Below are 60948 nucleotides of genomic sequence, written 5' to 3'. Positions count from 1 at the left end.
AATCATTTACACTTTGTGATTTCCAAATTTAATCATTTACACGGTGTGATTTCCAAATTTAATCATTTACACAGTGTGACTTCCAAATTTAATCATTTAAACGGTGTGATTTCCAAATTAAATCATTTACAAGGTGTGGTTTCCAAACAACATCATTTACAAGGTGTGATTTCCAAATTTAATCATTTACAAGGTGTGATTTCCAAATTAAATCATTTACAAGGTGTGATTTCCAAACAACATCATTTACAAGGTGTGATTTCCAAACTACATCATTTACACGGTGTGATTTCCAAACAACATCATGTGCAAGGTGTGATTTCCAAACTACATCATTTACCAGGTGTGATTTCGGAATGAAATCATTTACACGGTGTGATTTCCAAACAACATCATTTACAAGATGTGATTTCCAAACTACATCATTTACAAGGTGTGATTTCCAAACTACATCATTTACAAGGTGTGATTTCGGAATGAAATCATTTACACGGTGTGATTTCCAAACAACATCATTTACAAGATGTGATTTCCAAACTACATCATTTACACGGTGTGATTTCCAAACTACATCATTTACAAGGTGTGATTTCCAAACTACATCATTTACAAGGTGTGATTTCCAAACTACATCATTTACAAGGTGTGATTTCCAAGCTACATCATGTGCAAGGTGTGATTTCCAAACTACATCATTTACAAGGTGTGATTTCGGAATAAAATTATTTACAAGGTGTGATTTCCAAACAACATCATTTACAAGATGTGATTTCCACCCTCCGTAGTTGTAAACCTGCTGCCTTTTTGTCGTTCAACTTCTCTCTGAGCCTATAGATACTTGTGTTTAAAAAAATCCTGCAGGTACTTGAAAAGAGTGGGCAAGACTTTGGCTATGATATTAAGAGGAAAAATGTTGTGTTAAATGAAGGTGTAATTAATAAGTAATGAGGTTTGTAAAATAATTCCCTGGAAAGGACGGAGGGAGTTCAGGCTACCAAGATCCTTTTCAAATTTTATTCCCATAAGCTTTACCTGTGACTGTATGGTCGGTTGTAGTGGTTCGCAATGCAGACTACCAATCAGCAGCCGATCTAGTTATTGCACACGAGGATATTCAACCAAAGCTGGTCCCCATGCAGTCTTTTCTTGGTTGCTTTTCAGAGAAGTAGCCGTGTTCAGCTTGAGGTTCTCCTTTTCTTTGGATACTGATGAAACAAGTTTTGGTGGTGCAATTGTTGGAGCTTCCACTCTAAGTCTGGGAGAATGGTTAGAGCGTCCGCTCTGAGTCTGGCAGGTCAATGAGATCCTCTCTGAGTCTGGGAGGTCAGCAGTTCAAACCTGATCGGCAAGCCGAGTCGGAATGAAGTCTAAAAATGGTACATGCTGCTTCCTTACATGACAACCACATTTAAAAGGTTAAGAGCATGGTGATGGGTTGGCATTGGGTTGGCATCCATGGGGTTGGCATCCTCCCATATGGGTTGGCATCCATGGGGAGGAGGACATCCAACTTCTGAAATACCCCACTGAGTGTGGTGAAAAAGGTGGCATTATTGTTGTGAGATAGCTGGTACCCAGAGTGTCCTGGGAAGTGATGTTACCTTCCGCAAGTTCAGTGACTGTGTTTGTCTCTTCTAACAGTCCTATGTTGTGTCTCATGTATTGTATTCATCTGTATGTCTATGTGTGAGATGTGTGTGTGGAAGCTCCATTACGAAGCTGAGATTCCGTTAAAAAAAGTAAATCTGAAACCAAATTCTTTATTTTATTCACAGCAAATGAAGGCCCCTTGTGCAGCATTGTGTATATTGCCCATCTGCTCATCAGTACAGGCACTGGTATTGTCAAGGCTTGGTAGTCAAATGACCTTATCAGAAAGGCCTTAAAAATATAAGATCAAATAAGCCTCCATTCAGGTCTACGTACTACAGATGTCCTAAAGAAAACCTGCATGCTTCTGATTAATAAGGCTGTTTTCTTGATGCTTGACTTTGACAGTGGAACCTGGAAGTCGTTCCTGCTGGGACAAGGAACACTGCACTGTACGTGCATTGCTGCCTGGCGCAGAAAGACCACATAGAGGAAGTGCTGTCACGTTGTGAAGATGGAACTGCACCACTGGGATCGCCAAACCATAGCTGTGGACCTTGGTGCAATGTATCTGTACAGGACTGCGCTTGTTCAAAGATCTGCTGTGGGTTTCGATGCCTGGCCACAGACAGTGGCGTACCTGAGGTATGGCACATGCCCTGGGCACCACTTGAAGGGGTGGAGGTGGGGGGAGGGGGGCACCACTGAGCAGGACTTGGTCTCTGTCAAGAATGGAATATTGAAGTTGAAAGATGTTAGATACAAAATAAATGAATTGCTGATGAAAACTTGAGAGATGCTGGGTTAACAGCCAAGGAGGAAATGAAAAGAGTCATGAAGGGAACACTCGACCATCTTCACAGAGAAATGGACGAAAGGTTCGCTCGTTTGTACGACACTGACGCCAAGTTTGGGCTCCTTCTCGATGTCGAGGGACTGTGTTGCGGCACCAGCAGTAACGACCTAAAGAAGAAGTGTGAAAATTTGGGCCAATTGTTCAGCTCTGATGTTGATGGACAGCAGCTATATGAAGAAATTTTGGATTGCAGAATGTTGCTATCAAGTCGGGCCAACATGAAAATATCAAGAGCTGAAGAGCTTCTTCAATTTATTGTTCAGTCTGGAGATGAGAGCGTCTTCCCAGATCTTCACATTGCTATTCAGATAATGCTAAACATCGCAGTTTCCATCGCCAGCTGTGAGAGATCATTCAGCAAGTTGAAACTAATACTTTCGTATTTGAGAGCCTCCATGGGTCAAGGCAGACTCAGTGATCTTGCTCTGCTGAGTGTAGAAAGAGAAAAAACTGAAAAAAAACTGACTTTGAGCACATCATAGACCAGTTTACATCAGTGAAAGCAAGGAAGGTGCAGTTGTAATTTTCATGTAGTGCCATAATTTTGTTGATTAGAAGATTAACGAGCTTGGGTTGTAATTTTGAGCTGATATGATGGTAAAGTTATCGAAAAGATGGGTGTCAGATGTTTGGGCAGAGGCGCAATTTCAGTGCTTGCCATAGACGCTATTTTCCGTAGATACGCCCCTGGCCACAGACACTTAATGGAGGATTTGTGGTGGCGGTCCACTGCTCAGCCGATGGTACCCATGCATCGTTATCTCTCTCTCTCTTTCTGGTTCCCATCATGGTGTGCGTTTCTATGAGGATTTGGTTATCACGGGAGGGACCAGGTAACTGTGCAGGTGCATCATCACATATCTTTCTCCTTGCCCTTCATTTTCTCATTAGTCATCATTACAAACAACGGCAGATGCTTACAGTTGCAGGGGAATGGGAGGGGGAGGAGGGGTGAAGTGGGAGCCATAAAATTGATGAATTGATCAATCTTGGATACAGAGCCTTTTCTCTCAGAATTAGTTTCCTTCTGTTGCCATTTGGCATCACACAGCTGCTCGACTTCATCCAACCAACTACTTTAGTAGTCTACCTTTAAAAAAGGAGCATAAAATAATGCAAAAAAAAAAATACAAAAAAAATCAACTGGCCATTAAAAAAAAAACTTTTTCCACCAAAGGTGGTCCGAGGTTGTTTTCACCCCGTCTGTCTGCTTGTCTGTCTGTGAGCAGAATATCTCAAAAATTTGAAGACGGATTTGCAATAAAATTGGGGGACAGGTTGGGTGTGAGATGATGACAAATTGGTTAGATTTTGATGAAGATCCAAATCCAGATCAGGATACAATCCAGAACTTAATTTTTCTTCGCAATTGAAAGATCGGGCCAAATATGATATTTTGCATGAAATTTAAAACTAGAAGGGCACTCGGTAGAGTGCACACCTCCGCCACGCAATGCCTAATCCACAAGAACATATCGGGCCCAATACATTTTTTGAGATATCGCGCAATACAGTACTATATCGTTTTTGGCCCTCTGCCTCAATCGTGAATAATCACTTAAAAAATTAAATAATTCTCGGATCCAGATCCAGAATCGAAACCTCACCAAAATAGAATAAATTATTCCTTGCCACACTCCCAACATGTCCACCATGTTGTGTCCAAATCCATCAAAAACTTTTTGAGAAATCATGCTCTATATCGTTTTTGGCCCCATCTCTCAATGGTGAAGAATCAACAAAAAAAATTCTAGTCGTCGGATCCGGATTCGGATCTTCACGAAAATCTAATCAGTTCGTCCTTTTCACACACCCACCCCATCCACAAAATTTCATCTGGATCTGTCTGCAACTTTTTGAGATATCCTGCACACAAACAAACAAAAAGACCGTGCTGAGCATGACACTTGCAAAATCCATAAAACAAATTTGACCTCAAAAATAATTGGTGTTTGAATTCAATGACCAAATATGCAACTCCTCTTCAAATTCTAAGTGAATCGGATGAAAATTGACAATTTTAGAAATCCGGACAATGCTGACCTTTTGGTTGATGTTGAGCTTAAAAATAATTGGTTGATTGAATTCAGTGACCTAAAATATAAATCCTCTTCAAATTTCATATCAATCGGATGAAAATTGAGGATTTTAGAAATACCACCTCAGTTGTTGACGTTTGGCCTATGTTGACCTTTTGACCTCAAAAACAATAGGCTTCTTCCTTCTGACAAACTCTACCATGTGGTGAAGTTTCATGAAGAACGGTTTAAAATTGTGACCTGTGGGTGACAAACAGACAAACAGACAGAGAGACAGAATAACAAAATCGACTGACCAATAAACTTGAAAAATCTTCGATTTTGCAAGTAACATGAAGACGTCATGCAGAGCACGACACTTGCAATATCCATTAAAGAAATTTGAGCTCAAAAATAATTGGTGGCTCAATTCAATGACCAAATATGCAAATCCTCTTCAAATTTCAAATCAATGGGATGAAAATTGAGGATTTTAGAAATCTCACCAAAGTTGTTGACCGTTGACCTATGTTGAACTTTTGGTCCATGTTGACCTCAGAAACAATAGGCTTCTTCCTTATGACAAACTCTACCATGTGGTGTAGTTTCGTGAAAATCGGTTTAAAATTGTAACCTGTGGGTGATAAAGAGACAGACAGACAGACAGACAGACAGAATAACAAAATCGACTGACCAATATACTTGAGAAATCTTCGGTTTTGCAAGTAACAAACAAATAAACAAACAGACAAACAGAAAAAGGGTGAAAACATAACCTCCTTCACCTTCGATGGCGGAGGTAAAAATTGTGGATGGATGACGGTAAACGAGTTGGTTAGGTGACAAGAACAACCTGATTCGATTTTGGTTCAGGTCCGGATCCAGATGTGACCTATCAATAAGATACAAAACGTACACTGTTCAACCTGGAGGAGGTATGCGCTCTACCGACTGCCGTGTAGCTATTATTATTTCTTTAGCTCTTCCATAAGCTTTAACTTTTGTTGAACAAAACTTTGAAAAGCTTCAAAGATGGAGTGCAGTTCATATATATATATATATATATATATATATATATATATATATATATATATATATATATATATATATATATATATATATATATATATATATATATATATATAGATATATATATATATATATATATATATATATATAAATATATATATAGATATATATATATATATATATATATATATATATATATATATATATATATATATATATATATATATATATATATATAGATATATATATATATATATATATAGATATATATATATATATATATATATATATATATATATATATATATAGATATATATATATATATATATATATATATATATATATATATATATATATATATATATAGATATATATATATATATATATATTTTTTACTTTTAAAAACAATTTTCAAAGACTAGGGGAGGATTTTAAAGTGACAATCAAAACACTTTTCCAAAACATGGGTTCGATTTTGATGAAATCATGAAACCCACCCACCAATGGAAAAATGTGTATCAATGGCTCAAAACTATACAAGGAAAGAGATAATAGAGGGTGCGTCATATGATTAGGGAGTGTTTGGGAGGGAGGATTGTGACCCCCCTCCCATATTAACATATTACATGTAAAGAGATGATATAAAAAATATATTGTTACGGATGTGGAAATTCGCAGAACACCATAAAGGTTCCTAAGTTCAGTGAGATCGATAAGTCTGTGTTCAGTTAGATTTCCCCACCGTTGTATAATGGAAATTATTCGTGTCATCGGGCTGTGAACCTTTGAGGTAGGTTTTTCTTTTTCTATCGTTATTTTGAACCGACATATCTCGCCCATCATACCAACAACCACCAACAACTACGCCACAACGCCAACCACGCTACAATCGCCACAACACCACCACCACCATTTAACCATCTTCGCCACTACGCCAGCTTGCAAACGCCATCCTCCACAGATCACGCTACGACCCTTTCCGCGTTCAAAAGGGGTTTGAGAACGCGGGCGTAAAGTAGGAGAAAAAGAAACCTCCAATGGTGCGTATGGGTTTCTCCCGCCTTTTTTTTCTCCGAGGCTGGGGTGACGAGAAGGGCGAGGCGGTTCGCTCGCGATTGATGGATACGAGGAGTGAGGCGGTCGGAGTTGAGAAACGCCCCTTTTCGAGAAACTTCTCGAAAAGGCTTGAAGGAGGGTGGAGCCAAAAACGGGGAGGGGCAAAGGGCGGAGCCCTGAGTTATATAAGGCCGCACAAGACACGAGGTCTTGTCTTTCGTGTGGTGGTCGTCAAGTCTTTGGTGGTTTCGCCATCGGGTGGTTCATCGCTCTCCTGGCTCTTGGTCCTGTGGTTCATGCGCTCTTGGTCCTGTGGTTCATGCGCTCTTGGTCCTGTGAAGCGACCTGTTCATTGGAGGCGTGGGACGGTGGAAAGTCCGGGTGATGCACCGGAGACGCGGACTGGAGGCGCAGCTCTTCCGGCTGGGTGGCACGAACTGGCTGGGTCCGTGCGAGGAGCGCCGGAGGGAGCTCGCCGGCCACACGAGAGGCCCGGGATCAGGCATGGCCATGCTAGCTACCGTGGGGACGGGGCGACGTGACTCGCCGACCACCGAGGGGGGCAGGTAACCTGCCACGGTCTCGCAGGACCCGTTCGGTCCTCCAGGTCCCGCGTTATAAAGGTCCACGGATCCTGTCTGCCACTCCCGTCTTTGGGGGTGGCCATTGCTTTGTTTTTGAGTGAATGTTGGTGGCACCATGTCCGACAAGTTAGAACTGAGGAAGTGACTGTAAATAATAATCATATTCGGTTGTATTGCTTTTGCTTCTCGCCTGAATATTGCATGACTGCCTTGGCTGTATATACGTGTGCTTGTAATAAATCTGCTTGGTTCGAATGTATCCCGTTCGTTATGTCTTCTTTCCCCTATTGGAAATGCCATCTTGCATCGTGGAATAATTTGTTGGGTTTTGAAATACCCGTTAAATAGAATCGGATCCGGCGAGGTCGGCGTTAATACCCGCTCGGTTATCGCTGTAGAATGGAACAGACCGCTTAAGCAGGTTCGTGTCCCAAGCCGACCTGCATCGAGGTATGGTCACCTGGTCGGCTCCCCGCACAGGTACGTAGGTATATCGAATTCGGCGAGTGACCCTATCTTGCGCGGGTAGACAATTGGCACGGCCGTGGTGAGGTTGAAGACCCACCCGTGACAGGGTTTTGGCGTTAGCTCCGGAAAGTCACGACTGAATTGTCCGTCCGGTGGGCGACGCGGTTGCTATTCGTGGAAAGCGGCCGATCGCACGCCGGCGGGCGCGAATTCGTAACAATATGAACGAATTACACAGGCAGACAGACTAAAAAAAAAACTATTATTATTTTTGCCAAATTCAGGTTTGTTTCAGGTAAATTCAGGTAAATTGCCAAATTCAGAGCCAAAGTATTGTTAAACTATAGGTTTGTTTCCTGATTTATGCTCTAATTGGTGTTTAAAATATAACATTAAATTTAAATTAAGTTGTTTCTCGATCATACAATGACATCTGCAGACAGACAGACAGACAGACAGACAGACAGACAGACATGGAACCAATTGGTTAACTCTGTTCTGCTCTTTGTGATCGGGATAATTTAATGAGTTCCCGATAAGGAACTTAGACACAGGTGGAGGTCATTAGACCCATCAATGCCTGTGGTATTATTACCAACTAATTGTTGTTTGGCCATGCTGTATCCTTCAAAGTGCTGAGCATCGAACAAGGAAGCAGTAAGTTCCATTTTTAGAATCTTTGTTATGACTCAGCCAGGGTTCAAACCACAGACCTCCCAGACTTAGAAGGGACTCTCTAACCATTTCATTGCTGAGAGTGGTTCACTCTCAAAGGAGAGCCAAGACAAGATCGTTGCTGTGTGTAACTTGTGTTGCAGGGGCTGGGAATGTGACGATAGGAGGCTGGCAACATGATGACACTACTCTTCCAATGCACTGATATAGTAAGAAGGGATGAGATGGGAAGGTGGGATTAAGACAGAGAAGGTGGCCATAAAGCCGAATCAGAACAGGGATAGTTAATGATGTGAATGAGGCATTATTTTCACAATCAATATCTATCATATTGTTGTGGGAATGATCTATAAGGGTTAGTAAAATTGTTTAGTTAGAACGATAGTTATTTCTTAGCATTTGTTGAGATAAGCATGACGAACTGTTTATGCAATAAATATGGTCCTTTTTATGCTAATATTTTTTTAAATCGCCTGGGCGGAGATCATGCCTGTTTCCTGGCAAGACCACTCAGAACCTGTGGGCGAAAGGCTCTGAGAAAAGTCAGGAATGGGAGAGGTTCCTAACCTAAGGCTCTTCATTAGCCCCCACAATCAGCTCGCCTCCGAGCACACGTTCACCACCGTCCGCCTATCCATGGACATCCGTCGTTTTGTCCACATTTCCCGTGCGCATTCAAATTGAAAATAAATCCTTTTATGCTCAAATTTAATTTCAAATATTCTTTGGGGTACCTTAAATGGGTTTGTATGTCCCATGACCTGACAACAGATGTCACATCAGAGGCTCCGTTCACACAGTATGACTCTGCACCGGGACCTTTTGTCCTGGGAAATAGCCAAACGGTCTCTTACTGCACTATGTTCAGTTATTTTAACTTACAGTTACCATTCCCCAAGGATCGTTCAAATGAGCCAAAACTGATGGCACACGCACAAGAAGCAGATGGCTCGAACACATTTTCTTATCTTTTAAAGTGTTTATTTGTCAAGAAAAGTCAAGGAAAGAGGGTAGATGAGATGCTATCAGTAACTGTACAAACCAAGCGATCAAGGACACAGATAGGAGTGAGGGGTCTTGCAAACTCATGTACAAGGAATAATAAATATAACCCTCCAAGGCATTGACGATACTGATTTACACGAAGAACGATGGGGAAAGTGAGGTCTTGGATGGTACAAGGCGACTGGTATATGCAGGTCGCTGGTGCACAGGAAAAGTGCTGCTCAGGATGGGCAGTGTCGCAGAAACGATCCAGTCGAAGACAGAAGAAGAAGATTATGTGGTCGAAAATGGCAGAAGATGATGCAGTGTAAGACCAGGAGAGAAAAGATGGCGGCCAAACAGAGGTAAGGCGAGTGATGATTAATGGCTTAAAGTTCAGCCCCAGTCTCCAACTTTCCATGCATGTCCAGCTCCAGTAACCATGACTCTGCGTCAATCACCTTCCTCTATCCCCGAGTCCTCTGGCCCACCCTCCATCATTCGGGACCACCTTTTCCTGCCACGGGCCCCGTCATTGGCTTCACAATCATTGTGGGAGGTCAACATTATAACTTTTTTTTTTCGGAGGGTGGTGGCAGGATTTGCACTCCAGGCACCGTAAAACTTTTCATTCCGCAAAACACAATCAAAATGTAAAGAAAACTAAAAAAAAGCCCACTCAGTGGGAGTACCTCCTGTGCAGGTGCCCTTTGCAGGGAAGCTCACCGGTTGACGGGATTGGGGCAAAGCCTTCAGGATCCCCACTCTTTGATGAAAGGAGGGAAAACACAGGGTAACCTTCCTGGGTTGGATTGCGGTCATGTGCGTAATGGTGGTGCTGAGGTGTCTTCCACCAGACGGCGGTCTCCTTTGGTTAACGTTCAGGTGGGTGCCTGGAATGTCCGATCACTAAAGAGATGATGATCACCCGTCTCTGTTATCATCTGAGCTCAAGCGTTTGAACATCGGTATTGCAGCTCTCTCTGAGGTTGAGAGACAGTATGGTGGTGAGATCATGGCGGGTGGTCACACCTAATATTGGTCTGGTCGCTGTGATGGTTACCATTCCCAAGAAATTGCTGTAGCTGTGTCGAAAATCTGACTCCAATGATAATTGAGGTAACACTGGTCAATGAGCGAATTATGAGAAGGAGGATTCGTCACTCCTTGGGTGTCGTTTCTCTGGTCTCTGTTTATGCTCCGACTGAGGCGAGTGATCTCACCGTGAAGGATGCATTCCATGCCACGCTCGAGTCTGTGGTTGATCAGTGCCCCAGGTGAGATACTCTTCTTGTCTTGAGGGATTTCAATGTATTGACTGGACTTGATAGGGATGGTTGTGTGACTTGTGTTGGTCCCCAAAGGTCTGGAACTGTGAACCAGAATAGCACCAAGTTCCTTGACTTTGCAAGAAGTCATGAACTTAGGGTGGCTGGTTCATGGTTCAGCACCCACAAACTCATCGCTGGACTTGGTATTCCAAAGCTGGTGGTGTGGTAAAGAAGATTGACCATGTGCTCATTGATTGTAGCTGGAGGAAGATCCAGAACTCTAGGGTCGACCGGAGTGCTCAGTTCCTCAATAGCAACCACCGGCTTGTTGTGGCAACTCTGAAGCTGTAGCTCAAATCCAGGATAATGATATCATCCCAACCTCGGCTGGATGTTGGCAAGCTCAAGGATGTGAGGGTAGCTGAGGAGTTTACGAATAGGCTGAGTAGGGATTTGGGTGTCTGAGTGCTTTGAGGAATCCTGAAGAGTTGTGGAGTGCCTTCAAGACCACCATCTTTGATGTTGCCGGTGGATGATTTGGAACTCAGCATCGGGTGAAGAAGAATTTTGTCTCTCAAGGGACACTGGACACCATTGACCAGAGTCATTGGGCCAGGCTGAATGGCAGAGCTGAGCTGTTCAGGGAGTTGAGCCATAAAACTGTGTGTGCGCTGAGGGTGAACAAGGAGGCCTATGCATGCAGAATATGTGAGGGGGTAGAGCATCACCTGTGGTCAAGTGATTCTCATTCTTCTTTCAGGGGATTTCACGCATTGCGTCCTTCCAAGCCCGTCGCTCGGTGTACTGCAGCGAGAGCGGAGGGTGGTGGGCTCTTGACAGAGGAGGCCCGCTGGGCCAGTTACTTTGAGCAGTTGTACCAGGCTGATCCACCAGTTGTCGAGTTGGATGTCAGGGGTGTTACTATCCCGATTGCTCACCCTCCAATCAACTGTGATCCACCTTCGTTTCTGGAAACACGGGCTGCGGTGAACCAGTTGAAATTGATGTGAAGCTTTTGGGATCTGTGGCATCCATGCTGAACTTCTCAAGGCTGGTGGAAATGCTGCACTCGTGTCATTGCATGCAGTTTTGTGCTCTGTCTGGAATACAGGCATCATCCCAACTGATTGGATGAACCTCATGGGTGTGATGATCCATCCATGATGGAGCAGATGCATGTGTGTGATGCGTTGTTGTTGTGTGTTGTTTCTTCTTCTTCCTCTTCCTCTTCCTCTTCCTCTTCCTCTTCCTCTTCCTCTTCCTCTTCCTCTTCCTCTTCCTCTTCCTCTTCCTCTTCCTCTTCCTCTCTCTCTCTCTCTCTCTCTCTCTCTCTCTCTCTCTCTCTCTCTCTCTCTCTCTCTCTCTCTCTCTCTCTTTCTCTCTCTCTCTCTTGTTCCTTTTGTCCTGTTGCATCCTGATCCGTTCAGTGTACTACTAGCTCTTCCATGAGCCTTGACTATGTACACAAAAAAAATGTTGTGATCAATAAGATTTCTTTCAAAAATGGCAGAAATGATAAAGTGCATTTCCAAGAATGTGCCGCAGCACATTGCCCACCATATGGTGGGAGAGTTCATGAGTAATGAACAAGACTTGAATATCTCTACACATTAAACACCCCTCCCCCCCCCCACCACCCCAGTCCATTTATCAGCTGCAATGACAAGCAGCACCAACAGTGACGTGTTATCACCAGCTCTTTGCTTGTGTCTTCAGTTGTAAAGGGACATGCATTACAAATGAAGTCTTCTTTTCTTGTACCAATTTGTCCACTCGTCAGCAGGCAGTGAGGTAAAGAAGTTCAGACTGGATGGATATTATCATAGCTGCCTGGAAGCCTTGGACTATTTAAAGAGGGGAAAAGGCAGTGGAAGCCTTAAGGGAGAATAAACCAGCCATTTGAAGCTCGAGTTGGTCGAGTCAAGGCTGCATTCAAGGAGAGCCAAAAACATCTGCTCAGGCTTCTCCAAAAGGGCAATCTTGGTTCATGTATGAACACCTGGTGTTATTTACCTCCATGCCTCAGGTATGCCTCACTAACACTGTGACCCACATACTGCCATGAGTTCATTAATCCAGCAGGTACATAATTTATACCTTGAATAAAAAAAAGGTGCCAGAAACAATAAAATTAACCGAATGATATGTGCAAAAGTTTAACTCAGAATGCACTTTACAACTATGACCAAGTTGAACGATATTTCAGAAGGCACATTTAGGAATATATGTATATATATATATATATATATATACATATATATATATATATATATATTAGTAATTACACCTCCAGATGACAGTAAACTAAAGGAAAACATGGGAAGCCTTGTGCTCGATGTCTGGGAGAAAGAGGAGTGCTTGTAAGGGTCCACAAACATGGTGCACCCTTAGAATCCCCATGGAAATGGTTCAATCCCCCAATGTGTGCAAATGCCACTGACATTTCCATGGGGTTCAGTATTATTTGACCCTGTGGAAATATACAGGTAATATCATAACAAATAAGAATTATATCAGTCATTATAAAAAAATAATTGCTATAATTTAGTGAAAAGGTAACAAAGGCAATTCCAAAGGTTGACTGAATTCATGGCTATGATTAGAAAGGCCTGGGTTTCAAAACTTTTCAAATGTCTGACATTCAGATTTAAAGAATTAAAAAAACAAAGATACAGACCACCGATGTCTATCTACCGTATGATAGTGAGAACTTCGCAGGCATTTCAAATGTCAAAAAAAAGACAAGAGGTACATTGTTAATCGAAGCAAATTGATTAGTGGGGAGAAGAAAAAAAGAAAAAGGGACGGAGAGACAGAGGGATTGGGAGAAACAGAGGGATAGGGAGAGACAGACGGATAGGGAGACACAGAGGGATAGGGAGGGACAGAGGGATAGGGAGGGATAGGCAGGCGATAGGGAGGACAGGGGGATCGAGAGAAACAGGGAGATAGGGAGAGACAAGGTGATAGGGAGAGACACAGAGGGATAGGGAGAGACACCAGAGGGATGGGGAGAGACACCAGGGGGATAGGAAGAGACACCAGGGGAATAGGGAGAGACACCAGGGGATAGCGAGAGACATGGAGGGCTATGGAGACAGGATAGGGAGAGACACAGAGGGATAGGGAGAGACACAGAGGGATGGGGAAAGGCACAGAGGGATAGGGAGAGACACAGAGGGATAAAGAGAGAGACAGAAGGATAGGGAGAGATGCAGGGGGGGGGGTAGGGAGAGACAGGGACACAAAGAGACAGAGAGAAGGCACTGTTGCCTTGGGACAAAGGGTCGGGAGAATTATCGACTCTGAGACAGGGACGTTGTGAATGGGGTGATCGATTAACTTACATCTGCTATTACTGTGGCTGTTTCCATTAGGCAGAGACATTCGAGCAGAATGGAGCTTCGTTTGCTGAACCCACACAAACACCAAATATTAATTAAAAACATTTTTCAAACGAGATATTCTTTGTAAATTGTAATTGAAAGACATGAAGCTATCAAAGGATTCTACAGAATATAAACATCGGTGCATTTTTGAATACACATCAAGTCGTAAAGGTAGCAAGCTCTTCAGGTATGCCTGTTGTTGGCTTAATGTTTAGGGTTGTGGGTTTGGGATCTTAAGGTCCTGAGTTAAAATCTTGCTTTGCTGTTGAATTAATACCAGGTGGGGTTGACTCAGCCTGTCATCCTTCTGAGGTTGGGAAAATGAGCATCAGCATGCTGGGTGATTTAGCCATTGACCCTTGCAGGTTTGTGCCCAATCGCCAAGGAGACTACTTTGGCAGCATTGATGCTCTGTACAGAGTATGGTCATGATGGCTGGATCTTCAGGTGTGTGGTAAGAAACAAAACAAAACAAAACTGCCAAAGCTCACGAGTAACTCTTTTGTAAAAAGATTCACCGAGTTTCTATCAGACAATTCTAATAGAAAATCGAATTGACGTCAAAACCTCTGCACCTCTCAAACCAATTTTGCAGAATAAAAGTACAAACACAATATTTGGACACTGTACCACCATGCTAAAGAAAGACAAGGTCATGTTTCATGAGATGAGACAGACACTCTAGAGTTGGAAGATCACAAAAAGGATGTTGCAGCCCCTGTACATGATAGTCGCACATTCCCCATCAATCGAGGTACAAAGTCACTTCATGTGCCGAAAACCAAGGACAAACCATGTGCTAATGGACATTGGTATCCTGACATAATGGTAACCCAGTAAAAGGCAAACTTTGGCACAAAACAAACTCACATCAAGCTGTGATCAATCCCAGAGTTGAACAGATCAGATCATGTACCATGCTCTATACAGTGTCGGTTCTGACAAAGCAGTTTTTTTGGTTAGGGTTACATTCCTGGTCAGGTCACGATTCCGACAGAGGAAGTGAGGGCAGGAATTTGTTGTTTGTTTAGGATGCCAATGATAGCTCGCATACTCTTCATGAAGGACACCGTGGGATCTTCATCGTCCATCTGGAGGACGACACAAACACATCGATGAATCACTCTGCCTGCGAAACACCAAGATGACAGTTTATAGCTGGGTCAGGATTCAAACCCAGGCTAGACAGCTTCGAGTCAAGTTTGCGTAGCTCTCGGGTCAAGGCCATCCTGCCAGAGTTGAAAAGACAATTCTCAAATTAAAAAAATGGAAAACTTTTCTTGACCCTTTGTGCATATTCAAGACTAGATAAGAACTTTGTTTTGTTTAAAGAACCGAGAACATGGCTCAAGATTGTGCTTCAGTCAATTGAAAGTGGTTTGAGAAGAAACTTTGGAGTTGAACTTGAGCTGGGAAATGATTTATATTTTCCAATGACAGAAATAATTAAACTCTCACCAGGAAGCTGCTTCTTACACTGTTGCAAACCACTTGTTCTACCAGAAATAAAAAGCAACATCTCTTGGGAGTACATTTTGAAATGAGACCATCACATTCGGTAAATATAGAACTTTGAAGCTTCATGTGATGACTTTGATAATAAGGGACTTTCTTCTTGTTTTTAATGAAGTCTGCACTCTTCGAACCCAGTCTAACATCCTGGAAGGTATTGAAAGGCAATAAGCTGTAAGTTCTTGATTTTTTTTTTTTTGGATGTAAATCGAATTGCAATTCAATGGATGCTTTTGGTCCATTAGACTTCATCTACAGGTGCAAAGCACATGTTAAAATCATCTTGGGTCTTAAACCTCCTCGCTCCGGGACCTTAACGGCCGTGACGGAAACAGGATATATTCCCCGTGCTTTGGAGGGATAATCAGGATGTGTCAGATACAAAATGTCATGTGGTTTTTGCTACTGGGAAGCAAAAGCATTGCACCGAAGGCCTGGTACCATGTGATACATTTGAATAATTGAATTAAAATGTGACATGGATGATTTCTCAGAGTGGGGGGAAGAGACCCGACGTCAAAGGCTTTTCTCTTTCCTTATGTGCCTGACTGTTTGATGAAATGCATTCACTGCTGCAATTGTAAAACTAAGTAATGTTCAAAATAATTATTTTGAACAGTCTATTACATTCATTATGAGGTTTGTCTGTCACATTCTTGAACATTAGAACACGAGTACTTGGAATACAGAAACCGGATTTGAAATTCAAGACTTGTAGTCGGGCATCTTAACTTAATATAGCATTAGTGGGGCAACTTAGCATAACAATTGTGCATTTTGTGAGGAAAGCACCAAATTTGGCACACTAGTAGCCTAACATATTATGAACAGATTTGGATATTGGGCCATCTCAGAATTTTTGATGGCAGTGGAAAATGGCTGCCACAGCCATGAGCGGCTGAATTTGAGATGGCCCAATATCCAAATCTGTTCATAATATGATAGGCTACTAGTGTGCTAAATTTGGTGCTTTCCTCACAAAATGCACAGTTTTTATGCTAAGTTGCCCCACTATTGGGGTTACAGCACAAGTAAGCAGCACGGGCGTCCACATAGTACATGTGCGGATTGGGATTGGCCTACTGAATTGCTGCCCATTGTTACTCAGCTGGAATTTAACATCATAATAGTCTACCGAGGATGCTTCCACGAACTGCCGTTTCCCCACCTCAAACATCCGATAGGTTCAGTTTTACCCCTTTTGAGAATTCAACTTCACAGGGCATCAGAAGACACGTTCTTCTTGATCTGCTTCTCAGCTGCATTTGGAAAGCCCGAGAGATGCCAAAGTCGTGTTTGTGAAGACTTGGAGCCCTCCAGGAAACAAACGTGACCAAAAACTCCTTGATAATCTGAGAGGGGTGAAAAGGAAAATAGAAAAGTTTAAATCTTTCACTCAGATGAACTCAAAACCACCCACCAACAAAGCAACGGCACAGGGAGAGAAGACCACACACACACACACACACACACACACACACACACACACACACACACACACACATACACACACACACACACACACACACACACACACACACACACACACACACACACACACACACACACACACACACACACACACACACACACACACACACACACTCACACACACACAATGATCTAAGACATAAAAAGTGGAATTCAGGTCCAAAGGAAAGGAAAAAACAAACAGTTCATAGGGAGTATGGCGATCGTATATGAAAGTAGGACAGAAATAAAAAGGATCGAGTGAAAAAGAAAAACAAGAAGAATCGACAAAACCCCAAGTTGCCTTGTCTTTCAACTTTTGTGAATAGTATCCCTTTGTTCCATTCATCTATATTATAAAAGGAGCCATGTCTGTCTGTCTGTTTGTTTGCCGTGCTCTAACTTGAGGACGGATTAACGTATTTCAATGAAACCTATGGCGGTAGATTCAGGAAACTCCTGGGAGGGTTTGTAATGCAAAAAAAGAAAAAAGAAAAAAGAAAAAAGAGAAAAAGTGGTATCTCTATATGTGGGATGGCAGATGGCAGAGCACTGGTATGGTTTACCAAAGTACTGCATTCGATTCCTCATCTGGGTGCATAATTTTTCCCCCCACACACAAACTGTGTGTGTGTATGTATGTATGCATGTTTGTGTATATATATATATATATATATATATATATATATATATATATATATATATATATATATATATATATATATATATATATATATATATATATATATATACCGTTTTTACAGCCATTTTTCCCTGCTGTGCAGGGGTTAGGCTTTTTCTTGAGGCAATGTTTTTTATGGCCGGATGCCCTTCCTGACGCCAACCCTTGTCGCCTCTTACGACACACAGGGATATGGTACACCTATTCTAACCGGGGCATACACCGGGACCAGTACACTGGTACTCACTTCGCCGACCTCAGATGGATGACAGGCTGAGTCAACCCCCTGGTGTTAATTCAGCAGCCAACGGGGCTTGAACTCAGGATCCTGGGATCCCAAGCCGCCACCCTAACCACTAAGCCAACACCAGGCTTTATATATATATATATATATATATATATATATATATATATATATATATATATATATATATATATATGTATACATATGTAAGTCACGGACAAGGTGTCGCGGGGGTGGGGGGGGGCGGATTATGAGTGAGGGGCTGTATCAGGTTCCTCTCCGGACTCACCAGGAATCACAGGTCATCGCACATGAATAACTTTGTGTCACAGCGGGTCACTAATCGACCATGAATGCCAATAACTTGACCACTTGACTTCGGGTCCTCCGTCTAACAACCGTTTACCGAAGGACACGTGACCTCCTTATCGGGGAATCGCGTCCTCGGTATGTACTTCCGTTATTTAGGTTACCTATCGGATCAGGTGCAGCCGAGCGAAGCTGCCAAGTACGTACTAGCTATTTAACAGATTGTTTGGAAATAACGTCCCGGCTAAACTAGAGTGCGGGCCTTGCTAGGCCAATGGAGGAAAAGACAAAAACGAGCTGGGAATATTTCGAACAAACACATTTATTTAAACCTGGAGCGAGGAAAGTTATGTGGTACAGTATGGGATTTATTGCAAATGTACAGCAGGGAAAATCAAGGAATTTGTGGGGTGCTGCAAAAAGCAAACAATATTTCGAAAAGAAGACAGTGCAGAGTTATCTAGAAAATTCTGAAACGTTCTTAACTTATGCTACGACAGCTTCCATCTCACACACTCACACACACACACACACACACACACACACACACACACACACACACACACACACACACACACACACACACACACACACACACACACACACACACACAAACACACACACCCGAGGAAGATTAGAGATAGCTTAAAGAGATAGAAGCAGTTCAGGATTAATGACCTCTCAATACCTGGCATGGCCGGCAGACCTGCTCAACCCAGAATGTAGAGGAAAGTGGAGGAGGGAGAAATACTGAGGGTGTCTTGGGTACATGTTTGAAGGTGCAAGTGTAATGCGATGTAGGGTGTGGCATAGTGGAAGAGGAAAAATGTGAGGTGCAAGTCAGTTCAGTTCACTCTTGGGGTTTGCTCTGAAAATAACAGTTGGTTGGGCTTGCCCGCAATTATAGCTCTTTTGCCTCTACAGTAGATGAGAGATAGATGGTAGAAGAAAAATGCACGAGAAAAGATCTGCTCATAAATTGTGTAAGAGTCTGTATGTGTAAGTGTCACTGCAGGATGCAGACAAAATGAGCGAAGTTGAAATGAAAGCAGTCCCAGCTCACAGCAGCAATGCGTGACTCCACGCCTGGTCATGCTGATTAGATGCTTGCCCTTATGCCACCTGTCTCCCCAGCAAGGTCCGATGTCTGGTGGGCTCTGGAGTCTTCTACTCAGCTCTGTCCCCAGCGAATGCTCGGTGATGCTCTCAGTGATACTCCTCAGCTCAGTCTCCGGTGATACTGCTCAGAATGAGCCAGATACACTCTTTTTTGAGCCCCAGATGCGAGAAGGATCGGATCAAAATAGGTTCTCAGCAAAACTGAGCCTCCCCATTGGTCCATAGTAGTCATAGCCACGCACCACCAGGCATCGAGTGCGAAATCTGGCTCAGTCGCTCGCGAACAGGGGCTCGCATCGGAGATCCGACTTTTACATTTTATTTTATTTTTTACAAGTGGTTTTTTTGAGGCGCTTTCTGGACTCGGACGTGCACTGACCTCCATTCAAATGTAAGATTTTAGGGGAATCCTTGCATTGCCCATCGGTCCTTCAATGAGCTACAGCACACATTTGCGCTTCGAGTTATGCCCCAAAATAACCCGGCCTTTGTCTCCTTTGCCGTCGAGGTTGTGGTAAGCATTCGATGACCATGTGGCAGTTGCAGCGGTTGTAGAGGAGTGGGAACGCATTGTGGCATTTGGAGTGAAGTAGGAGTATGTTGTGGCATTGTGTGGAAGAGTTGGAAGTTCCTTGTAATGAAGTTGTGAGTAATGGTCGTGTTTGTAATGGAAAATGTAAGCGTGGGTTATTGCAGGGATTTTTGGTAGTCGTATGAAGTGGCTGTGGTGAGTGTAAAGTGGTTGTGGTTGTGGTTGTGGTATAGTTTGGTGAACAGAATGAAGGTCTGAGGTTGAGAATTGGCATGCAGTTTTTAATGGAAAATTGGCACGCAAATCCATATGCACCACTCACTGTGCGGCTCACTTGGATTCTATTGCTTGGTGTGCATGCTTGCTTGCGTGTTTCATGCGAGAGAAAGGGGGTGGAAAAACAAAGATTGAAGGTTAAATAACCCGAACTGAAGGAGACCCACACAACACATCCTTCCCCTTTACCCACCAGACATATGGAAAGGACGAACTAATATGCATACTATTGAAACAATTGCCTTGGGATTGCTGTATATTGTGTGCCATTGCTTTGGAGGCTTGCAGGTTTACAGAACCGCCACAATATATATATATATATATATATATATATATATATATATATATATATATATATATATATATATATATATATATATATATATATATCCAGTCAAAATGTATTAATCCAGCAGTTCATGGAGAGCAAAAAATGTTTATATGTATACATACGAATGCTCTTTGTCTGTCCCGCCTTGAAACATGGAAACGCTCCTTGGAAAGAAAGATATGAGTAAAAGTTGCTTCAAACTCATCCAAATCTATGGGAAATTACAATTTCATCAATCGGACAAAAATATTGAACCCTGGCAGTGTATAGGCAAGAGAACGCTGCCTCGATCGCTCCCAAATATTTTTTCTTTGCTGTTATGAAACGTATAACCTCCCATTTTTGAGCTCTTCCAATCAGTTCAACAATAAAAAGGCTTCCTTTTTTACAGTATCATGGTATTTTTTTTTACTATGGACTTCTGCTCATTTATATAATTCATGCATTCTCTTTTTGAGGGATTACAATAAGGTTAGCGTGCATACTAAGCTACTCATATTTAAAAAAAATATAATGTATTGTGGAATTGTGATAAAACAAAATGGATGATGTTCATTTACAAGAATAGTCCACGGAATGTATCCCTTCGTCTTAATGAGAATCGAAGGTTGCATTGTTTTATAGATCTTCATTGTCTGAATCCGTCGAGCCTGGTTATTTGGTTTGAAACATTACAGCCCAGAGACACAAGTCGCATGACTGTGGATGGTCAATCTCAAAGGCCTCTCTCATAATAATGTTATCATCTTCAGGAAAGGCACCCAGATGAGGAGCAAGAGACTCTCGATATGGAATTAATTTACTTTTCAAAGTTGAGATATGCTTTTTGAATATACTTTTTAAAAGAGATAAAGATTATAGAAACCCGCTCTTTCACATCACTGCAACTTCATAGTTGTGCAAATATACTTGGTTATTTATACGATACAAGCCTCATGGGTTATGGAATTTTACTTAAGCTTTGCAAAAACATTCCAGAAGTTTTACTAAACAGTTTAAAGAACACAGAACGCTCCTGGATGCCATTTTTGCTACAGATTCCTGAATCCAAGGAGGAATTGAGCCTTTCCCTTGGGCAGAGCAGCTTTGAGAGAATGTATGGGCTTTGTAAACAGTGAGGACACTATTCCAGGCCTTTCAAACTAATCTCAAGATAAACCTCTGGCACCACTGAGAAAAACTGTAACCACGCTCTTGTGGTCTGTCGTGCTAACACACATAAAGTGGTTTAAGTTCACTTGACTGAGATTATATGTGCAAAATATAAGTAAAGAGATATTGAAGGAGCATGGTTGCAAAGATGGGTTATCATGATAAAGATGGAAAAAACAAACATTACCATAACATTTTTATGTATTCTCGTATTTTATTTAGGGCTATCTACTTATTGCGTACATCATGCTTTTGACTCCCTTCCTTCTCCTTGCATCCCACACATTCTGTCTTGCTTCCCTTTAATGTTTCCCTCTACCCTAACCTTCATTCATTAACCTCCCACCCCACAACCACACAGCACTCAGACCCTCCCCTCACTCTTCTCAATTTGTATTCAACCTTTTGCATAGATAATATGTGGATGGTTCCTTCAAAAAAAAAATGGTTTACTTGCCTCACGACATAATAAAAGCCACAGGTTGGAATCCCGAGTACTTCGCAACGTTCCGACAGTCCGAATTGTGCCTTTTATGGAGTTACAGCTCATCGCAGACTGTTCGACGTGCAGACAAAAATAACAGCTTTGCAAGTAGTCGTCCTTCTCCAGCTTGTCCTGAAGCATCTGTTTGGCTCAAAAAAAATCTTCAGTCTCGTAATCCCAGGAGATTTTGGAGCACACGTGACAAAACTTCATTTTGCTGCTGTGACATTGTTTTTACAACATTTATCATGGTGATGGAGAGGAGGTTATTAAAGATTCTGGTACAGTTAACTTCAGCCACAATGGTTCCATGATGAGGAAGGAAGTCAGTGATGTCGCAACAGATGTGGGTGTGAAAGAATAATAAACTTCGATACTCAAAAAGCATTCCTTCCCACAAGAATCATGTTTCTTTAACATCAGGCAGAATATTGAAAAAAATATTTGGGATAACTAAATTTTTATTACAAATGTTACTTGTGCTTTGTGTTATACATATATAACCTTCAACTCAAACATTGTATAATTGGATGATTAATCTGAAGTAGATATTATTCCAAGAGTGCATTCCTTTAAAGTTTGATCATAAAGTGTTCTCTCCCCCACCCCCCTTCCTCTCCCTTACCCTCAACTCCCACATTTCTACAAGGCTCATTGCCAGAAGCTTCCCACCCACTGGCAAATGGAAAAAACTGTGCTTCAAAAAGAGTGGAAAAAAATTCCATCTTTGTTGGAATTTCTCCCAGATGGCACTTTTCAGCATCAGCAATTGTTTGGATGATACGTTTCCTTCAAGGCCTGGCTGAATAATATTACATGACAGAATGACATTAACCTGCTCCAACCTGCTACCCACAGGCAGCTGTGATAATTTACAGGCCAGAAACATATGAGGAAAATGAGACATGAAAAGGCCATTCAGTTCAGAACTCGTCATTTGATTCCTCACCGCTGAACTTCTTTAAAAACACGACCAATGAAGGTTAAAAAATAACTTTCCACAAAGGGGAAGAGGATGCAAAGCAAAATAGACCACTCATTCTGGATAAACAAAGACTCCATGACAAGAGAAAGGTCGAACAAGCGAAAGATCGGTGTGAGAATGAGGTACAAGAAGAGAAAGAATGACAAAGACGTCAGTAAGACAAGCAAGATGATCCCGCATCCCATGTTTCCAAGGTTCCCCATGTTCATGGTTTCCGAGGTTGCCCGCGTCCCCGGTTGCCGAGGTTGCCCGTGTCCCTGGTTGCCGAGGTTGACCGCGGCCCCGGTTGCCAAGGTTGCCCGCATCTCCGGTTGCCGAGGTTGCCCACGTCCCCGGCTGCCGAGGTTGCCCATGTCCCCGGCTGCCGAGGTTGCCCATGTCCTCGGCTGCCGAGGTTGCTGGCGTCCCCGGTTGCCGAGGTTGCCCGCGTCCCCGGTTGCTAAGGTTGCCCGTGTCCCCGGTTGCCGAGGTTCCCCGCGTCCCCGGTTGCTGAGGTTGCCCGCGTCCCTAGCTGCCGAGGTTGCCCATGTCCCCGGCTGCCGAGGTTGCTGGCGTCCCCGGCTGCCGAGGTTGCTGGCGTCCCCGGCTGCCGAGGTTGCTGGCGTCCCCGGCTGCTGAGTTTCCCGCGTCCCTGCTTTCAGAGTTTCCCATGTCCCGCTCTAAGAGGGTCCTGCATCCCCGCTCTAAGAGGGTCCCACGTCCCTGCTCTAAGAGGATCCCATGTCCCCGCTCTAAGAGGGTCTTGCGTCCCCGCTCCAAGAGGGTCCCGCGTCCCCGCTCCAAGAGGATCCCGCATCCCCGCTCTAAGAGGGTCCCGCGTCCCTGCTCTAAGAGGGTCCCGCGTCCCCGCTTGAAGAGGGTCCTGCATCCCCGCTCTAAGAGGGTCCCGCATTCCTGCTCTAAGAGGGTCCCGCATCCCCGCTCTAAGAGGGGTCCCGCATCCCCGCTCTAAGAGGGTCCCGCATCCCCGCTCGAAGAGGGTCCCGCATCCCCGCTCTAAGAGGGTCCCGCGTCCCCACTATAAGAGGGCCCTGCGTCCCAGCTCCAAGAGGGCCCCGTGTCCCCGCTCTAAGAGGGTTCCGCGTCCCCGCTCTAAGAGGGTCCCGCGTCCTGCTCTAAGAGGGTCCCGCGTCCTGCTCTAAGAGGGTCCCGTGTCCTGCTCTAAAAGTGTCCTGCGTCCTGCTCTGAGAGTGTCCTGCGTCCTGCCCTGAGAGTGTCCCGCGTCCTGCTCTAAGGGTGTCCCACATCCTGCCCTAAGAGTGTCCCACGTCCTGCTTTCTGAGGTTTCCACATTCCCGGTTTCTGAGGTTCCCACATCCCCGGTTTCTGAGGTCCCCACGTCCCCGGTTGCTGAGGTGCCCACGTCCCCGGTTGCTGAGGTGCCCACGTCCCTCATTGCCGAAGTTCCAGTGTCTTCAGTTGCGAAGGTTCCCTGCATTCCCGGTTGCTGAGGTACCTGTGTCCCCGGTTGCCAAGGTTCCTGCATCCCCACTTTCTGAGATTCCTGCATCCTGGTAACTGAGTTTCCCATGTCCTGGTTGCTGAGATTCCCACGTTCCCTATCCTGAGATTCTAGGTCCCAATCTTTCATCACAATAGCTCTTTTCACATGACACTTGGGAGATTGCATACCTCTGTCAGGCTGAACAGTTTACATTTTGTATCACACTGATCGGCTGGATCTGGATCTGGATCTGAACCAAAATCGAATCGGCTTGTTCTTGTCACCGACCCAACTCATCCACCAAGTTTCGTCCGAATCCGTCCACAACTTTTTGAGATATCATGCTGTATATCGTTTTTGGCCCCTTCTCTCAATGATGAAGAATCACTGAAATGTTTTTTTTAATTCTCGTATCCGGATCTGAATCTTGAGCAAAATCGAATCAATTTGTCCCTGTCACACACCCAACCTATCCACCCAATTTCGTTTGAATCCATCAATAACTTTTTGAGATCTCCAGCTCACAGATGACAGACAGACAAACGGACAAACAGACAAGCCGGTAGGCGACGATGGGTCGCCGAGCAGGAGGTAAAGTATTCCATATATCACAAGAACCAGAGTATATTTGATAGAGCATCACCTGTAGATCATTCGAGCCAAATTTCATAACCCTACGTGGGATAATGGCTTTCGGAATTGATTTCGCGTGAACAGTACCGATTTTTAAGGTTTTTCGGTTGTTGCTAGGGAACCAAAGCGTCCCTAGCAACCATCACAATTTCCAAAGCACTCGGTCATAAGATGTACCTACCACCCGAGTTTGGTCAAAATCCGCCCACGTTTACTTATGTTGGACCAATTACCAATTATGCTGGACTATAGGGACTGAGATTTTTAGCTTGAATTCCTTGGGGGATCTAAAAACATTATTGAACACAAAGTTCAAGGTAATCCCAGTAAAGGGAACAGTTTGCTTGCACAATGAAACCAAGCCATGTGAAAGAAGAATCGCCTCCAGAAATAGACAAGCAACAGAGTGAATAAAGACTATAAAAATATTTAATTTTGACATTGGACAATAATCAAATCAAAGGCTTCAAAATATCAAATGACTTCATGGCTTTAATAAATTCTTAAAAGATCTTATTTTAATGGATTAGTTTTTGCTTACCCTAATATATCATGTGTATTTAGGAACAACTTTGCATAAAAATGTAGGAACCAAGAAAAACATTGTAACCAGTATAAATAAAGCAACCCCTTCCCCCCCCCCCCCAAAAAAAAAACATTAACTCGTTCTCAACAAAGTATGGAAGTCAGTTCTTTGGTATGGCGCAGTGCTGGAAGTTTTCAAGATAGTTGTTCATCACCATCTCAGATCATCCCCTCATCCATAACCATGATCTTTTCTAACCCAGTTAAACCACCCTCCTCCTCCCCAAAATTTCCAGTTTTTCCTTCCTGAGAGTTTGTTTCTTTTCCTTCATTTTGTCCACCCCCTGCATCCTCCCCTTCCGCTCATCCTAACTCACATCCCTTCTTTGTCCGTCTCCATCTATTTTGTCCCTTGACCTGCTGTTGGTTCTTCCCCCTCTCTTTCTGCCGTTGCTTTTGTTAGTTTGTGTTAAGATAGAGTTAACTTAGAGGATTTCAGTGGAGATATTTGAGGAGAAATTTTCACGTTTTCTTGCCAAAAGGAATCTCAAATGAAGCAGCACGAATGACGGGACAGAAAGATCAAATGAAGACATTAAAGACAGAAGTTGAAGGTGCTTCGGGCACGCAATGAGGAAAGATTAAAGACAATTTGAGAAAGGAAGCTGGTGGGAAAGGAAAGAGAGAAAGAACGAGAGAAACTTGGAGGACTGTCCAAGAAGAACTTAAAAAAACTTTCAATAGGATGGAAGAGTTAGAGCGGAAGAATAGCGAGATTTTGTTGCGGCCAAGTGTGTTGAAGGATACGAAAAGGATAAGCAAGTAAGTGCGAAGTAGTATAACGGGAGATAGCTTTTCACAATGCCAACAGTCTTGACTCCAGAATGTTTTGCCTCTAAATATTCATTTCTTGAAATCTCTTTCTTCAAAAAAATAAACAAGCAGTCATAGACTGGTACTTACGAAATCGTCAACTTGACCTCTGACCTTGTCTAATAAAAGCTGTCTCTGGAGAAGGTAGCGACGCAAACCAGAAGTTTCTACGATGATTCTGTACCAAACCATCAAAAATCGTAACGTCGACCGAAGCAAAAATCTCCATTTCTCCACGCAATTATTTAATATTATTTTATCAAAGTCACAAAACCGTAATATTCGGCCATCCACCAACAATCTTTACATAATCTGACGGCTTAGCGAGTCAGGCATGCGAAGATAACCTTTATTGGGATAAAAAATGACTTTTAAACACCATCTTTTATCGAAAACACCGTCAGCGCGCACACGCAAAACCTTTACGTGACTCAACGACGCGTCTGCTCGAGCGCGCTGCACCACGTGACAAGCCGTGACGCGCGAGTGAAATATTTTTTCTACAATCTTAAAACGTCTCCAAAACATCCGATTTTTACCAGAATTTCGACAACCGAGTGTTAAGCGTCCTAAGCGATCGCAAAAACCGAAGACAAAATTAAAATCGAAGTTAAAAAGAACTCGTAACGTCGAGCAAAGCAAAAATACTCCATTTCTCCACATGAATTTACGGAATTATGTTTGACCTCACGGTGACCTTGACCTTTGACCGATTTTGACCAAAATCTAATCAGCGCCAGCCATCACCCTCCTGAATCACGTGGTGTGATTTGACATTGGTAGCTTCTTCCGTTCTTGAGTTATCGTGCCGAACAAAAAAACAAACACACATACAAACAAACAAACACACAAACAGAGGACGGAAGTCATCAATATACTTACGAAATCTTTAGATTTCGTAAGTAATAATAAATGTGACTATTTTGTGAAGCCTCATAATACTTCATTGGGTTGTCCTGTGCCTTTCTATATACCCATACAGAAATCATTATGCGGACGTATACATGTCGCGTGAACGCCCGATGTGAGGAGGATGTCCATGCCAGGAGGTACTAATCCCGTGAATGGCCAGCATAATGCCAACTAAAAGGCGATTGCTTGCCCGAGCAGTGGCAAATGATCCTAATTTAGAACCATGCGGGTAATCAGGACTTTAACTTAATTTGCACCCCCAGGGATTTGCCAATGTCGTCAAAACGATTGACATGCGGGAGGCAGAATGCGGAGCAGGCACGCACAGTCTTACTGAATAGGGATCTATTTAACAATAAACATTCAGGCATGAGACATGAAAATAGACAGATCTAAGCGGATAAGATATCAAGGACAATAATTAATAACAGGCACTTATAATACAATGAAATTAAAACCCTCCTAAGATCCGCAGTCGCACACAGAATCCAGGCAAGGATTTGTAAAAGAGGAACAATTCCAATCCGTGTAGGAACAGTTCAAAAATACCCTGTGGGAGCAACAAGGACAGCAGAGCCTACACTGGGCAAAGATAGCAGCACAGAGATGCAATGCCTTGGAGCACCCACTGAAAAAGAGAAAATAACGCTCCTCTGGTCCTCAAATAGTCCTCCCCCCCCCTTCCCGACACTCCTCTATCCCCTAACATGACATGGCACAGCCATTAAGACGTTGATTTCCCACCGCAGGCTCAATCAGTTCATGGTCCAAAGCTATGGCCAATTGCAGCACTCCCCTTTGCCAGCGGGTCCCCAGCTAATTATGAGCCCTGTTGCTACCACAGTAGTAGGGTCCTCACCCCAGGGTGATGACATCGATGGCAGTGGTGACATTTGTCCTCGGGTCCACACAGATGCTGCAGGGAGGAGGGAGAAGGCGGCAAACATTATCTTCTCTCGGGCTGGGGCAACCTCATATGAATGACCCTCTTGGGGATTCCCTTTCCTTACCTTGTCTAGCCCTTGCCAGTTCGATAGGAAGACCAGATCATGCGACACCTCCAACCCAGATAACCTCTCTATTGAGCACAACATTGCGTTCCAATGGTGTACAACTACAAAAACAGGATGACTTAACTCTAACACGGTCCTCATTACAGCTCTAAACTAGAACGGCACTCGGTGGAGCGCATACCTCCATTATGCTGAGCATTTTACATTTTGTATTCCACCAATCAGCCGGATCTGCATCTGAACCTTAACACGTCAACTGCCGACTCGTATATTATACACCACTCCCATTTACCCAGAAAAGTATGCATGTGCAATGTGCATACACTTTGTTTGTATATTTTATCCTTCTATGAGCAAATCGAAGTTCTTATCCATTGGTGGAGTAAACCCCACCTTACGAGAAAACACGTAGCTGGCAGTGGGACAAGATTTTCAATTCCGTATGCCAGGTATGAGCTACCTTGTCGGACTATTGTTAGCACTGAATCGACGTTGGTATTACTGCATTGCTAATGGTAGATGGTGTGCTGAGTAACGCATGTTTTTTCTTTTTGCTGCTGTCATCAACCTTCAAAATGGCATGTATGAATGCAGATGAAGTGGCAAAACTTCTCATGGAGACTGATAATGATGTTATCAAAACTTTTCATCCCGACAAGGAATCTGATGATCCTGACATGACCTGCCGGCAGATCGTATGTTGTGTTATCGAGCATACCAGCGTATTCTGTTTGCAATACAATAGCTTAATCTCTTCTACGAGAATACTCGTAGTGGAAGAATCTGGTAACACCAAGCACTACACCTTCTCCTAGTCGGCAGCCAACGTGTTAACTAAAATCTAGTTGTCTTATTCTTGTCATCGACCCAACCCATCCACCAGGTTTTGTTATAATCCGTACATAACTTTCTGAAATATTGTGCTATATGTTGTTTTTAGCCTCATGTCTCAATGGTGAAGAATCACACAATTTTTGTTTTTTTTAAACTCAAGTATCCAGATCCAGATCCAGATCCAGATCCAGATCCAGATCTTCGCCAAAATCGAATCAATTCATCCTTGTTGCAACATCCTGTCCACCAAATTTCGTTTGAATCCATCCACAAACTTTTTGAGATATCCTGCTCATCAGACAAAGACAAAGAGACGAGGGTGAAAACATAATGTTCGTCCACCTTCGTTGGTGGAGGTCATGATCTACCCGATCAAGCACATGGTCCATGAAAAGGCCTTATACTTTGATAATTACCCTGTAGCTCACACAAGCACATGTTCCAAGTGAAGGATACACATACAAGGTATCATTACATTAACATCTTCTATAATAATAGATGTGAGTGTGTGTCAGTCAGTGTGTATGTCTCCTCCATAACTCGAAAACCATGACACCTAGCGAACCGAAACGTTGCACGCACACCAAGGAAACTCCAAAGGAGTGCAGGAATGAAAAATTGGTGTTTGGGTTAACCGAAACACCCCTTCTAAAGATAATTAATGGACTTATTCATTTAAAACAAAAACAGGCTTTATCCTCGGTCACCCCACATTCACCTCGTAGGGGTCTTAATCTGCATTTTCTTTCAGCCTCATAAAAATGGAAACTCTCCTTGGAACAGATCATAAAGATTTCAGTATGAAAGAGCTTCATACCTACAAATCACTATTTACATCACTAATCGCTTGTAAAGCCAACCACTCCTGATCAACCAATGCTTGTACGCCATGGCGATACAGTCATGCGTGAATGTACGTGACCATGTAATGAATTGGTGTCATTGACTTTTTTTGTCATTTCTGAAAATAAAATTTACAAATTGACATTCAAGACAATGTTGAGCTGATAATGTGAACAAAGTACATCTATAAACGGGTGTTCCGATGTTTGAAATGCAACCTTCGCATCGGAGGGTTGTAGTTACAGAGCGGATCCCTCAAGGGAAGCCCATGTTATAATCTCTTTAAAAATGGAACCTGCTGTTCGAAAGCAACGGGTGGTATTGCTATAGTGTTTGAACGTGCCGTTTAATGTACCCAATTTCATTCAATCCTGTACTCATGCCAGCAAACGGGACTGTACCCCCACTTCCCCAAAAGTCCCCCTACCAAATGCAAGTCAAACCCCCACCCACCCCCTCAAGTCCCACTTTCACATGATACCGCACCTGAACTTTGAACAGGCACCGGTGCCTCGGTCGCAACTGTCAGTCATTCATGATAATATTGGGTGATCGCTAGACTACCCATATTCTCATGTTTTCCATCTGTCTGTTTGTTTGTATGTAATGGACAGCTCTGGAGGCCAGGGGAGTCAACCAATTTTGATGAAACTTGACAGGTAGGTTCATACCAGGATCTAGTTGTACGCTTTTGAGCACCGTTGCTATGAACGCCACCATTGCCGAGCAACGGGACTTTGAAATTTTTGAAAAAAATCTGAAAAATAGTTTTTTTTCGAAAATCAAAAATCGGCTTCCAGGCTTTTATGCGAACTATAATCAACCTCTGTCAAATAATTTCAGCCCAATCCGTCAAAAACTGTATGACGAGTATGCAATTATGCAGGGACCATCCATGTTGCCTACCGGCTTGTACTGAATATATGTGTGTATACATCACAGGTATACATATATATATATATATATATATATATATATATATATATATATATATATATATATATCTACAGGTGTACAGGTGTGTGTGTGTGTGTGTGTGTGTATAAATATTCCCCTCAAGTCCCCAAATTATTTTTACCTGCAACATGTCACAGGTTGACAAAAACTGTGCGCTGCTGCTGGTGCATGCTGCTGCTGTTGTTGGGGTTGCTGTTGCTGTTGCTGTTGAGGATCTTGATGGGGGTCGATTTTTAAAATGTGTACCCATTGAATCGACAGCTGCTGGACCACACCCACATTGGTAGCTTGACTCCACACATCATGGCACCCAAATTTAATGATATGGACGCCATCTTGGTTTTCTGGTGGGCTGAACACATTTGGCCTGTTGGCCTCTGTTGATTATACACTGTCCAGATTTGTTGTGTCAGATTTATATTGACTTTGTTTGGCTCGAGTGTTAATCATGACGAGGGACCCTGAAATATCGAATGATATGTCGAATAATGATAAGGTTTAATCAAGCTCATCAGAACGATCGGTAATCAAGTGTTACATTATGTGACATAACCAAGCGTTATGTTATGTAAATTACTTTAAAAACAAAAAGCATTATGTAGTTTTTAAAATGGCCTCATATTGGGGTTAAACAATCCATGACCGTGTGACAAATCAGCTCATTCTGATTAATGACAGCTCGTCCATGGCGGAGGTTGACATGGATAAGAGTTGTTGAGTTAATCGTTTAATAGCAAAGTTAATGTGCGTTTCCCAATAGTGCTGTTCATCTTTTATTAAGAGTGTTTTAAATGTGAAATTCCCAATCGGCGCGTTACCGGATTATGTCGCAGGTTGTGACCACAGTTCGGTCATTCTTGTTTTAACACAAGATCAAATTGTTTTACCTTTTTGTGCAATCTGCTTTCATTTAGAATGTTATTCATTTCATTAGGAGCTTGGAGCGATGTTCTCTTCTAGATGACAACGAATGAGACATATTTTGTTTTGTTTGTGGCGCTCTTCTTCTGACGTAACATCACAAACAAACATGACTCCTCCAAGGTGAATCGCAACAAAACTTTATAGATCACATTTTTACCACGATACACCATACTGGAGGTCTTAAACAGTCATATTCTCACAAATCATAACTTATAAACACACGAGCCACCACCTGTTGCAGGGAAGGGGTGGGAGTCTGGAGGGAGAGGGGTGGGTGGGAGGAGGGAGGGGAAGAGGTGAGGTTGGAGGAGGAAGGAAGTGGAGTAGGAGAAAGAGGGAGGGGAAGGTGTGGGGTGGGAGTTCAGAGGAGGGGGTGGGAGGAGAGAGAGGAAGTGGTCGGAGTATTGACCGGGTACCTGTGGTCATTATTAATAAAACGGAAGTACAATAAGTGGAAATTGTTTCTAACAATATCAATGAACAAAACCATGGACAAAACGAGAGAGACAAGACTTGAATACTGGCAACAAAACAAAATGTTGAAGAGCCAAAATGATTTTGATAGCACCCACTGCATATCAGGTGTAAAAAGTACAAAAAAGAGAAATGTAAGGAAGAAGGAATGTAAGAAGGGGAATAAACCAGTTTTGAAGCTCACAATGTAAGGAAACAAACACATCCGCTATTGCCATTTGAACTTCCTTTTTGAACTTTCCATGTCGAAGCTCAACAGCAACCTTCACCATCCTACTGTACATAAAGTAAATCCGGGATCACCGCATCAAAATAATAATATTCCTTGTTAATATGAATAAAGGGTTTAGATGTAGGGAAAGAAACAGAAGAACTCTCAGAACTATATGCTTCTACTGAAGAATCACGAGATGAAATCAAAATGTACATCATATCAAGGAATCAGAAGATAAACTATGTAAATAATGTGATTGCAGAAACATAAACTTACCTGGGCCTCGTTAGGGGGTTTTCTCCATCTTTTGATTGTAATCCGGTCAACAGTGTGATCTTAATCCAGCAGCGACACTGTTGCTGATGACTTGCTGGTGATGACAACAGGTGCTGGTGTGAAGAATCTGACGACAAGGAGTAAATAATGAAGTGAAGAACTGTACATTTTAAAGAATTGTTATTCTTACTCGTGGGCAATCCCACCCTCCGGGGCAGGAGTGCCATTCTCGGCCCACCTTAAGTGGGCAATGTGCTGTGCCACATTCTTGGAAATGCACTTCATAATTTTTGTCATTTTTGAAATAAATTTTATTGATCACAACATGTCATCCTCAATATCAATTTTTTCATAGGTACCGTTTTTGTCTCCATTGCATACAAGCTTGCCCCGAAGGCATTACGTGTCGAGCACAAAAAGTGTGTGTCTACCTATATCACAGGTAAGCAGAGCAGGCAAGGGTATGTTCATTACTACCTCCCTGGCAGCCTTTAGTGAGAACCAAAGTTCACTGACAATCTGAGAAAATCATAGCAATTATTATGAACAACCATATTACGACAAGGTGCTCATACCCAAGTGGTTGTATCCAGAGTCAAAAACATCTCGTCAGTATCAGGGATGTAACCATTCAGGAAAAAAAACAGACAAAATTAATGAAATATATAAAACAAGTATTTGAACTATCATAATATAAACTTGCAAATGGATGATTAGGTCATCCCAAAATTAAAGGGGTAAATAGTATTAAGCATGTGACAATGATCCTCAACTGGAGTAGAGTCTGCTCTGAGTCTAGGAGGTCGGGGGGGGGGGGTTAAACCCTGGCCAAGTGGTACCAGATAGTGTGATCACTCCTTGGCTTTTTCACAAGATCTTGGCTGTTCGTTGTTCACCTTGGCATCTTGGTTTTCTATAGGTTTTCTTGGAGTATAGGTTTTCTATTATCATTGCTTTTCCAAAACCTTGTGAATTCTTGGCTTTTTTCTTTGGCTCACCTTGGCATTTATGAAAATGAGGAGTGGTCACACTGATACCAGAGACTTTAAAAAATGGTACCTTGCTTGATGTTCAGCATTTAAAAGGACTAGTACAGGCCCGTAGGGGCATAAACGACGACTGGATTGGGGCATTATTTAAATTAGATTGGACCAACCGTATCATAAATGGCCATAACTTGGGAAACATACTCAGGTCCCCAGCGTCAATTGTGACGTCATATCAAACGAAGAAGAATTGTGTTGTCCTGTCATTGGTCAACAGATAAATGGCCGTAACTTGGGAACCGCTTGTCCGATTAATATCAAACCTTGAAAAGCACATCCGCAGGGCCCTGGCAATATTCCTGGCAAGTTTCAGTTAGATCGGACCGTCGATCGTGCAAAAAATAAATAAATAAACAAATATTAATTGTGACGTCATTCCTGACGTCGTAGCACCGTGTCTTGTCATTGGCCTACCGATAAATGGCCGTAACTTGGGAATCGCTTGTCCGATCGATATCAAACCTCGAAAAGGCACATCCGCGGGGCCTCGGCAATATTCCTGGCAAGTTTCAATGAGATAGGACCGGCGGTCGTCGAGAAACGGCGGTCGCAGACAGACAGACACACACACACACAGATTGCTGGAATTATAGATAGATATATCACAGACAAACAACCATATGTTGGCAATACTTGTGCAGGCTCGGATGGGCCGAATGGCCTCACTCTTGCATTGAAGTTCCTTGCAAGGGAATTCAGATTTATTTTTGGAAGGAAAGAGTGTCAACGCGATCGAGGAAATATAATTCACCATCGATTGGAAATACATACATCGATAAATCTCACGCTTGTAAATCCCTCAACTTTGTAAATGCAATATGAACACGAGCCGCGCATAGTATACAATGAACAGTCCTAAATCGTGACTCAAAAATATTATCATATATATTTTCTCCACCAGTCACTCTGTCTGTCTGTCCAGGGCAGAGATTCACTGGCCTGACTCCACCCACAATTATTACCTAAAAAAACCCATAAAATCACCACCATCTTGTTTGTCCTCTACACGTAGTCAGCTTCAGGTGTAGCTAGCTACATTTGAGGAGTGAACAACGCGTCTCCGATCATTAAATAAAGGGGTACGTTTCGAGGAAATAAAGGTACGTTTTCATTACAACCCATGCGGAGGAAATGAGGGAATGCATGTTATGCTCGGGAGCTATCGAGGCAGCAGTCTCTTATACACCTCCCCAAAGAAGGTACCTTCTCATAATGCAAGAATAAAGAAAACAGCGAAGTCTTTAGTAAATAATTTTTTTGTTTTTTCTCCCCCGAGTTTTCAAGGCTGAACCGTGTACAAGTTTAGGATTTTATTAACAAACTGTTACTCACATGTGCATTGACATATAATTCACATATTATGTGACGTGAATAAACATACGTTGTGACGTTGGTCGGAATTGAAAGTGGGTTTAAATTTTTGTTTTTAACCAATCATAGTGAAGTCTCTTTTTAACAGATTGCCAGTGACACAAAATACACAAGACTCCCAAGATAGCCATTAATTGGTGAGTTATGATAAGGAGGTTCAAAGTAATACAACTTCAAACTCGATGATTGTCGTGACACGATATTAAAGATGTAATCCATCCATCCATCCATTGGGACCATACTCTGTGGAAAGCGTTGGTGCTGCCGAAGGAGTCTCCTTGGTTATTGGACACAATCCTGTACAGGTCGCCACTCAGACACAGGATACCAGCAAGCTGGCACTCATTTTGCCGACCTCAGAAGGATGACGGGCATAGTCAACCCCACCTGGTATTAATTCAACAGCAAAACAGGATTTGAACTCAGGACCCTCAGATCCCAAGCCCACCACCCTAATCAATAAGGCACACATATGGAATGATCGATGTAAAAATTCCCTTTAACTTTTATGAGCGGGAGGAGGGGAGGACAGAGATAGGGGTCGGAAGGAGGGTGGGGCAAAGGTAGGACAGAGTTAGGAGGGGAAGGTTGAGGATTTGGGGTGGGGAGGGGTGTTGCGGATTTAGGGTTTAGGAAGGGGGATTGATAACTTGGATTTTGTGAGGGGGGAGGGAGTTGAGGACTTAAAGCCACATTTTACATTGCGTGGCTGTTCCGCAGGTACCTGCTAGTTTATAATATTCCTTGACAAACACTTCCAGGAAGAAACAAAAAGACAACTGTGTCAGTCCAGTGTTGCTTATTTGGGAGAGGACAGATCACTATGTGTGCATTGGGTGGGTATCGCGTGACGGAGTGGATCATGAGGGCCACCATAACACAGAGAGACAGAGAGAAACAGAGAGAGACAGAGGGAGAGACAGAGGGAGGGAGAGGATTTATAAAATCCACAACCATCTCCCAGAGCATATCCAGAAGGTGCCATATTAAATGACATAAATCATGATTATTGTTTTTTAAAATGTCCTTGAATCATTGGGTCCTATCAGTAAGAGGAATGCCTCTCAGAAGGATGATGCAATGTCTGGAAAAGATTTTTATTTTTTAAATGAAAGTCTGCTTCGAGTCTGATGTCAATGTCATGACAATGTTAGCAATCAATGGCCATCTTACTACTTCTGTTGCTGTTGTTCCAGTTTCGTGTTATAACCCATTATTTAATACACCACCACGTTTTTATTGGAAGTTGAACAAACTCACGTTTTTCCAATGTCATCATCACGTGTGTTGGTGATAGTTCACGGATTTGAATGCACAATACAGGTCTTGGTATCTCACACACACACACACACACACACACACACACACACACACACACACACACACACACACACACACACACACACACACACACACACACACACACACACACACACACACACACACACACACACACACACACACACACACACACCTTGCTCGGTGATTGTGAAACAATTAGTCACAGATTTGACCGGAAATGTAAAACATGTTTGATGAAATGGTCGTGATGAGCCAGTGAAACAAAGAGGGTGGAATGAATGAGGAATCATTGGGAAGGAGGTTACAATGTTGTAATGTCAATCACGCACAGGTAACCTGGTCCTCTTCATGCTCATGTAATGCTCATCAACATGAGGGTGGAGGAAGGGGGGCAGACAGGGAGAAGGAAGGAAGTGAGGAAGAGAGGGAGAGAGGGAGAGCATGGGAAAAGGGAAGGCGTAATGTGAAGTAGGGGAGGGGGAGGGGAAGGTTGAACAGGCAACTCCTTTCACAACATGGGAGGATGTGTGGCGGTGGTGGGGGGAGGGTGTGAATGAGGAGAGGGAGAGCATGGGAAGAGAGAATGGAAAACGTGGATTTGGGACGGAAGTGGAGGGGGTGGGGGTGGATGTGCTGAACAGACAAAGACAACGCCCTTCACTATATGGGGATGGGTGGATACTAAATGTGGAGACAATGTTGCTTTTGCGGAGGTGCTGGGGAAGAAATGGCAATTGTTTTAATTTCAACACAGACGACGTGTTCAAGGCTCAACATCTCAACACCTGTCATCTTATTAGAACATCTGAACATATCGAAACAGCACATGTACTCAATGATCACAGATCACATGGTCCATCCAATCACAATATCTACCTGCCATTCCCATGTCTCCACCGTACCCCTCTATCTGCAATGCTTCCAGGTGCAGTGTATCGATCAAAATGGATTTTACACGTTCTACTGTCCCTGCTGTTCCCAACTTCCCAGTACCCTGGTCCAGTGGTCATGGTCGTGCTGCTTAATCCATCTTTGTGTAAAACTTGCCTCCATTTATTTATTATTTATATCCATCAGTATCTTCCATAAGATCCCCTTAATCCCATTGTTCCTAATGACCATCCACTCCTCACTGTTCAGTCGATCTAACCCAATAATCAATTCCTGACCTCTGTGCTCAACCCCCCCCCCCCCCCCGCATGATAGGAAGGAACAGAACAAAGGTATCCCATTCATGGAAAAAGATATCTCGGTCTAGTTTCAAAATGATCCATCGGAGGTAATATATTATATATGATTTATTTACATATATTATATATATATTTTATATATAATATAAATGTATATATATATATATATATATATATATATATATATATATATATATATATATATCACTGTACAACAGTTGATGTATCTTCCATTTAAAAACATCACAATGGATTTCTGTCAAAGAATGCAAGGATTTGGTATAACCTGAAAAAAATGGAGGTGTTTCAACTCAATTGTCTCAATCAACTATAAATTTAAATTTCCTATACAGTACCAAACACCAAAACCACCCTACCTTAAAGGAGAGTCTCGTCAGAGGGATATTATCTTGTGGTGGGGGGAGGGGAGGGATTCTTGCCTCGTTGGGGGTGGGGGGAGGGGGACCTTCCATCGTCGGGGGTTGGGGGGTCTTGTACCATCGTCATATACATATATTTTGCCTCATCCAGTGTATATATTCCCCACCTTTCCTGCTTGGCGCATCTTGCCCCATCTTCCTCTGTACGGGGTGTTTTCAGAGGTGGTCCAGGATTTCAGAACTGTACAGTAAACTGTTGGAAAACAAGAACGCTGCCAAGGTAAGATGGTATTTATTGCGCGGCTGGAGAAACATTTCCAACAAAAGCCAAGAGTGACCAAGAATTTTGAGGGTATCTGCTTTGAATCGCAAGCATCATCTATTTACAGACAACCAAACAAGAATCCTTCATTCTTGCAGCTTTGTTGATTTTTTCACAGGCACAGAGTCTTGCTTTGTAAAGATTTCCCTTCATCTCAATGTTGCATTACAAAATCTGCAAGGTTTGCAAAGATCTGAGTGAGATGTCTTTTGTAGACAAAGTCGAGTCTTATGGAAGAGCGAGGTGATAGAGGTTAGAAGGTTACATAATGACAGCGTGGCAGTGGTGGAACATGTGGAGGCAAACTAGGGGATGAACGAACATGAAAAGGAGCGACAACAGGGAAGGAAACATGGAAACTGGCAAATTATTTGTATATACAGGTATTGAGGCTCATGGAAAAGTAAACAACAGGAGGCAATGGATCAACCGGAAAAAAAACAACACATAGTGGCAACACCCCTGGGCACTCACCTGGTAGCGGCTGGGTAAGATAACCAGGAAACCACTGGTAGGCATGGATGACCTACAAAATACGAAATGGAGAAGAAAGTAAATACTGATGGTATGTGCTTTTAATGTCGTGAACAATCTTTGGTACATCACGGGTGATGAAGGTTGTGGTGAAGTTTCATCGGAATTGTGTGTGTAGTTTCTGAGACGAAAGCAAATACCTATGTTGGGGGACAACCCCCAGACAGAATTCCTAAGATCCTGATTTTTTAGCTTATCTGGAATTTATATTCCAGATAAGGTATTGTCATCACGCGCCATCTGTCTGTCCATCCGTGTCTCCTTTTTCGACTACTCTGGCCAAACTGCTGAGCCAATCCCACTAAAATTTTGCAGCATCCTTCCTCTCCTGACTGTAACAGGAATTGCAAAGCTCATTCCGGTCAAATGACTATAAGTAAGTTAAAATGGCTGACTTAATAAATTTCTTCAAAAGTCTTCTCCAAACCCACCAGGTTAGAATGTTATCAAATTTGGGTTACAATATTAGGTCAGAGCATGGATTTTAAATTGCGAGGGTCATGCCGATCATGTGACCGGAAGTGTTTCAAAATGGCCGACTTCATCACTGTTTGGGAAAAAAAAATCACAAAGATTCCTTCAAAAATCTTCTCTTCCAAACCCACCAGTCAGAATGCTACCAAATTTGGGTTACAACATTACAATAGGGCACTGAAGTTAAATTGGGGAGGCCGTGCTGATCACTTGAGCGGAAGCGTGTCAAAATGGCCAACTTCGTCAATTTTTGTGAAAATCATATAAATTCCTTCAAAAATCTTCTTCTCCAGACCCACAAGTCAGAATCTTACCAAATTTGGGTTGCAACAATACAAAAGGGTCCTGAAGTAAAATTGGGGAGGCCGTACTGATCACTTTACCAGAAGTGTGTCAAAATGGCCAACTTCGTCAATTTTTGTGAAAATCATATAAATTCCTTCAAAAATCTTCTTCTCCCCAGACCCACAAGTCAGAATCTTACCAAATTTGGGTTGTAACATTGTGGAAGGGAAGGGATGTTAATTATATTGTGGAAGTCATGCAGATCACGTGACGAGAAGTGTGTTAAAATGGCTGACTTAGTCAACTTTTGGGAAAATCGAATTTATTCCTTTAAAAATCTTCTTCTCCCCAGACCCACCCATCAGAATGCCAAGAAATTTGGGTTTCAACATGAGGACAAGGTCATGATGTTAAATTGTGGATGGCATGCCAATCACATGAGCAGAAATGTGTCAAAATGGCAGACTTACTAAAATATTTGGAAAATCGCGTAATTTCCTTCAAAAATTTTCCTCACGAGACCCACCAGTAAGAATTCTATCAAATGTCGGTTTCAGCATTAGGCTAGGGCTAAGATAAGCTACAGGTCCAGTGGTCCTGTGTTTGTTTTTATGGTGTGAACAATCTTTGAAACATCACAGGTGATGAAGGTTGTGGTCAAGTTTCATAAAATTGTGTGAGTAGTTTCTGAGAAGAAAGCAAATACCAATTTTTGATGACAACCCCCCCCCCCACCACCGCCCCCCTCCCTTAGACACCCTTAGACCTGGAGTTTTTTTAAATGGCACAAACAAACTTTGGTACATCAATGGTAATGAAGGCTGTAATCCAGTTTCATCATAATTGTGTGTGTAGAACAAAGCAAATATCTATTTTGGGGGGAAACCCCCGCTTAGATCCTCTTAAACCTGGAGTTTTTTTTAAATGGCATGAACAAACTTTGGTACATCAATGGTAATGAAGGCTGTAATCTAGTTTCATCATAATTGTGTGTGCAGAAGAAAGCAAATATCTATTTTGGGGGGAAACCCCACCTTAGACCTGCTTAAACCTGGAGTTTCTTAAATGGCATGAACAAACTTTGGTACATCATGGGTGATGAAGGTTGTAGTGAAGTTTCATCGGAATTGTGTGTGTCATTTCTGGGAAGAAAGCAAATACCTATTTGGGGGGGGGGGCAACCCCCATAGACCCCCTTCGGGCCCGAATTTTTTTTAATACAATGAACAAACTTTGGTTCATACACCGTAATGAATGTTGTGGTAAAGTTTCATCAAAATCATGTGTGTAGTTTCAGAGAAGGAGCTGAAAGTATTTGTGGACGGATGGGCGGACAGACGGACGGACAGATGGATGGACGACATGCCATCCCATCAGCTCCCCGGACCTACGTTCCAGAGGTGAACTAAAAATTAAGCAAAATGAAAACGGTGGGAGAAAATAAAACGGATGTTGCACAGCACAAAAGAAAAATATGTGAGGTGTGGCAGCAGCATCTCAGCCGATGTAATCAAGTTCAATAATGGAAATGGGAGAGACCAGGAGGCCATGGTGAGCATCAGACTTTAAATACTTTCAGAAAAGAGTTCCAGACAACAGACTCAGGAAAGATCTACCCAAGAAAGCCAGTTCCACTGTTGAGAAAAGAGGTGGAGAAAGAATGGAGGTGAGCATCGAGTTTGGACTTGAGAAGGGTAACAAGGAAAGGGTTTCTGCGAGAACACGAGCAAACCGTGAGATGCAGGGGCCGGCCAGAGTATGCAAGGGGTCGGCACCACCTATTGGACTGACTGAAATGGCCCCCGCAACAACCACCCACATCAAACACGATTTTAAAGCTCAGCATCTCCCTGTCAAACTGAGGTAAGATGTGGAGCTGTCAAATAGTGCAGTTGTTGTGAAGCAAGGGTCAAACAGGGTCACCGCCAAATTATGATTTCTTAAATTTGTGTCATGATGAACCATTACCGGCCGTATCTCAGCTTCTATACGAGAGAGAAACATGATCCTGGTGTCTAAATCAACATTCGTGGGGGTCAAGGAATCCGTATTGGCCATAACCATAATCACCAGATGACTGTCATTTAAATTCCAAGATGGCCGTCACACTCAATACGTGTTACGGTACGTCACCCCTTTTCAACTGGAAACAGCTCGATTTGAAATCTAACTGTATCTCTCGGTCTGTTACGTGGTGCCTGCCCCTCGTCTATGTCATCAAGCAAATTCTACCAGACTTGCTAATGACATTAAAGCTTTTACTAACGAGTGACAGGGTTGCTAACAGACTGTACAGTTTATGTTTCAGCAAGGATGTTACAATGGAACCAAGCCCCGTAAAGTTAACACGCAATAGAAGATGAGACTATCAACAAATGTTTAAAAATGTGTTATTTATCAGAAATCCGTGAACGATGTAAAACTGTCAGCCCAATGAGCGCAGGACAGAAATCAGTGTTAGTTGCTGCGGAAACCAGGAAAGATGAACTGTATCACCATCCACTAGATGAATTTCATAGTCTTCAAGATGTGCCAGAAATACTATCCTACGAGAGAAGTTTTCAAAAATGCATGAAAAAGTAAAATTTGCCACATATTAATGTACTGCCAATACCAGAAACACCAGGTGACTGCTTCTGAACAGATGGCCAGGAGGCCAAGAGAAATAGTATATGTTGGACAGATTGGTCTGTATGCATCATTTGTTCCAAAAAAACAAAAAAAAACACAAAATTGAAACATTTGAGCAAGACACCAACGTGAAGGAAGCTGCATGTCAGCGAATGGATGAGGAAATGCTCCAGAAAATATCAGAGGAGGATTTGATAGCTAAGGATGCTCTCGATCACTCAACATGTCTTTCAGCTCACCTGAGTAAAGCAAACCTGAAAGCAAGGACACCTTCGTCAGCTGTGACAACACCCGGCCTTTAGAACTCAGCATTCTACAGCTTTATGCAAGAAACAGACATGCACTTGATGTACAACAAGAAAGCCCTCTTGCTTTCAAAGGGAGTCCAGCAATACAAAGTTCAGCTTCAAGCAGACATAGGTCATGAACACCACAAGAGGACCAGTACAGATTGTGGTCATGGCTGGAAAAACACTATGGTTCAGCAGTTTCATGAATTGTGCAACACAGAGAAGGCCAATCTACTATAGTATCGAGTAGCACCATAACATTGGGTGATGCCATCCAGGCTGACAGTAGTCTGAAGCAGGAGCTCAATTCATCTCAGTCACTGGACCTTGCAGGTGATCTGTCAGATGAGCCCAATTAACATCTCACTTCCAAACAAGCTATCTCGTATGATGCTGTATCCATTTTGAGGTCTGAGATAGCCAAGATTGAACCGCCGCATGACTACCGAACACCAAGTGGAGTCAGCTTGCAGAGCTCAGTGGTCTTTGTACCCCAGAAAGCCTTTGTACCCCAAATTGCTTGAAAAGTTGAACTCATAGAAGATGAACATGCAATCTGTTCTAGACCTTGCTTGGTGTCTCCTCAGACTACAACCTCGTGGTCACTTACTGGTGACAAAGGAAGCCCTCATTACTCCCAATCAGGTAATTACATTTTCGTCTGAATTCAACCACAAGCTCTCCACCATGAAAACCAGTTACACAGCTGTTACATATGCACCAATTGTAGATGCCAAACCAGCCAACATGGCTACAGTCTACACTACAATGCTGAAGTGCAATGAAATGCGTGCAGCACCAGGCCAACAAAATGCGGTTCAGACCATGGACCAGCAGATGTATGCTGTTGCTCAGCAAGTGAAATGGACCTTGAAAGATCAACTTGATGGCAAAGTCATTCAAATGGGATGGTTCCACACGTTGTCTTGCTTCATTGCATGTACGGGCAAATTTTGGGGTGATGCTGGCTTGTTACACTTCCTTGTTGATCCTGATGTTTACGCCGCTTCCACCGCAGACCAAATGCTTGCTAGCAAACAGTTCAATCGAGTTTAAGAGGCCTAACTGTTGCCTATGAGCTCTGAAGCTTTCTGCATTTGTTGCATGGTGTGAGAAGAGTGAAGGAGCACATGTAGTTCCACCAATTGTATCAGACAGTTTACAAATGCTCAGCAAGCATACACATCTGAGTTGGATGACCCCCAACATCATGCAGGAATTTGGTGATACCCTAACACGGCAATTACTGCCACAGCTGGACGAATTATAGGCATGGGGATATGCCCAGTCACCTACATTCATGTTTTGGGATCAATTACTGCAGGCTCTACAGATCCTTCTTCTACATATTCACGCAGAGCAAGAATGTGGCTGGGGTCTTCACTTGTGACACCGATCCATGATTCCCTATTTCTTTGCTGCAAATAGACCCAACTCTGCCAGATGGTCTCCAATCTGTATCCTTGATATGCTGAACCTTCCACAGGAAGTTCAAAGTGCCTTTGAAGCTGGAGATTTTGCAGTGCATCAGATTCCAGGTGGTTTCAACCACCTGGAATCTGACGATCTTGGGTCCTCAGAGCAACATAATTGGGAACAACAGGATGATAAACTTGTGCCTGTATATGTCAAGGGACCACTGGCCTCTGAGCTCCGAGAAGGACTCATTTGTTGTTGTTGCAGTCGGAGTAGATGTATCATTAGTTGGGTATATAGTCAGAGCAGCCTGTCTTACACAGAATTGTGCACATGCCATGGAAATGATAACTGTGTAAACCCACACTCGACTGATGGGGGACAACAGCATCTGGATGAAGATGATGACGTCAGGTGAATCGGGAAGTGACGTCGGTTGTAAATTATCTCTGGTAGAATGAGTAACTTGACTCACCAGTGTGCTATCTTCCTTTAAACATTTTGAACATATCAGAATATTGATCGGTTTTCCGCTGATAAAGGAGAATAGCATCAATACATTTGTTCTATATGTCTTAAATGGAATCCTTGACCCCCCAAAGTGTTAGTTTGGACACCAAGATCATATTTCTATCATGCATAGAAGCTGGGATAAGACACATGATGATTTCTGATGAAACAAATTTGAGAAATCATTATGTTGTTTAACCCTCGCTCAACAAAAACTGCACCAATTGACAGCTCCACATCATACCTCACTTTGATAGGGAGTGGGGAGACACGAAGTTTTCAAATGGTATATGATGTGGGTATGTGTAAAGGGGGGGGTGAGCATTTAACATTCTGAAATAATGCACTTTTTGGGGAATTAGCTCTCACCTAGAGGGTTGGAGGGTAGAAGGAGCAATGCCACAACAGAGCCAGTAAAAAGGAGGAAAAAAAAACTGCAAGGCAACTGACCTGAGTTCACTGATGTGAGAAGTAGACCTTGAGACTCATTTCACTGATGTGAGATTCCAATGGCATTGAGGAATTGAAATTTCAGGGTCTCAAGAGCCGCGTGCACAGTGGGATGCAGCAGCACCAGTCAATGCTGAGGAGTCATACTCCACGACACTCCAGATGAAAGTTTTGGACACAGTTATAATCTGAGGATGGCAGAGGAAAGACTTGACCGTGTAGAGAATGCCAAAGCTTTGGATGCTAGCTGGGAGATATGATCTGCCCAAGAAAGGCTAGAGATGATTGTGAGACCCAGGTGTGGATAGGTAGGGCAGGGAGTGAAAGTTCAGATTTACCAAGGAAGGACTTGGCATCATGGAAGATGCCTGGTCTACGGCTCGGTCTGATAAATGGTTTTCCCAAGACAAGTCACAGCTGATGGAAGTTCAAGACACTCAACTTCTTCAAGTGGTTGATTGTGGAACAAGAAAGGTGGGTTTCTTTGTTCCCCCCCCCCCCCTGTAAAGACAAGGTGTTGATGGGATTTAAATACACGTTCAAAGTATTAGATCATTTTCTGATACTTTTGAGGTTGGCAAAGAGAGTATGTTATCAGTTGTCAAACAGTTGTGGTTGGTTAGTGGGACTAATTTGCCACAGTTGCATTCAAGGTGAGAGACATGACGTACTTTGAGTTTGTAGCTGATCATTTTTGTCCTCCAAAGCAGATCACGAGAAGTCTTTGGCCAAGCTCGGCTTTCAATTCTATGGCGATCGTGACATGGCAAACGAGGATGAAACCAGGAGGTGACTTGGTTTAGGATACTTGTTGGGTCATCGTGTTTGTACAGATACGTTGGCGAATTTTTGTTGTAAAATCTGACACTAGTAGTGCAGCGAAGAGGCTGCTCTGGAGTCCAAACAGCAGTCAGCAAAATGGAACTCTGTCCTTGTGTATGGCAGCTTGGCTGCTGAGTATCTATCATTTCTTTAAAGGATGGCTGTGCCACTGATGCTGTACCTCTCTACCAGTTGGAGAGGAGGAGATTGGGACCATACTCTGTGCAGAGCGTAGGTGTTGCTTAAGCAGTCTCCTTGGCTATTGGTCAGAATGCTGGACGGGTCGCCACTCCGACACAGGATACCAGCAAGCTGGCACTCATTTTGCCGACCTCGGAAGGATGACAGGCCGAGTTAACCCCACCTGGTATTAATTCAACAGATGAGCGGGATTTGAACTCAAGACCCAAGGATCCCAAGCCCACCACTCCAGCCATTAAGCCAACACCAGGCATCGACCAGTAGACTGGTACTCATTTTGCCGACCTTGGAAGGATGACAGTCTGTCAACCCCGCCTGGTGTTAATTCAGCAGCTAACAGGGCTCAAACTCAGGACTCAAGGATCCTAAGCCAGCCACCCGAGCCACTAAGCCAACACCAGGCTATAAAATGGCATTAAGGAATCCTTATACTGCATATAAGAGCGAAGTGTGTGTGTGTGTGTGTGTGTGTGTGTGTGTGTGTGTGTGTGTGTGTGTGTGTGTGTGTGTGTGTGTGTGTGTGTGTGTGTGTGTGTGTGTGTGTGTGTGTGTGTGTGTGTCTGTGTGAAGCCTTTTCTTTGATTTCTAGCCAACTGAACATCCCTTGACCAATCTCTATCAGAATTTGCATATGTGTGAGGGGTACGCAGGGTCAGGTTATGGGCACAAAAAATAATCCCCCTTTGCCCGCAAGGATGGGGAGCTGACTTGTGATTTCCCCCTGGATGGCTGGGATAACAATGCACCAAATCTCACATACGTGCTGGGGGTACCTCGGGTCAGATCATGGGCACACCCCCCTCCAACAAACTCCACAAGGCAATTCTTTGTATGTATGTGTGTGTTTATATGTCTGAAAATCAATAAACTGACCTCGAATGAGGAGATGAGGCCATTTGCCCAATCATTGGCGTGGTGCACTCTCAGGTTACTTTTTCAGGCGACGCAGCTTGTCTTTTACACCGGACAAGATTAAAACGAGGAGTATTTGGTGGAACTGGAGTGACAAACCAAAATGGTTGCAATTCTGACTGACATGATAATCTTGCATCAGAAAAAGTACCGTCAATGTACTGTACGTGGAACAAAGTGGAAATGGAATTTCTAAACCAAAAATCACAAAGTTTTCCGTAATCGGAATTTCGATAATTGCTCATATCTAGAATTTTGACAATTACAGGTATGATTGTGAGATGAAGGGGAAAAGACTATAACTGAAACACACAAATATGATCAATGTTACACTTACTGCATGTATAATAATTAGGATTAATGAGGACTACGGACTCAAATAATGATATGCTACTTCCAGGACAATAGACAAATATTTTTTGATAAGGAATGGAAGAATTAAAATAAGAGCTCCCACATTCTAGTCATGATGTAATGCAAGCCCAGTTATTTAATAATAATGAGAATAATAATAATAATAATGACAATTGTAATTGTTAAATCGTGCTCACCTAATGTCAAGGGCCAGGTGGCCATCGATGTGACTTGATAGTTCAGATGTTTGAGGCAGCACAAAAGCCAAATGGGATGGTTGTATTCAGATATCATTGTGAACCTTTAACAGCGATTTTAATAAGAGAAAGATGGAGCATGACCACAGAGTGGCCAAAGGGGGTACAGTACTGTATTACACTCATAATTCAGGTAACCAAGCAGCCAATGTTAATGGCATCACAAATCAAGCCTTGGGGTGATGCGAGGAGAGGAGGACAATAGTCTGCTTTAAAAAGAAAGACTGAGATGGAGATGGGGAGGGGTAGAGAGAAAGAGAACAGACGGAATGAAACAATGGTGAAGGGGATGCGGTGGGGAGGGAGAACACAAGAGATCAGTTTCTCGGAAAGGGGAGGTGGAGAGAAAGATGAAAGGGTGGAAAGAGTTAAAAATTAAAGCCAAATAAATTCAGGACAATAAAAAAAAATAACTCCAGAATTAAATTGTTTACAATCGAAAGTCAACCCTTAACGTTTGATTCACATGTTTCGTTAATGACCTCCTTTGGGAATTCCTGTCCATGTCCATACCTTCCCATTTTTCGGAGCCTCAAAGCAGTAAATCCTTGTCTGACATGCAATTTACGATCAATTGCTTTACAGAAGCAAGAACCACCTCCAGGAGATGCTATTACACAGAGCACCACACAAAAAGGTAAGTGCATATTGTCAATGTCGGATTGCAAAGGCTTGCTTCAACAACCACGCCTTGAAGGCACCTTTAGCGAAATAAGGCTGTCCATAAAAGGTTACATGGATATCTATGTACAAGACTAGTCCCTATTAACTTAAACAGCCAAATAGGAAACAGAAAGAAAACTAGAACGGCACTCGGTGGAGCGCATACCTCCGCTGAGATGAACAGTTTACGTTTTGTATCGCATTGATAGGCCGGGTCCAGATATCCTGCGATGTATCATTTTTGGCCCTGCTATCTCCCAATGGTGACAAATCACTTAAAAGATTTTTTAAAATTCAAGTATTCAGATCCAGATCCAGAACTTCACCAAAATCTAATCAATTTGTCCACGTCACGCACGCAACCTGTCCACCAAGTTTCGTTTGAATCTGTCCATAATTTTTTGAGATATTCTTCTCACAAACAGACAGACAGACAAGCCAGTAGGCGGTGATGGGTCGCCGAGCATGGAAACTAGAAGATATAGAGCAAAATGGATGTCATATAGCGGATAGGGAATCACCTTAAGATTATGCCTATCAAATCTCATCCAGTTCCATCTACTGATATCCATTTACACTCGGTATCCATTTGAATGAAAAGTACTGAAAATGCAGTTTGAAATCGGAAATCCCCAAAGTTCAAGGGGGTGCTGTGGGTGAACAAAGTTCTAAATCGAAAATCCGGCTTGATCGTTTGTGTACAATGTATTCCAGATGATTAGTGTGAATTTTCATGACCATCCGACCATAACCCTAGGAGGAGTCGCATTTGGCGCGAAGGCACCTCCAGCTCTCGCATATTTTCGATTTTTGCACGAATTGACCTTTGACCCCTGACCTAAGCGAAATCGGTCAATATGTCCTGAGGAAAAGTTGTAGTACTCATTGAGTACCATGAACCTGCAAAGTTTCATTCGTATCGATGCACTCACCTGGTCGCTAGGGGCCCTTCAATTTTCGCCAATTTTCACGCATACCCTAATTGTCGGGGGTGCTGTGGGTAAAGTATTCCATATATCACTAAAACCGGAATGTATTTGATAGAGCATGACCTGTAGATCATTAGTGCCAAATTTCATAACCCTACGTGGGATAATGGCTTTCGGAATTGATTTTGCATGAACGGTACCGATTTTGAAGGTTTTTCGGTTGTTGCTAGGGAACCAAAGCGTCCCTAGCAACCATCAGAATTTCCAAAGCACGAGGTCATAAGATGTACCTACTACCCGAGTTTGGTCAAAATCGGCCCACGTTTACTTCCAATTATGCTTATGACAAACGAACAAACATCCAAACAAACACAGAATTACTGACAATAAGGGTCACCTATTTTGGCGACCCAACAGGCAAACTACAAATCACTCATGGAGTGACACTTAGTGATACACAATGAAATAAAAGGGCACTCAGTCGAGCGCATAATCCCACCCAGATCCCGACTTTCGCCAAAATCGAGTCAATTCACCCTTGTCCCACAGAACCTATTCACCAAGTTTCCTCCAAATCCGTCCAGTTTTGAGATATCATGCTTGATATCGTTTTGGGGCCTATCTTTCAATGGTGAAGAATCACCAAAAAATTTTTTCAAGTATCCAGATCCGTATCTTCATCAAAATCGAATCAATTCGTCCTTGTCACACACCCAACCTGCCCACAAAATTTCATTCGAATCCATCCACAACTTCTTGAGATATCCTGCACACAAACAGACAAACTGACAAACTACAAGCCAGTAGGCGGACATGGGTAGTCGCCTACCAAATAGAACCTGAAGCGATGGGTCCGTTCGATGGGGAATGACCTGAGGATTAAGCACAAGAAAATTCATGATTCCAGCTTCAAGGGTTAATGCTGCAGATTGTTTTTTCGTTAAAATACCCCCACATTTAGAGGTTTTTCGGCCGTTGCTTGGCAACGGAGAGGTCCATAACAACGGTTCTTTCTCACACATAACTAGGGCATACCATGAACCTACCATACCAGTTTCATGTATATCTGACTCATAGTCTCTGAGATATAACGAACTTCGTTTTTTTATTGTTTTCAACCAGGGTTCATTCAAAGTCTATCTTCTCCGACAGTTTTCATAGGATCCGGCTGGAAATTTTTGACAATATGGCTCAATGTACTGCCCACAGTCGCTCGTGGCCCGATTTTTGATTTTCGAAAATTTTTTTTTTTTATGATTTTTCAAAAATTTCAAAGCCCCGTTGCTAGGCAACGGTGGTCTCCATAGCAACGGTTCTCAATTGCACACAACTCGGTCATGGTATGAACCTACCAACCAAGTTTCATCGAAATCGCCATTGTATTAACGGAGCACTGGACCGAACAGACAGACATACAGACATACAGACAGACATACAGACAAGCCGGTAGGCGGACATGGGTAGTCGCCTACCCAATAGAACCTGACGCGATGGGCCCGTTCGATGGGGAATGACCTGAGGATTAAGCACAACAAAATTCATGATTCTAGCTTCAAGGGTTAATGCTGCAGATTGTTTTTTCGTTAAAATAGCCCCACATTTAGAGGTTTTTCGGCCGTTGCTAGGCAACAGAGGGGTCCATAGCAACGGTTCTTTCTCACACATAATGAGGATATACCATGAACCTACCATACCAGTTTCATGTATATCTGACTCATAGTCTCTGAGATATAACGAACTTCGTTTTTTTCATTGTTTTCGACCAGGGTTCATTCAAAGTCTATCTTCTCCGACAGTTTTCATAGGATCCGGCTGGAATTTTTTGACAATATGGCTGAATGTACTGCCCACAGTTGGTCGTGGCCCGATTTTTGATTTTCGAAAATTATTTTTTTATGATTTTTCAAAAATTTCAAAGTCCCTTTGCTAGGCAACGGTGGTGTCCATAGCAACGGTTCTCATTTGCACACAACTTGGTCATGGTATGAACCTACCAACCAAGTTTCATCGAAATCGCCATTGTATTAACGGAGCACTGGACCGAACAGACAGACATACAGACAAACATATCGACGCAAAAAGTGATAATAAGGGTAGATCAAAAAAAAAAAATTTTTTTCGACTTTATCGACTACCCATAAAGAAAGATGTCATACAGTGCACGATACTTCCAAAATCCCTCAAATAAAATTATATTTGAAAATAATAGTTTGTTGAATTCAATAACTAAAGATGCAAATCATATTCATATTTCAAGTCAATCGGATGAAAATTGACGATTTTATAAATTCCACCGAAGTTGTCAGGTCAGGCCAGGTCAGATCTGTGACTTGCTACAGTTACCATGTAAACCTGTATTAACCTGTTTAATGATTGGGTTGTTGGGGACTAAACCGTCTCCCCCACCAGGTTTCCTGTTGAGGAGGGTGTATGATATGGACACCCAGCAGGATTAAAAACAAAGCCTGTCAAATGGCGGAGGAGTTCCTTGTGAGCCAACGGCCATCCATATCTGGTGCCCAACTGTGTCTGCGGACATCTTCCTGCAGTGCGGAACCTTTCCGAGGAGGTTGGTGGCAGGATTTGCACTCCAGCCACCGTAAAACACTTCATTTCACAAAACACACAAAAACGCAAAGAAAACTGAAAACCCACTCCATGGGAGTACCTCTTGTGCCGCTGCCCTTCGCAGGGCAGCTCACTGGATGACGGGTGTGGGTCAAAGCCTTCAGGATCCCCATTATTTGATGATAGGAGGAAAAGCATGGCGTAACTTTTCCTGGGTCAGCCTGCAGTGGCGCATGTCGGGGTGGTGCTGAGGTGTTGTCCACCAGACGGCGGTCTTCTTGGGTTAACCAGAGGCGGTCCCTTCGGGTGGGTGCCTGGAATGTCCTCACTATAACAGAGGATGATCACCTGTCTCTGCTATCATTTGAGCTCCAGCGATTGAACATCAGTTTTGCAGCACACTCTGAGGTTTGGAGACCAGATAGTGGTGAGATCATGGTGGGTGGTTACACATTACGACTAGTCTAGTCGTTCTCATGGTTACCCTGCCCAAAGCTGACATAAGTTGACTCCCATGATATTTGAGGTAACCACCAGTCAGCGAGCGTATTATGAGACCAAGGATTCATCACTCCTTGGGTGTCATTTCTCGGGTCTCTGTAAATGCTCCGACTGGGGGGAGTGATCTCACTGTGAAGGACGCGTTCTATGCCACGCTCGAGTCTGTGGTTGATAAGTGCCCCAGGCGAGATACTCTTCTTGTCTTGGGGGATTTCAATGCAATGTCTGGCGCTGATAGGGATGGTTATGAGACATGTGTTGGTCTCCATTGGTGTGGAACTGTGAATCAGAATCGCACTAATTTCCTTGACATTGCAAGAAGTCGTGGACTAGGGTGGCTGGTTCATGGTTTCAGCACCCATAAGCTCATTTTTGGACTTGGTAATCCAATGCTGGTGGTGTGGCAAAAGAGATTGACCATGTACTCATTGATGGTTGCTGGAGGATGCTCCAAAACTGCAGCGTATACCTGAGCGCTCAGTTCCTCAATAACAACCAGAGGCTTGTTGCAGCAACTCTGAAGTTGTAGCTAAAATCCAGGCGAATGGTACCATCCCAGCCTCGGCTGGATGTCCGCAGGCTCAATGATGAGAGGGTAGCTGAGGAGTTTGCGAACAGGCTGAGTGGAGATTTGGGGGGGTCTGGGTGTTTCAGGGAATCCTGAAGAGTTGTGGAGTGCCTTCAAGATGAGCATCCTTGATGTTGCCAATGGATGTCTTAAAACCCACCATCAGGTAAAGAAGAATTTGTCTCCCAGGGGAAACTGGATACCATTGACTGGAGTCGCAGGGCCAGGGTTACTGTTCAGGAAGCTGAAGCATAAAACTGTTTGTTTGCTGAGGGTGGACAAGGAGGCCTTTGTGCGAGGAGTCTGTGAATGTGTCGAGCATTACCTGTCATCAAGTGATGACAGAGGAATTTGTGCATTGTATTCTCCAAGCCTGTCCCTTGGTGTATTGCAGTTAAAATGGAGGTTGGTGAGCGCTTGATAGAGGAGTCTTAAAGGAAGGCCCGCTAGGCCGGTTACTTTGAGTGGCTGTACCAGGCTGAACCACCAGCTGTTGAGTTGTATGTCAGCGATGTTACTATCCTTATTGCTGACCCTCCAGTCAACTGTGATCCACCTTCGTTTGTGGAAACACAGGCTGTGGTGAACCAGTTGAAAGGGGTAAAGCCACTGTGATGTGTGGCTTCCATGCTGAACTTCTCAAGGCTGGTGGAAATGCTGTACTCATGTCATTGCATGCAGTTCTGTGCTCTGTTTGGAACATAGGCATCATCCCAACTGATTGGAAGAGGGGCATTATTGTCTCTCTCTCTCTCTCTCTCTCTCTCTGGAAAGGGAAAGGGGATCATCAGGACTGCACCAACTACTGAGGGGTGACGCTGTTCTCAGTGCCGGGAAAAGTTTTTGCTTGGATAATTCTTGATAATTTGGATAATTCTACAATCTGCTTGAGCTCCAATGCCAAGAACATTCAGGCTTTACACCGAAGAGGTCAACAATTGACTACATCCTTGCTCTTTGGATTCTCACAAAATGCAGGCGAGTGTTTCGGCAGGGGCTGCTTGCAGCCGATGTTGATCTCCCCAAAGTGTTTGAGTCACTGAATCGGGATGACCTCTGGAGAATTCTCAGTCTTCGTGGGGTGCCACCAAAACTTGTTGGTGTGGTGTTTCCATCTCTAACTTATTTCCAGGTGTTACTGGAGTTCATCAGGGGTGTGTACTGTCCCCCACACTTTTCAGCACTTGTATGAACTGGATTCTGTGGAGGATTTTGAAGAGATCAAGCTGCGGTGCATCGTTTGGGAATGTCAAGGTCTCTGACCTTGATTTCGCAGATGATGCAGTCATCTTTGCGGACATGCTGGATTTCCTTATGGGGCCCTCCAAGCGCTGAATGAGGAGTTATAGCCACTGAGATTACGGGTTTCCTGGGTCAACACTAAGACCCAGGCTTTCAATGACATATTGGATGCTGCTATCTTGTCTGTTTCTGTTTGTGTCAAGGATGTTGAGGTCACAGAGAGATTCACTTACCTTGGCAGTGATATTCACTTCTCCACATATTGTGAGCCAGAGGTCGATAGGCATCTGGGTCAGGCCTGGGGAGTCATGGATTCGCTGGATCATGCGGTGTTGGTACCTATTCAGGAGGACGAAGGTCAGAGTCTTTAATTCCTCAGCGCTTCCAATCTTGCTCTACGGATGTGAGACTTGGACTCTGACCAAGGATCTGAGATGGAGACTTAACTCCTTCGATACCAGGTCTCTTCAGAGAATCCTTGGCTATCACTGGTCAGATTTTGTGTCCAATGAGCATTTGCAGAGAGAGATCCAGATGAGATATATTACCTGTATAGTTCGTGAGCATCAGCTGTGGTTGTTTGGATATGTGGCTCGTTTTCCTGATACTGATCCTGCTCAACAAATCCTCTCAGTGAGGGAGTGTCATGGGTAGAGGAGGCCAACAGTCCGACCATGTGCCTCATGGTTGCAGTAGGTTGATTGGCATCTCAAGGAGATGTGGATACACCATGCATCTGCATGGGGGACGTTCATACGGAGGCCCTTGATTGGGCAGAAAAGGGCCAGAAGAGGCCCGGAATTAGGCGGAAGAGGCCCGGCGGAAAGTGGACGCAGCAACGTGCAACTCTGACGCATGATCCCAAACTTGACCTAACCTAAGTTGTTGACCTTTGACCTATGTTGACCTTTTTCCCAATGTAGACCTCAAAAATATTTGGTTGTTGAATTCATTGCCGTGATATGTAAATCCTCTTCAAATTTCATGTCAATCAGATGAAAATTGATGATTTTAGAAATTCGAGTTAAGTTGACCTTTCGACCGATTTTTGCGAAACCTTGTCGCAGGCCATCGCAAAAAAATGGTGCCTACAATCCGCAAAAGTTTCAGAACGATTGCCTGAGAGGTTTGGCTGAAGTCGAGCAGGCAGACGAACAAAACAAACATTAAACAAACTAACTTAACCAATCAACATCCTTAGAAAAAATAATTTTGCCAAGTAACAAACAGACAGGGGTGAAAACATCACCTCCATCCGCCTTCGATGGCGGAGGTAACGAGATATGAAAACACTAGTTCAAAGGCACGGCTTCAAACTGTCAACTATCAATACAGTGTCCAATTTATTATCATCACAACTCACTGACTGAGTGTTGAGAGGGCATATTAGTGAGCGAGGTCACACCACCAATATACATTCTGCACACTGCGCAACTTCCCAAACTCTCAACACTCCTCACCCCCAAACCCACCCCCAAACAAGACATTTTGCTGTGATTAACATTTCAGGATGGCCATTCCACAAGCAGGAAAGGTGCACTTGAAGATTGAATAACACATACAGTACCTGCGTCCATTGTGTTCCATGTGGCAACTGCTCAAACCGTTTCCTTCCCCGTTGAAGCCAATTTGGGCATCAAAAGAGGTCCTTCCAGCATTATCCACCAATGATGGGGGTGGGGGGGGAGGGGGTTGTCGATGTGTACTCCAAAATTCCACGTGACAATTCCAAATGTTCATGTTAATTCAAATGGAGTGAAGAAGGTGGTTTCGAGGATTCTTTCCAGAATGTTTTTGATACAAAGCTTGAACTCGCAATGATTAACGCATGAGCGAGGAAATCCATGACAAAGGCAAATCAAAAACCAACAATAGAAATGACAATGGCTGTTTGTCACGTTCCAGGAAGATGTTGTCCTTGGCATACCAGAGGCACGTTTTCTTTTTGTTCCATTATAAACTTAATGTATACTTGTTGTCTACCATTGCTTTCATAAATCTGACATCGTATTCTTGCGTCGGATCGTAATGCAGAAGTTTGATGCGTCATGCAATTCCATTGGGAACGGAAATGTAGCATCCAGGTGTCATCAAGCTTGTATGGAAAGGACGTACGTTGCCAAAGAAATCCAATAACGCATCACAGTTATGTTCACAGGAGGTTCACACCATCATAATCTACGTTCGTTAAATGGGTGGTTGACTTTAAGTATGGACAATGGTCTCTTGAAGATAACCCCATGTTGGTATGACCGGTAGATCATGGGGAATCAGTCAAGATAGTCAAGGCAAGTATCAAGGAAATCAAAAAGTCTCTCTCTCAAAACATCAACGTTTGGTATCACATCATGAGCTTCTCAAACCGTCCATTGTGGATCCGGCCGAATTTTTGCTCGCTTGGTTCCAGGTGACTCAATGTGGCTTCACCGCCGGGATTCTGAAACCAAATTGGAATCTGAGCATTGGAAGCAAAAAGGATCACCAACACCCAACCCTCAGCCAGGAAGATCATGATTTATGGGACTTCATTTTCTGCAACGCCAAAGGAATTCTTACTATAATTCACAGACCGGTGTTTGTGGGTTTGTTTGTGGGTTTGTTTGTTGTGCTACTCCTCCTACAGTCCTGAGCCAATGACACCCAGACTTGCGACAGAGGATCAGCATGACCCAAATTATTGTGTAGGGGTGTTTTTATCTTTGCCCGTGGTCTTGGAGGGGTGAGGGGAAGGGCACAAATTCTCGATGTAAATGTGTATCATGCGGCACCGCCTCCAGGTGAGGGAGGGTATTACAAGTCTCCACCATTCACAGTACAATATTCCTGTCCCCACACTTTCCAGTGCAGTGAGGTGTTTAGAATTGTAAGCAGTAGGTATGTTTTTGCTTCATGCATGTAACCCAGGCTTTTTTTAATGCCTACATACAGCTGTCAGTTACTTATACACTGCCCAAATAAAGGTATGCATCAGAAGAATGCATTGCATGCGAGGAACAAGATCACTTGTAAGGCAGGTACTCTGCTCGTCCCAATAATTGTTTATTATTTTCGAGCAAATACAACCCATCGCTTTGCTGATGGGAATATTAAGTCTGGGGGAGGGGGGGAGTGGGAGGAGGTGGAGGGGGGGAGTGGGAGGAGGGGGGAAAGTGGGAGGTGGGGAGGAAGGCAGCGTGAGGAGGGAGGAAAGCAGCGGTGAGAGAGGAATGGAGCGTGAGAGGGGAAAGCAGTGTGAGGAGAGAAAGCAGCGTGACGGGGGGGGGGGGAGGAAGGGAGCATGAGGGGGAGGAAGGCAGCGTGAGGGGGAGGAGGGCAGCGTGAGGGGGAGGAAGGCAGAGTGAGGGTAAGGGAAGGCAGCGTGAGGGTAAGGGAAGGCAGCGTGAGGGTAAGGGAAGGCAGCATGAGGGGAAGGGAGGGAGGACAGTGCACTGGAGAGTTACCAGGTCAATAAAATGTGCCCAAATAGCAACGTTATATTTTTTACTGCTGTGTTCTATATAAAACCAGGTGGGAGCATTTAAAAATTAAAACCCATGCTTGCTAGCTACCTGGCAAAGGCATGCCTGCATGCCCACATCCCTACCCCACCCCCCCCCCATATGCATTTTGCCAACCTCTTCATGGTCCACACTTACCATGCACGGACACCGATGACACTCATCTTTTCACTCACACACATGCACAGATTTCCTCACACCTGCAATGCACCGTGGCACATCCCACGTGGCTTCAATGCCACAGCACGTCAGCTCCCAACTTGGCTTCGGCGCTGCAGCACATCTGCTCCCCACATGCAGAAGCACATGGTTTGCGAGATGGCCGCATAACCTCTTCCACAGCACCATGCACCACAACACCATGCACCACGGCCCCAGGTGCGAGTTCGAATAGCGCACCTGTGAAACGCACACACCGCACACACGTACCCAAGCATGCAGACACGCACACACCCCACGGAGACATCTGTACCCATTTGTACCACCGTCCGTGTCTGCTGTCCACATACCTCTTCATTTTCAGGAACTACCGACTATTAATATCTTGCAGCAACTATTGGTCTATTTTATTCACATTTTGTAATGAAAGCAGATCACACAAAACATTGAAAAAGCCAACTGCATTTGCCGCCAAAAAAAACATGACACCTGTGGACTGAATCGTCCATGGAATGCAAAAGCAGGTGAGAAAGCACAGCATTGCGCACAATGAAGTTACACTTTCTGCACTTCCAATTAATCATTCCTTCACTCAAGAAAATCGTCTGAACAGCAGAAAAAGTTAAGTTCAATGCTTTTGCTTAAATAAATACTTAGTTATAAAAATCGCTAATTTGTTTAAATTTTCAGAATTCACTCCAGATTTCGAGACTTATTAAAATTCATGAGATCCAATTCTCAAATCAGATATAATATTTTGATTGTCTACTTTAATTATTCCGTGAGAGTAGATTGCGTTTCCAAATCAAGGCATGTTTGAATAGGCCGAACAAAATGGCGAATTGAGACCCCAACAAGCTGACAGAGGGCTGAACAAGGATGGCGCCTTGTGAAAGGATAATTAAATAAGACCATTAATTATCTTCAAAAGGGGTGTTAAAATGAACCCAAACACCCAATTTTCATTCTGCACTTCCTTAGAGTTCCCTTCGTATGCGTGTAAAGTTTCAGGCCACGAGGTTGCATAGTTTTGGAGTTATGGAGTAGACACACACACACACACACACACACACACACACACACACACACACACACAAACACACACTTATTAGTATAGATGAGTGCAGATTTAAGTACCTCTCGTGCATCGTTCAAGTGTCCAGTGAATGTATCACTGTGCATCAGAATGTCATCCACCACTTTCACAGTGTGGTCGAGTCCTTCCAGCACAATGTCACCCCTGTAACAGTACTCATCCAGACTGACGTTCAGACCCATCAGTGTAAGGAGATATTGTACCATCTCCAAGGTGTCATAAATACCGTGATAAGCTGACAATCTGGTGACAAAGGAACCTGCCAGTAGCCCTTTGTGGCAAGTTATGTACTTGCTGGAACTCTGGATGCGTGATGTTGCATCCACTGGGGTGATCAAGGGGTACGTGGACCTCTTGACGTTGCGGTTCAGCATGCAGCAATCAGTACACATCCACATGCCCCCTTGCGGTTTCAGAAATACTACAAGTGGGTGACACCAATCATATGGGTCACTGCCCATTGGTGTTATGATCCAGTTGAGCACCATGTCATCGAGTTCTGCCTTAACTGTATACCTCCAAGACAATGGCAGAGGATGCACTTTTCACACCTGCAACGAGATTAATCTGCATTTCCTTGCCTGTCATGGGACTGATACCACCATTGGTAGCAAACACGTCGGTGAACTCCATCGTCAAATAGTCACAAATCTTGCCCAGTTGTCACGACTAGGCACGACGCTGTCCATCATGGACACAGCATTTACGTTGAAGATGTCATCAGTGGTCGACTTGGAATGACCACAGTTGCACCAATGCAGATCATTCAGCAGGTATCCTGCAATGCATTGAGTGCTCAGTCTATCGCAGATGCACACATTCTCGAAGATGGACCAACCATCCCTTTGGAGACAGAAGTGTATGGTACCCAAGCATGACATGGCAGCTCCATCAACATTCATAATCTGGAGGTCATATGTATTCTCCAGGTTATTCCGATGAATATCCAGCGGATCAAGATGGGAAGAGCCAATAACTGTGGCTTCAGCCTCTGTGTCCAGCAGTGCGTCGAGTGTGCCGAGAAGATCAGCGTCACAATCCAAGACATGAACACATATCCGTGGTGATGGATGTCGGTTAATCTACTGCGTGGCAGCTGCAACCAGGACTATGAGCCACCGAACAGCTCGTGTTGAACCATGGTGTAACTGGGGAGCAAATCGGACCTGTTGTTTCCAACACACGTAAGCCAACTGCCCTATGTCAGAACACTTTTGACACTTATTGGTGCATGCCGGTCAACTCTTTTAATCACTGTGGGCACTGACTGCAATTGCCACACCTGTCATGTGACTGGTTGTGGTGACGAGCTGGCAGTTTGGTGGTCTTGGTCACAACAGGTCGGCTTTACCTGCCTGACATCATGCCATATGTCCTCTTGCTGGTCTCAGCACTTCGGGAAATGTCCATTGTCCTCTAGAGCGTCAAATTGCGCTCTGCCATGAGTCGTCATCTGAGCTCAGAATTGGTAATCCCAGTGATTACTCAGATGACAAATTGCTGGTCAACCGACATCTTATCCAGCTTACAGTTTCCAGCAATATCTTTAAGTGAACAGTAAACGGAATCGAAGCTCTCACCTGGCTGTTGCTGGCATTCATGAAAGTCAACCAAATCATGAATGATGTTTCACTGCTCCCTCAGATACTGTACAATCCTATCGAGTACATCATCGACAGTGACCACCAGTGATGAAAAGTCAATACCGAGGGCATTGTTTATCACCAATTGCATGCCAAGTGTAAGACTTGTCCGGAGAGAAGCAAGCTGGTCCGCCATTGGCATTTGTGTGAGATATGTGACAGTAACATAGTCCAACTACTGTTCCTTCCATGCCTTGAACTCTTTCAAGCTGATGGACTGGAAGTAATGGTGGTCATGACACCAAAACTTTTGGCATGCCCAGAGCAAGGCGATGACCCACCTCATGAGAGGGCTGTCCGTGCTCAGTCCCTGCAGAATTTGGGAGTCGTCATGGAGGTTGTTCTATTACAGCCTAAAGAAGAACGCGTGCTTCCTCCATGTCGGCCTTCTGCTTCT

At 43.5% G+C, this 60948-nt stretch overlaps 1 long non-coding RNA gene across 2 annotated transcripts; it reads right to left on the bottom strand.

Annotated features, from left to right (window-relative positions):
* Positions 1–12822: 12822 nt before the first annotated feature.
* LOC147033927 (uncharacterized) lies at positions 12823–39572 on the bottom strand. 2 transcript variants are annotated; one of them, XR_015056114.1, is made up of 6 exons: positions 39024–39572; positions 38395–38480; positions 32939–33065; positions 16629–16784; positions 13879–13942; positions 12823–13001 (listed from the first exon to the last, which is right to left on the bottom strand). It is a non-coding gene; the product is annotated as an uncharacterized LOC147033927 (long non-coding RNA). The 2 variants fall into 2 exon arrangements; XR_015056115.1 differs by lacking the exons at positions 12823–13001; positions 13879–13942 and adding an exon at positions 14558–15011.
* Between the last annotated feature and the right edge of the window lie 21376 nt (positions 39573–60948).

This window comes from Eptatretus burgeri, chromosome 1 (genome assembly GCF_056783735.1).
Source record: "Eptatretus burgeri isolate ZD-2024b chromosome 1, Ebu_testis_v1, whole genome shotgun sequence".
Taxonomy (NCBI): domain Eukaryota; kingdom Metazoa; phylum Chordata; class Myxini; order Myxiniformes; family Myxinidae; genus Eptatretus; species Eptatretus burgeri.
This window is presented reverse-complemented; position numbering and strand designations above follow the sequence as displayed.